This window comes from Sciurus carolinensis, chromosome 14 (assembly GCF_902686445.1).
Source record: "Sciurus carolinensis chromosome 14, mSciCar1.2, whole genome shotgun sequence".
Lineage (NCBI taxonomy): Eukaryota > Metazoa > Chordata > Mammalia > Rodentia > Sciuridae > Sciurus > Sciurus carolinensis.
The window spans coordinates 2,513,258-2,583,477 of NC_062226.1; the positions used below are offsets into that span (position 1 = coordinate 2,513,258).

A 70,220-nucleotide genomic window follows, 5' to 3' on the forward strand; every position below is an offset into this window, starting at 1 on the left:
AAGCAACTGGAAGTCCTGAAAAGGCCAAAGATTGGTGAGGATGCAGAGCAAATGGTGCTCCCAGACGTTACTAATGGGAGCCCAAGATGGCCCCGCCACTCTGGGAAGAGTCTGTCTGTTTCTTGTAAAGTTAAACATATACTTATGATGTGACTCAGCAGTCCCACTCCTCGGTGTTCACTCAAGATAAATCACATGAGAATCTGTGAATTAGTGTTTACAACAGCTTGGTTTATAATTGTTCCAAACTGGAAACGACTCAAATATCCTTTAAACCGTGGTACACGCAAGCAGTAAAATACTACTCAGCAACAAAAATGAATGAGCTATTGATACATGCAAGATTATGAATGAATTCCAAATGAATTAGGCTGACTAAAAGCCAAACCCAAAGACTGTTTACATCTTCGAGCTGAAATCACATCCTGAGCTGGGTGTAGTGGTTCACACCTGTAATTCTAGCGACTCGGGAGGCTGAGGCAGAAGGGTCACAAGTTCCAGGCGAATCTTGGCAACCTAGTGAGACTCTGTCTCCAAATAAAAAGGAAAAAGGATGGGGCTGTAACTCAGTGGTACATCCGTCAATCCTCAGTACATCACGCCCACGTACTGCTCACACACACATAACATTGTAGAAAAGGCAAAAGCATAGAGGCAAAATAGAGATCAGTGCTTGCCAGGGACTGGGGCTGGACATGGATTTACTACAGAGGGGCCTGGGAAATTCCGAAGGTGGATATTGCTCTACCTCTTGATTATGGTGCTGATCACATGACCATTTCAGTTTGTCAAAACACACAGAGCTACATATCAGAAAAGAGTGGATTTTACTGTGGATAGCTATACGTTGAGAAACCTGACTTTAACAGAATCAATTTGGGAGAATTAATGTCTTCATAATGTTGAGTTTTCTAGACCATGGCCATGATCCATGCCCCCCAATTTATTGGGTCTTCCTTAATGTTTATTAATGAAGTTATATAATTTTTTTCTAGAGATTTTTTACATACTCAACTAGACCAATTTCTAGGAACCTGGCATCTTTTGATGTTGTTGAAGTGGTATCATTTAAATTTTTGTTTGTCACTGGGGATTGAATACTGGGACCTTGTGTACGCTAGGCAAGTGTTCTACCCCTGAGCTACACCCCCAGTCCTAAATTTTGATTTTATTCATTTAGTATCATTACATAGAAATAAATATTTTATATGTTCATTTGATATCCAACAAGCTTGTTAAACTTTTAGTAATCATAATCATCGACCTATATAGGTTATTTTAGATCTATGTATACAATCATGCTGTCTTTGAAAAATGATAGTTTCACCTTTGGATTCCTCGTCTTTACACATATTATTTCTTTTTCTTACTTTATTGCACTGGCTACTGCTGCTATCACAATGTGGAATAGACATGGTAAGGGGAGTCCCTTGCCTGACTTCCAGTTTTGGAGGGAAAGTTTTCCACACTTGTCCATTACGGACGAGGAGTGCTATCTTCCTGTGGGTACTCTTACATCAAGGAAGTTCTCTTATTTCCACTTTGCTAAGAACAATTTTAGTGTTAATTTTGGGTGGATGTTCACTTTTCTCAAGTCTTTGTTTGTGTGGTAAGATTCTTGTTTGCTCTTTCTTCTTAAGGTGGTGAATTACACTGGTTGCTTTTCTAATGATAGTAAAATCTGTATTTCTGATATGAAGAGAAATCTTTAATGATAAGCTGTCCTTTTTATTGCTGGAGTCAGTGTATTTGTGTATGACCATCTATATATCTCCATATCTATTCTTCTCTGTCCAGGGCTGGGACTACAAGGTCCCTGAGCTGTAAAATCTAAGTTGGTCCCCGCTCTTTTCCAACCTTGATCCTTGACTGTGAGGACTTTGGTCCCTCACTCAAATCCTGGCCTGAGTTCTCCCATACGTTTATTTTGGAACTTGATTTCCGATTCATGCTACCCTTACAAAAGGATTGAGGCACATCTGGTCTTTGTTTTCTGGTGAAGTCTGCAGGTTGGGATCACCGTTCTTCTCATGCATTTAGTGGGACTTAGAGGTTGAGTCCTTAGGCTCTCTTATGGAAGTCCTGTTTAAGCTACTGACTAAGTTTGTGTCGTGATTCCAGGACCAGTTCTTCTTTGTCTGTTAGTTTTCCATTTCCTCTTGAATTTGGTTCAATGTGTCACTTATTTATTTATTCTGAAGAACTGGCCCATTTCGTCTAACTCCGTACGATTATCAAATGCATTGGTGTCTTATTCACTCTATTTATTTTTGGTACTGGGGACTGAACCCAGGGGTGCTTAACTACTGAGCTATGTCCCGTTGCCCTTTTTATTTTTTATTTGTGACAGGGTCTAAGTTGCCAAGGCTGACCTGGAACTCGTGAGCCTCCTGCCTTAGCCTCCCCAGTCGCTGGGGTTACAGGTGTGGCCCCACACACCTGGTGATTTCCTTTCCACAGATGTTAGATTTTTGCCGGTGTCTTCGTGGAACCCGACCATCATGGTTTCGGGGTCTCTGCCTATTGCCACGCAAGGTTGATCCTTCCCTCTCCATGTCTTTGTCCCGGGGTGGAGGCTGAGGGCTTGCTTCGACTGCCCCTACCTCTTCCACTCTTCTTCAGGTCCAGCCCTGACCACTGTCTAACATCTGTCCCTGGGCCCTGGCTGGCATGTGGTGACAATGTAGCCTTTCTGCCTTGGGGACAGTGGGCACAGCAGACCTGGTTGGGGAGGCAGAGGTCACCTCCTCAGCTGCAATGCCTGAAGCTCACCCTCAGTCAGGGCTGCCTGACACTTCCCTTGTCCCTTGCCCCACTGGACGCGGGTCCCCACTGCCCACAGGGAGTGCCAAGTGTCCAGGCTGTGGTGTCCGTCCCTGGCACCACTGCTGTGCTCGCGGGGAGGCAGGTCTTGCTGTGGTCCCTGCGGGCCCTGTGTCCCCTCCTTTCTGCACCTGCCCCTGCCTTGTGTGGGGCAGTGTGTGCCTGCAGGCCTCGGGGTCACAGAGCCCTGGCTTTGGAGAGGGTCTGTTTCCTTCCGGGCCGTCCCTCTGGGGACCGAAGGCCTCCTGGTGTTTTCTGGGCAGCAGCAGAGGGAGTTCCACGACCTGCCAAGTGGGTGCTGTGGGCATCACAGGTGGGTGTGGTCCGGGAGAGGCCTCTGGTCACCCTCAGTCTCAGGGCCTTCTTGCCGCTGCCCTCTGACTGTGACCTTCCTGCTCTGGCCTCCTATGCAGGGCAACCTCCCTCGCCTTCCTGTTTCGGCTTCGACCCGCTGCTCAGAGGCTGGGCAGGTGCCCCCATGCTGCCCCCTGGCACTCAAGTCTGCTTTCAGGGCGTCATCAGCCAGACCTGGTGGCCAGCCCCCCAGGACTGCTTCAAACCAGGTCCCTTGCCAGCCCTGCAGCCTCCACCATCCCCGCAGCCTCCAACAGGGAGCTGGAGGGAGGCTGGCCTCACTCCTTTCCCCACCGCTGGGCACCTGGCCCGGAGCCTGCTCTGCCCCTCCTGGCAGCTTCTCGCTGCTCCCTGCTCCCCACCCTCCCTGAAGGGCATGCAGAGGCTCCAACTTGGAATGTGCACATCTCTTTGAGAGGTCCAGCCTGACTTCCTGTTTGAAGACTTTCTAAGTTTATGGAATTTCAGAAATGCTCTGTTAATAAGAGCAGAGGTGACCTCCGACCCCCCACATCCTGTAATAGGAAGCCAGAGATCGGCTTCTGCCCCACCTACCCCAGGGGCAAGGAAAAATCCCTGGGAGAAAGACCCTCGCCTTCTGCCCTCTGTCCTCAGTCTGGAAAGTTCTGTGCCCTCCCCCGGCGGGTGGATAAGTAAGACAGGCAGACCTCTGGACTCCTAATAAGGACCAGAGGTCTTCAGGGACACGGGTGGGTGCCCCCCACAGGATGCCCCTCAGGGAGGTGGAGCTGGTGGGAGGCAGGCGCCTCCAGCACACGGGTCTGGCCCTCCACGTAGGGACCCTCCAATCCTAGTCTCCACCGGGAGGGCGGTGGAGAGGCGCCAATTTAAGAGTTTTATTTACCTTGAACCACTCAGCCAAGCAGACACATTATTTAGGGACTAGAATAAAAAGCCATTCACTTTACTTCAATTGACCATTAGTTCAATTTGCGTGTTAGTGCAGGTAATTACTCCAGTAATAACACGCGGTGATCGTCGCTGATTGCGAGGCGGCCGGCTCCGTGTTAATGCCGCACGCCATATATACTAATTACCCATGTGTTACCATGGTTATTTGCACGGACGCCGTGCTAACGACACCCTGGAAACATAAAGCAATAGCGGGTTTTGAATTAAATCTTTGTGTTCTCTTAGAGCTAAAAGTGCATTTCACATAAAATAATCATGAATAAAATGAGATCATCTTGGCGGAGTTGCCAGGAAGCTGATTAACTGAACTGCATAAATGTGACTTTACCCCACTCTGGAGTGGAGCTCCCAGCCGTTGTGGGGTTGCTAGGCAACGCCCCAAGATTACATCACTCACACAGGCCCCGCTGCCGGCGATGTCATTGTACATATTTATAGCGCCTCCGCAGAGAGGTGTGCATTACAGAGAGACGTTATTTTTCTCCCGGATGATGGGTATGAATGGCCGGCGGGCCGCCGAGGGCTGTGGGGAAAGAGGGTTTGGGAATACCTGGGTGACACTCTGGGGTGTGCCACACACCGTTTCCACCAGGTCACGTTAACGGGTGTAAATGCAAAGGAGCACGTCACAGTGGGGAGCAATCCGAGAGCTTGGCCCCTTCCTGCCTGTGGAGGGCCTCTGGATGTGTGCCAGGCCTGGGGTGGGGCAAGGGAGCACCGCCCCCGAGCGGGGAAGAGCCTCCAGCCCTGCACCGTGCTCCACCTGCGGCTGGCACCAGCGCGAGCAGCTACCTGGGGCGCTGAGCGCCCTGTCCAGGAGGCTTCGAGGGACGCTGCACGGCCCAGCAGAGCGGAGGGAGGGAGGCCTGGCACCCCAGGCCCGTGGTCAAGTCTGTGTGCCTGCTGGGCTCAGCTCAGGCTGCTGGGAGCACTGGAGGGGACCCATGGGAGGGAGGCCTGTGTGGAGCGTGAGGAGAAGCCCTGCCGGGAGGCCCTGCCCCGGGCCCCTGGCCTGGGAAGACGCCTGGACTTTCCCTGGGCACAGGGCCTTCACAGAAGGGGCGACTGGCTTCCTGGAACATCACTCCTGTGGCTTCAGCAGGACAGATGAGGGGCCTGGGGTAGTCTCCCTCGCTGCAGGCTCGTTCCGCCCCCTACACCAGGCCGCCCTGCCCACCCCACCCTCTCCAGCCTCTCCTGGTGGCGCCCCCTTCCCCCCACCCGTGAAACGAGCAGGTTCGGTGGCCGTCCAGCCTCGCCTCCCCAAGCGGCACCTCCCTGCATTCCGCACCTGCTCGGGCCTCCCAGGGCCTTCCCTCACGTGGTGGGCGCCTGCCCGGTCTCTGCTCCGCCTTCCTGGCCTCCGGGAGTCTGGGCTTTCTGCCTCACCATGACCTGACTCTGTCCATGTGGCCGTGGCTCCTGCGTGCCTCCGTCCCGCTCTGGCCTGCGCCGGGGTCTGCGGACGTCTGTGAGCCCACTGCCCACTCAGCAGTCCACATGGTACCTTCTGGAATCATCACGTAAGGCTCCTTGACCACTTGAGACTGGCCGTCCAGACCCGAAACCTGGTCTGCCCTCATGGATCAGGCTGTTCCTTGAATGGCCCCTGGTCCCACCTGGTGGTGCTGACCTGTGACGCTCTCCTGGACACTCGGGACACTGTCCTCGGCCAGGTCCCGCTCTCAGGCTCGCTCCTGGCTGAGGCCTTTGCCCTGCTGTCCTCCCAGAACCCTGGTGTCCTCACACTGACCGCCAGGCTCTCTGCTCCGTGGCGGTCCTCAGGCCTGCCTGCCCTGCGGGTGGCGTCCCTCTCGCTGGTCAGGAATGCGTTCTGTATTTGCTTAGGAAGTTCCTGATTCCCTCCTGGACAGGAGCTCCGCTGAAGCAGCGTACTTCTGTCTCGTTCAAATCGAGGTTCAACGTGGAGTCGTCAAACTGGTGACCAATTGGAGCTGGTGTGTGACAGGTGACAGGTGGGAGGATGGACGTCATCAGCCCAGTCCCATCCTCTGGGCAAAGCAGGACAAAGACCTTTTCCCCCACCTGGGGGTGGTCTGTGTCTTTGTGGGTGGCTCAGTGGTGGCTCTGTCCTTGGCACCCAGCAGGGCTGGACAGGAGCAGAATGGCACCTGGACTTCCCGAGGGGTCTCGCTCGCCAGGCAGAGGACTCCAGGACGTGCCGCAGAGGAGGCCTGTGGAGGGGCTGATGGGGGCCTCGGCCCCAGGCCTGCAGTGGGTGCCCTCCAGCCTTGGGGCTGGGGTCCCCATGGGCACGTGCTTCCTGTAGCGTCAGCAGTAGGCTGGCTCTTGGGGTCAGGGCTTGTCAAGTCTGAGGGTCAGGACTGGAAGGTGGAGAGTCCCCAGGCCCCTCGGGGAGGGGCTTTGGGGGGAGGCTGGCTCTGCGGTCAAGATGACGAAGGGCTGGGGAGGACAACTGACCCTCCCAGCCTGTCATGGCCCCGGGTCTCAGGGCTCACGGCTGTGATGCCCGGCCGTGATGCCCGGCCCTGTGACCTAGCCCCTTGTGCCTGGCCTCTCAGTCCCAGTGTAGGTGACACTTGTTTGGCAGTGCTGGGATGGCACCAGGGCCTCGTGCGTGCCAGGCGGGCACTGTACCCCTGAGCCGCATCCTCAGGATGTTTTTAAAAGCCAGATCTCTGTGTTGCCCAGGCTGGTACTGAGCGCCTGCTTCAGCCTCCTGCCCTGCGGGGACGTGGGCCTGTGCCACCTCGCCCGGCTCAGTCCTGCATCGCACACCTGGCCGAGAGCCGCTGAAAACAGTAACGGAGGGGGCGGGGGCGGGGGCGGGGAGACCCAGGCCCGCATGCGTGGGAGGCCGTGCAGGAGGCCGTGGACCTGGGGGGCACACGGGCACAGTGGGGTGACTTGTGGCAATGGGTGGAGGGTCCCCAGAGGTCCCGGTTTCTCTTGGGGCTCGTCTGAGTCTCCTTGTCTCAGGGGACAAGCGTCTGGGCTCCCAGACCAGGGAGTGCAGCCCACGTGGGGAGACCAAGTCCGCTTCTCAAGGTCACTCCAGCCAGTCTGAGGGGCAGCAGCTGGACTTCACCAGACGGACCTTCACACACCCAGAGTGGCAGCAGCAGGACTGACCGGGAGCTGCCCTGCACCTGCTTCCTGTTTGGGTGCCCATGGCAGAAGGCCTTGTCACCATCCAGGTACAGTCTGGGGACAGGGATGAGGCCCAGGACCAACAGTCTGAGAGGTGCCAGGCATTGGCCCCGGCCCCCCGTGTGCCAAGGCTGGAGCTGCCTGTGAGGCCCCCGTGATTTCCCACGGCGGTGGCACCACGCGCTCACCCTCTCCTGCAGCTGGTTAGCACCCTGGTGGGTGTGCAAACGGAGTCCAAGTTGGTCATCACGTCACCCTGAGCATGTCGCGATTCCGCTCACTCCCCAGCCGGGTGGCCCGCCTTGCCCGGTTCCCCTGCAGAAGCCTGAGGGTCGTGCCCGTTCTCCCAGAACCAGCTCGGGCAGTTATTCAGCAAGGAAGAGCTTGGCGTTCGCTGGTTTCTAAGCCGGGCACAGATCCGCTGCACCTGGCAGCCTTCCCGGGGCTCCGGGGGCTGTGGCAGGTCTGCGCGTGGCCTCTGCTGTGCTGCCCACCTGCCCACTGCAAGGGACGTGCACATCCTGCCACATCTGCACCTCCGTCCACTCCCTGGAGACTCCCAGCTCTGCCCATGCTTCTTTCTGCTGCAAACCAATCCAGCACATGGCCAGTGTGGCCCCAAGGCGGTGACCCCAGGGGGCCGCCCTGGCGGGTGCTTGGGCTGGGTGGTGCCTGGGCTCTACGGGGAAAGTTCCCTGGGGTCCCTGTGGCCGAGCAGTCAGAACTGGTCCTCAGTGGGCCTCAGAGGCAGGGGGAGGCTGGGAAGGCCTGGAGGCAGAGGTGCTCAGCATTCTTCTTGGGGAGGAGCCTCCCTGACCTGTGCCGGGAGGTAGGAGGCCAGGGGCTGAGGGGAGAGCTGGCCGGAGGGGAGGAGCCCCGGGGTGCAGCGGCAGGCACCCTGGGGCCCCTCCTGAGCAGCCTCGTGCCTACTGTCTTCCACGTCTGGCCCCCAGAGGAGGCTCATTTTACAGGTGAGGACACCACGGCTCGCAGCCGCGACCCCACTCACAGGCAAGGCCCCAACGGGACGAGGAGGGAGGTGGGATGTGCGAGCACAGTGCCATTTCAACCCTTCCCAGCCCGGCCTTCCCGTCAGGAGAGAGGGATTTTCATCTTTTCATCACTTTCTAAGGAGGAGTAGGAAATAACTGGAACACCAGGACGTGACCCCAAGGTCAGTCCTATAATCGGGAAACGGGCCTCTGGGGCTCCTTTGGGGTTTGGGTCCTGGCTCCACCACCTGGTAGCTGTGTGACCCTGGGAGAGCTGCTTTGCCTCTCTGTGCCTCTGTGTTCTGGTCTGAGGGTGGGGTGACCATACCCTGCCCCTGGGTTGCTAGAGGCCAGCCTCAGCAGGCCTGGAGCCAGCAGCCCTGGCGTTGTACCCCTGCCAGACCCCGAGTAAGCTGCCTGTCCCTCGGGAAGTGGTGCAGGTGTAGCCTGGGGAGTGGGCCTTCATTATCTCGGGGCCCTTCCCTGTGCTCGCGGGAGAAGCAAAGAAGAGCTCCTGAACCCGGAGAGGTGGAGGTGAGCAGAGGACCACACAGGGAGGGCAGGGCGGACTCCCAGGTGACCCGTGGTCCCCAGCCTGACCCAGCCCTGGGCTGCTGGGCAAGACAGAGGGGACTCGGCCTGGGGGGCCTGGGCCTCACTTCCAGCTCTGCTGAGAGGTGTTGTGGGACCCTCTGGGAGGGCGGGCCGTGCAGGAAGTCCACCCCTGCTGGAGGGTGGACAGCCCACTTGTATCATCGGCCCGTGGTGGGCAGAAGAGCTGACCAACGGCCGGCCGAGGGCTGGGGTTGCCGACCTCTGTGTGTGAGTGGGCAGCTGCCCGCGGGCCTCTCAGTGAGCCATGACGCTGGTGCAGTCTTCCTGCTAGGCCCCCAGAGGGAAGGAGGACCGGGGCTTCCCAGCCCAGGGTCACGGCTTGACCTTGATCTTGACATGGGGGCAGTGTGACCAGCCAGGTGCTGTCCGTCAGGCCACCTGTGGAGGGGCTGGAAGGTCTACAGATCTTGAGGGGGCTGGCCTCCTGCAGGGGACCCCGCTTCTCATTACGGGCTAGAGCCAAGCCTCCTGGGGAGTGGGGATTTCTTAGCTCTTGAGGGTTCCCAGGTCCTAACCATGAGGGGCAGGTGGTCTGCAGCCAGCATGGACAGACAGGCGGACATCAGGGTGCACACATGCCCTTGCGGCCACCCTGCGCTTGCCTGGTCGCGGTCATTTCCCTAACACCTGATTTTTCATTAGGAAAGTGCACAGACTCTGAGCTGCCCAAGGTCACGGGGCTGCAGGGGAGCTGAATGAGGCCATTGCGCTGGCCTCTAATGTCCCTGCGGCCGCAGCGCCAGCTGCCTCCATCAAGCATTCGGGACACTCCAATTTCCACCTGTCCCGCGGCGATCGTATCAGGGCCTGAGTGATCTCCTCACAGCGGGCAGCAGACGCACAGGCAGTGAGCTGGCTGCCCCCACAGCCACCCTCTGAGCCCAGCCGTCCCCTCCCTTGGGAACAGAGGGATGCCCCAGCCGAGGCCATCAGGGCTGAGAAATGGCCGTGTGGAGCCAGCTCCCCACACCTCACCGTCGCCATGTGAGTTCAGGCTCAGTTCACCTGCTGGCTGGGGACACGGGCCGCTCCCTTCTTTGGCTGGAAGGGCTGGGCCAGGACAGGTGCAGCCCTGAGCGTTACCTGCATGGGGGCCCAGGAGCCCCTCCCAGGCATCCTCAGGCATCCATAGGCCTCAGTCACCCTGTTTATAAAAGGCCTGTGATTCTAGAAGATCGGTGGCAGCTGAGGGTCACAGTGGCCCCTGGCCTCCTAAGGCAGGACCTGAGGGTCCGACGGCCTGTGGTTGACAAATGGCTCAGCCTCAGGTCGCTGAGCTGCCTCCCAACCCCACGTCTGCACATAGCAACGCATTTGCAGAAGGCTTTGCTGCGGAGCAGGGCTGGGCTGAGGGCCCCTGGGATGTGGGTCTTTATTAGAACCTGGTCAGAAGCCTCCCTCTTGGGGAGTGGAGAAAAAGTCCCGGCCTGTCCCTGCCACAGGGACTCCTGTCCTGGCAATGAAAAGGCAGGACCCCACGCTCCCTCGGCCACTCCTGCTGACTCAAGGCAGTGCCGCTCCCTAGGGCAGAGCTTCAGCCCGCAGCTTGGTCCCTGGAGCCTGGGGGCCCAGGTGTGGCCGGGTCGTGGGATGCTGTCTTGTGTCTGCGCCGTGGTTCACGGTGGAAGGCGTCCTTCCTTGCCTGGCTCAGGGTGCTCCGCTGAGTCCCTCTGAGCCTTGCTGTGCGTGGAGCTCACGGGGTGGGGTCTCTTCCCACAGTGGGCAACGTGGGGCCCTCAGTCCCGCCACAAGGGCCCTCCCAGCAGGGACAGAGGCACGCCTGGGCTGCAGGGCAGAGCTCGGCTAGGGGTGCGCCTCCCCGGGGAGTTTCACCAACGGAGCAAAGGAAGCAACAGGAAAAGTCTTTCCAGCAGGAAGGATTGAGCTCCCGGGGTGGAGGACGGAGGGTGAGGAGCTGGAACCTCAAAGCAGCTGTCAGGTGCAGAAATGCTAACGGGCCGACCGGCATCGTCTTCCTCCAAGAGGAGGCGCCCCTTTGCTCTCTGCAGCCCTGTGGGTGTCCGAGGGAGGCCCTGGAGGGCCTGGTGCCTCACTTCTGCAGGATGCGGCCGTGCCTGCCCCAGTGCGGGTCTCAGGCTCAGGACAGGGCGGCACTTCCTCTAGCAGCTCCTCGCAGAGGCGTCCCTGACCGGCTTGCTCCTCCTGGAGGACGTGCCCTTTGCTGTGTCACACTGATGTCAAACTGCTGCTCACACTGGGTCCCGTGCCCCCAAAGCCTGTTTTCCTCGACCAAGCTGACCACCACCTGTAAGTGGCCTTCCTGGCAGGCTCCTCTCGCCTCCTCAAGGCTCCAGCGTGTGGTCAGGGGGAGAAGAAGCCAGCCCAGCAGCCACATCCCAGGGACTGCACTGGTTCTGGGCACATCCGGAAGATCCTCATTTCAGTGCTGAGAAAACCAAGGCCCAAACCCACAGATAACAGGCCCAAGCTGGGCAGGACGCTCAGTGCAGCCCAGGTCAGAGGTTCCCGCCTGGGCTGCACTAGAGATGCCCCACGCCCACCCAGGCAGCCCTGGAGCAGCCTGTCGGTGTCCCCGGTGCAGCCATCCCAGAAGATGTGCTGGCAGCCTGGGCTACTGATTGGTGGGGGCTCTTACCCCGAGTCCAGGGTGGTCTGAATTGAAACTCAGACGACACCGCTCATCTCACACATGATATTGGTAAAACACACACACACACACACACACACACACACACACACACGCCCTGATTGTAGTGTAAGGAATTAAAGGGAAATCACTGATAGTAAAATAACACATATTTCAATATGCAAATGCCTGGCCCTCTCCAGTAGGATCCCTCCAAGACTTGCCCAGGTCATCAGATCCCTGTGCCCATCCCACCTGCAAAGAGGCACAGAAGAGCTGGGGGTTCCAGCTCAGGAAATTAGAAGTCACCTGGCCATTTACCTGAATGCCTGGTGTGCTGGGCACGATCTGCGGGGCTGGCCTGGGTGTCACTGAATGTCATCACAAAACCCAAAACCACTTCTCCTGAATTTCCAAAATGCCCTCTTGGACTGGAGCCACTGGTGATGAGCCACCTGACGTACCGTGGTGAGGGCACACATTCTGGGGAACGAGGAGCCTGCAGGGGAGAGCAGCTGCCCAGGGCCCGGAGGGGCTCCATGTAAAGCTTCCTGCCCGTCCTGTGTCTGAAGGGCTGGAGGGTGGACAGGGCGTCCAGTGCGTCCAGTGGAGAGGCCAGGGCCGGGGCCAGGGCGGAAGTCCTTGTCCCGGCTTGAACAGCTCTAATGATGTTTGAACACAGCGTCTGTGTTTTCTATTTTGAGACAGGGTCTTGCTAAGTCACCCAGTCTAGTCTTGAACTTGCGGTCCTCCCACCTCAACCTCCTGAGTGGCTAGGGCTCTAGCCCTGCTACTTTGTTTTTAAAAAAAAGCAAAATTAAACCATGTGGAAGTTTAAATGAGGGTCGGGTTCCAACTTCTCTAGCTCAGCTCCAAGGGCCAGGCAGGGCCTTGCGGGGGCCTGTCTCTGGGGGCCTCTCTGGCAGAGGGATTTGCCTGCCCAGTGTGGGCTAGGGAAGGAGGGGGCTCAGAGACCCCAGACCTTCGCAGCCCCCTAGACACTGGTCAGGGTGTGGCTTTTGCTGCCTACTGGGTCAATGTCTGGCAGACCCGAGCCCAGGAGCCTTGGGGAGAAGGGGAGCCTAGCTGGCTCAGCACACCGGGCACTTCCTGGACCACCAGGACCTGGCCTCAACCCTCTATGGGTCCCGTGGGTGGGGGTGTCATGAAGCCCCTGCAAGCCGCCTGCATGGCTCCAGCTTTGGTGGAAGCTCCTTGGGGTCCCTGTGCTGGGCTGGGGGTTGCAGACTGCTGGCTCCTTTAGGCGGTCACAGGATGGGGACTGCCCGCCTGCCCTCCTTTCAGAATGCCTACTGTCCTTGCTGCTTCTCTCTCCAAGATGTCTTTCAAGGTCACAGGACGGAGCTTGTTCCATGACAGGGGTGGGCAGCCGCTCTTGGCCCTCTCCTGTGCCAGGACTTCTCAGGTGTGTTCTCCGTGGCTGGGGCAGCCCAGGCGGCTGGAGCTCAGCTGGCCCCTCGCAGACCCGGACACCCCGGGGTGAAAGGCCGTGTCTCCTGGCAGACCCCTTGCCGTCCCTGCCCACTCCAGCACCCCCACTTGGCCATGACCCTCCTTCTCCTTCAGGGTGAGACCTCCCCGTGCCCTCTCCCTGTCACTGGGACGGGTGACGTCCGCCTGGTTTGTCGGGCTGGGATGGCCGCCGGCCCTGCATGGAGCTTATTGCATTTGGTGCGAGTGGCTCAGATTTGCTGGGTTATTGGCTCATTTTTCATTTTGCATCTGTGGTAACCAGACTTGGAAATGAAAAGTCGTGCGTTGCCTTAACTGTGATGGAAGAGGGTCGCCGTGACGCCTGCAGATCCCAGGGGGAGGTGGGAAGGCAGCTGAGCCCAGGAGGCTGGAGCCCAGCCGCCAGCCTCTGCCTCGGGGGGCACGCAGGGAGGGAGCCCACCATGCTGAGGCCTCGGGGCAGCGCGTGTCTTCGGGGCCCAGGACAGCCCAACTGCTTGTTTCTGGGACCTCGCAGGAAACACCTGGGAGGGGGGTGCGCGGCGCCACCCGGGGAGGGGCCCCTCTTGCCCTGAACCTCCACTGGTTCTGGTCCTACAGTGCCCGTGCCACATACCTGAGCTTCTCTCGCGAGTGGACAGGGACGAGGCCAGTGGGGTCCCTGGAAGCCTCTTTCTGTGGGGTGGGCAGGCATCATGGCGAGCACTGGTTACTGTCCCAACTTAGGAGTCCAAGTGACCAGTAGGAGGTCACAAACAACTAAGGGTCAGGGCTGGGATGCCCGCTCAGGGTCTGGACCCCACTGTTTCCACTCCAGGGTCCAGTCCTCATCCAAGCCACCCTGCCCACTGCAGGGCTCTGCCGGAGCCGGCCAGGGCAGTCTCCAGGAGGTGGCCCTGGGCGGGGACTGACGGCAGGGCCTGCTCTGTGGAGATGTGCTGGGGCTGGGCTTTCTCTCAGTGGTGTTGAAGTTCTAGTAAGCTCGTCGTGGGGACATTTTTCCTTTGCCGGAGCTGCAGATTAGAGCTGGTGCCAGGAGCCGTGTGGCTCCGATGGCCAGGCCTGAGGTTGGGTGTCCTGTCCAGGTCCTGTCCTTCACCAGCCAGATGCTTGTCAGGGGCTGGGGCATCAGGAAGAAATGGAACCCTGCCACATGCAGTGCAGGCATCTCTGCACTTTTCTCTTTAAGGAAGGGTCTTAAAAAACCAAAACCAAAGCCCCTGCCCGAACCCGTGGCGGGGAGAGGGGAGGCGCCCCGGACGGGAGCACTCTGGAAACGGCTCCTGTCCACTCGAGAGGAATGGCCCTGAGTGAGGGCCGCAGGGACTCCTCCACGTGTGTCTGTTTCCAGGGGCAGCGACGCCCTCGGGGTCTGTCTGTGTTTGAAGGCTTCGGGTCCCTCGGCCGCGTGTTCCCTCCTGACTTCTGTGCTGACAGTGTTGCTCACCTCCCACAGACGTGTCCATGTGGCAGGGGACAAAGGTCCCCTGGCTTCTTTTGCTCTTTATTCCTACTGGGCAAAAGCCCAGGAGGCCAGGGCAGTGACAGGCCAGCAAGGACTCTGCGGGAACGAGATGCCCAGAGAGGGAGCCCAGGACAACGTCACTGGCAGCCACGCGTGGAAGGTCTGGGTGGGACTTGGGGATGGGAAGTCAGGTGTCCAGGGAAGTTAGGAGAGGGGTGTCTGGGGCCGGATCCCAGGGCGGGCACCGTGTGGGGGCGTGGCAGCCTGGCCGAGAGCGTGTCTGCCGCGGGGTCCCGGGCTGCTTCTGATGCACCCTCCTAAAGGGTGACCATCGCAGCAGCTCCCCTGCGCCCGAGAGCCAGCCTCCTCATCCTCTCCCTGCTGCGACGCTGGCACTGGCTCCTGGGGTCCCAGGGCCATCACAGAGGGAGACCGGGCAGCCTCTTACTGCCTAGCACCAAGGGCTGAGGGAGGGACGGGTCTGGGTGTGGGTCTGGCCCTGGGGCGTCCCGTGAGTCACGTAGGTCAGGATCAATTTGCTTCCTTAAAAGCTCGTTTTTACCGAGGGGAAATCCACACAGTATAAAAGCAGTCACTTCCCTGTGCTCGGGTTGGTGGCCTTCAGAATACGCAGTGACATGCGACCACCTCCTCTGGTAGCTTCAGAACGCTGCCATCACCCCCAGAACCCGCCCAGCGGGCAGTCACTCCTCGTGGTCCCATGTCTGCCCTCCATAACCCGCGTGGCCTCTGCAGCTGACTTCTGTCACGTGGCATGCTGTTTCCAGGCTGCTCCATGTTGAAGCAGGTCAGAGCCTCCTCCCTCTTCCTGGCTGAGTGATGTTCCATCCCGTGGACAGACCACTCTTGCTGTGTCCCCTCATCTGTTGAGGGACGCTGGACCATTTCCTGCTTGGTCACTGTGGCCAGTGCTGCTGTGAGCCTGTGTGGATGTGGGTTATTTGAGCTGCTGTCGTCAGTTCCTTGGGGTGTTCCCCTCGGGGCGGAAAGGCTGGGGCCTGTGGCAATGCTCTGCCTGACCTTTGAGGCACTGCCCATCCTCTTCCTCAATGTGTTCCTTTTGGTGACGAGTCCACGCACCAGATGGGTGTCCACACTGCCCTCGAGCGGGTGGCACCAAGGTTCCCATCTGGGAGTTGGGGAGATTGAGGCGCCGTGGTCAGTGCACCTGGTGAGAGCCACAGGACACCGGTTCTCCTCACAGTCTTGCCTGTCCCTGGGGCCCCTCAGCGCCCCCCAAGCCTCGGGAGGGTCTGCTGCTCCCCAAGTGCCCAGCCGTCCCTGGGCGCAGAGCTGGGTGCCGGGCTCTGGAGGTGAGCTCGTAGCACCTCGAGTTGGAGTCCTGCTTCAGGATCCTCTGACCACGCACACAGTGGGTACCTTATGAATTACTGGGTCATGACTCATGGTGGCCTCCACCGGTTCTGGCTGGTCCTGAGTCACGGCCTTGGCCTGGAGAGATGGCTCTCAGCAGCTGCCGTGGGCGCCAGGCTTGCGGCCATGTTGGGTGGACTGTGGGGTGGCCCATCTCATGGCCGCTCTGTGGCTCAGAGGAAGACCCTGTGTGTGAAAGAGGGCGCTGCCTCGAGAGCCTGAGCCCTACCTCTCTTCCTGAAAAAGACATCATCTTTTCTTCCCTCCCTCCACCCCAGAGCAGGGCAGATGTCAACTCTCCAGTAAGCGGGGAAAAATAGACGGGAGCCGTTTAGCAGACGACAGCCGCGTGGACCGGAGTTATCAGTCTGATTTCTACTGGGACCGTAAAATTTTATGAGCTATTAAATTGTCCTAAACCTCCTTTAACACACAAACTCCAGTGTCTGTGATTACCCATTAAGAAAACCCGGGTCGCGTGGGAGCCCCTTGCTGGCTCCCGATGGTGTTCAATCAATACGTTTAACCAGTGCTGCTTTGTGCAGAACGTGGGTCCTGCCACGGGTGGCCAGGTGGCCATCCTGGACGTGCCCCTGAGCTTAGCCAGAGCTGGACAGCAGGGTTTGCCAATGGGCTGGCTCCCCTCTGCACCTTCTGGAAGCTTCTGCCTCTTCTCGGGGGCTTCATGTGAGGAGGTTCAGAGACTGGCACCTGAGGCCCAGGACACACAGGAGGCCCCACAGGCTCCTGCAGCCCATGTAAGCGCCTGTCCACAGTTTCCCGTGAGGGCGACTGCCGCAGGGTGTCGTGTGTACAGGAAAGGCAGGAGCCAGTCTGCAGGAGGCCAGGCTGCTGGAGACCCTTGGTGGCGAGGGTGCCACTGAGGCTTAGTGTTTTGAGCGCCCGTCAGATGCCACCAGCTCAGCCTCCTGGTAGGGAGTTGGCATCACCATGCCTGTTCACAGATAAGACACAAGTCTCAAAGGGGGTGCCTGCTGTCCAGGGCACTGGCCACGCCTGGACACCTGGGTGAGGAGGAGTTCCATAGCCTGAGCTGAACCAGGGCAAGGAAGACCAGCTCTGAGTGGAGGCCCAGAGGCAGGGATGTGCCGACTGACCAGGAGGAGGGGCCACACGGGCCCCTTTGGACGGAAGAAAAGCCACTACCATGGCTCTCCAGGATGCCGCAGACCAGAGGCCTCCCAGGGTGTCCTTTCTGAGGAGCCCAGGAGGCCTAGGCCACAGCAGCTCTGTCTAGCTGGTGCTCCACCCTAGGGCTACCTCCTGTGCCTGGTCCGTGGCCCACAGGCCTGGTGACCGGGCTGGGCTAGTCAGAGCAAGTCTGAGGCAGTAGGTGCTGCCCTGCTGGGCAGGGAAGGACGGGGGTCCCAGTGTGGCTCTTTCCCAGGCCAGGAGAATGGCTTGCAGAAGAGCAGAGCCGGAGGCTCAGGGCTGTGGACCTGGCCGTGACCCCCTGCCTTGGCTTCTCACCTATAGACTGGGACAAAGAGACTTGCTTCCCAGGGTGAGGTGAACTCACACCTCTCGGGCAGTAGGAGAAGGGCTTGGTAAGGGGTGGCTTCATCCCAGCAGATTCTGCAGACCAGGGGGAGATTTGGTAAATGGCATTGAGAGGGGATGGGCTGGTTTTGCCGTTTGCTTTTGCTGGGAGAGGAGGCAGTGGGGAGGGGGTGCTCAGTGTGACTTGTCCACGTTGGGACTGGGAGGTGAGGCTAGGGCATCCAAGGCCTGACTGGGATGTGGACTGAAGGGACGTCCCAGAGGCCAGAGTTGTGCTGCTGTGTGGGGACGGGTGGGGTTGTGGCCCTTCCTGTTCCCCAGGGACCACCACGAGGCGGTACTTGTGGGGAGCCCCTGCTCAGGGCAGGAGCCTAGGAAAGTGCTGCCTGGCCCTGCAGCCCCCAGAGTGGGGACGGGCTTGGGGCTTCCCTGCTTCCTGGAGGCAAGCCGGTCATAGCCTGGGACTGTTCCGGGAACGAGGCACGTTCCAGCCCTGAGCCAACCCTGCCTCCCAGGCTGCTTTCTGCCCCCTGGCCCAGAGAAGCCAGCCTCCCAGCTCTTGCTCTGTGGCCATCCTTCCCCAACCTCAGGAGCTCCAGGGTGGCCAGGGCTGGAGGCTGGAGGCCCGGCCCCGCAGCCATCTGCAGGGCAGGCGCCGGAATTCAAAACCCTTGCAACAGACCCATTGGGCAATTCCTGTGGGGAAATGCTGTCTGCAGGGAGCCCGGGTCAGCGTCCAGTGTTTGGATGAGTGGCGACGTGCTCCCCGTGGTGTTTATGTGGCCTGTTCTCATCTCCTAGCCCCCGGAGCTCCCGCCCTGGTGCCACTGCCGGAGGGGGAGGGCGGGTCAGCGCAGGCCGCAGGGCTGCCGGCTGGACTCCAGGGCCCAGAGTTGGAGGGTGTCAGTGTGCAGAGCGGGGAGGGGAAGCAGGCCCCGTGAGGAGCCTGCTCTGCCAGACGCCAATTAGCCTGGTATGTGGGACCCTGGCCTCTGCCTGCCTGGAGATAGGACCGAGGGACCCGATCCCAGACCCTCTCTGCCCTCGCAGACGACTCCTGGAGTCCCACGACCCAGAGACACTCAGGGGCCAGAGGCACTCAGCACCCGTCTCTCAGCTTCTGCCTTTGGGAAGCGGGGTCTGCCCTTCAGTCTAGAGGCTGAGATCTCAACCCAGTCTGCCTGCAGCCTACTAAGGGACCGGGGAGGTCACTGTCCCCTGTGGCCCTTGAGCCTGAGAAGGGCGGGGGACTGGGTGAGTGCAGAGGGGTCATGTGGTAAGTGAGGCTGCGGAGGCTAACCCTGGCCCTCCTGGAAGCCTGGGTCTCTCTTGACTCTGAGACCCCATGTCTGACCGTAGGTGGCTTCTGGGAATTCCATGCAGACAGAGATGTGTGTCCATGGGAGAGTCACCCAGACCGTCCTTGGTGAGCTGGCAGGAGAGCTCGATGGCCTTGCCTGCATGGAGCCACACCATGCCTCAGGGCCCAGGGACACCTGAAGCTCTGTGCTCTGGTGATGGTGGGGACATTCAGCTGCCCAAGAGCTCCTGGAAGCTTGCTTCTGAGGCAGCAGCTCTGTAGGAAGTGGACCACAGAAGTCCCTGAGGAAAGGGCTGTGTGAAGTACTGGTGAGCGGGTCAGTCAGCCCTCTGAGCTGAGGGACTCTGGGCTGGAAGCATCGTGCCGAGGCTTGCCAAACAGCACCCTTCTCTCCAGAGAGCGTGGCCCTTGGAGACCCCTTTGGGGCGGGGCCTTCCTGGGCTGCCTCCAGCTCCTTGGTGGGCTGGGGCTGCTGGGGTCGGGGGTGCTCATGTCATCCCTGGGTCTTAGAGGGGGTGCCAGCTGGTTGGAGGGACCCAAGGCTCACTAGGGCTGATGTGGGGGGATCTGGAGGTGCACCTAGCAGGGTCCCCCAGTGGGTCCAGGAGGTTGTGTGACCACAGTGGGCCCAGCCCTGCCCGGTGCGCCTAGTCTGGGAGGATGCGCTGGGCTGGCCTGAGATGGGGCCCCTCTGCTGCTTGGGCGTCCAGCTGGGCCTTCACCCTGCCCTCTCCTGTGGGGCGGGGGGCTTGGCTGCCTTTGTGGGAAGGCGGCACCAGGTGGCAGCAGACTGTGCAGACTTTGGTGCTCATACCACCTTCCCTGGCCTTTCTGGGGCAGAGGGCTGGGGGCAGCTCAGGGCTTGCTGCCTGGGGTTCCCTAGGTGGGGCTGCTGGAACCACCCAGCAGCCCTGCTCCCTGGGCACTTTAGAAGTGGATTTGTCGGCCTCGTGGTTTGTGAGTGGTTTGGTCTCACCCATGGCCAGGGCCTCAGCCCTGCCGGGGAGTCCCCCTCCACCCTCCCCCAGGAGCCTGAGGGGTGGACAGCCTGGCTGCCCTGGCATTGGCTGGCCTCTCTGTGAGCTCTGCGACACCCATTTCCCAAACGGGCCTCCTGGCAGGGCTGCCTCCTGCTGTGCCCGGGCGGGGAGGACGCTCCTTTGCCTGCAGGGGCCGCCCCCGAGCTTTGGGCAGGGGTCCAGGGAATCGGCTGTTCCATGTTGCCTGGCTCCTGCAGACCTGAGGACAGAGTCCAGGCCTGGCTGCAGTGTGGGGCTCCAAGCTGGGCAGGACTGGGCTTGCTGTCAGGCCAGGCCAGGCCAGGACATCCTGGGGTTGCCACTCCCTACCTGGGACCTTGGAGGCACGTCCCTTCCCTGGGTTTCAGGCTTCTTCTGCCCCCTAGGGCTCATTCATCCGCTAGGGAGGCATTCACTGAACACCTACTGTGTGCCCGCTGCTGTCCTAGCTCCAGCGCTGGTGGGCAAGCCTGCCCTGGCCCTCCTGCCTCTCCCTCAGACCTCGTGTTGGGCTTTCTGCTTCAGCAGACTTCCCTGCCCTCCCGGGTCAGCCGGCCATGGCCTCTCTGCCTTTCGTGGGAGTCCTGCAGCTTGGCACCTGGTCCATGCCTGCCCTGCGTCAGGGGGTGGCCTGTGCACCATGTCCCTGTCCCTTAGTGCCAGCCCTGGAGAGGCTTGCAAGGCTGTGGAGCGAGCTGTGGTGGGCCCGTGACTGGGAGACTCCTTGCCGCTGCGGCGGGTGGGAAAGGCGAGGCTGGCAGCTCCCCTGTGGCTGCTGCAGAGTTCCCAGCACCTCGCTGGCTGCATGGGGCTCAGATCCAACCTTCACAACCACCTCTGCCCACCGTACAGGTGACACAACCCAGCCCTGAGGTTAGCCCTGAGCTGGTGTTTGGTCTGCCGGGAGGCCAGGCCTCAGCCTCGGTGCCACCTGGAGGCCACACCTCCCCGGCTCTGGGCTGATCCCCGTGGGACTCCTTGTGCCCTCTACGTCATGACAGTGTAGATCAGCCCTAGAGCTAAGAGACCTGTGGCAGTCCCACTCCCTGGGGGCTGCTCGCCTGGCTCCCTGGCTCTGCGATGTCTTTTCCTCAGTCACCAGGTCCCCACACCCCCCGACCCTTAATTAGCTCTCGGGGGAGCTGGGCTCCTGCTTCCTCTCGTCCTGGGCTGGAGTGGCTCTGCAGCCTGGGCCAAGCGTCTCCTCCGGGCTGGGCTCCAGGAGGAATCGGGGCGAGCAGGGGCACAGCCGCTTCCTGTTTGCATGCGGGCACACCCACAGGCGTAGAGGTGCCGTGTGTGTGTGTGTGTGTGTGTGTGTGTGTGTGTGTGTGTGTGTACACGGGCTGCCTGTACACATGCCCTCGCCGGCTGCACATGCACACCCAGGCACACGCACAGGAAGACGCACAGCTGTATGCCGCCCGGAGCGGCTCCGCCCAGAGCCTGGCGTGGGCGGCCGAGCACCCGGCCTCCAGCTGCCACCCCCCAGGCAGCTGGGAACCTCCTTTTGCAATTCTTGCATTTATATCATGGTCTTTTATATCGACAGAAGCTTTCAAAACACTTAGGCTTGTTTACCGAGCTGTGCAAGAACATTTTGTCTCCTCTCCAACTCAGCCTTCCAGAGAGATCAGGAACGTGCCCGTCCCTGGGCTGGCCAACTGTGCATGTGCCAGCAGCAGCCCCAGCTTCTTAAAGGGCCCGCTGGGTGCACCTCAGAGAGGCATGGGAGGGACTTGGGCAGAGACCAGCTGGCCAGCTCTTGCTGCTGGCCCTGGACTCAGGGTCCCTGGTGATAAGAAGTGTTGAGGGTGGATCCTGGGAACCAGCACACAGGTGACTCAAGGGTGCTGCCTTCTGCCCGGCAGGCCATCGAGGGTGTTGCTGAGAAATGGGCAGAGCCATTATCCTTATCCTGTGCCCTAGCTTTTGGGGGATGCTCTGCCTGGCATGCACCTCCTGTGCCACTCTCCAAGACAGGAGTAATGGAACAGTGAGACTTTATGTTCCCATCTGTTTTGGGCCAGGTTGTGACCCGGGACCCTGCACAGGGTCCCCATTAGGCAGAGGTTGGGGGCCTCCCCCAGGGATCATGAGCCCGATTGGCAAGGATCAGGGTCAGCATAGGGTTGCCCTGCAGCCAGGCTTCCAGAAGAGGTGGTGGAGTGAGTATTCCAAAGGGGACAGTCCTGACCACCTGGCCCTGGGTGCTAAGGTCCCATCGTTTGCTGGAAGGACAGCATGCCCCGTGGAGAGGGGACAGCCCCCTTGACGCCCAGCCCCTGACACTTCCCTTGTTGCTGGAAATTTGGAGACGTGCCCTTGGTCTTGGTTCCTTCCCTGGCCTCTTCCCTGGCCTCTTCCTCTGTCCAGTGACCCCCGTGGCCTGTTCTTTGACGTCCAGCGCCCCCTCAGCAAGGCCACTGAATGCTCCTGTCTGTCTTTACTCCTCCTCTTGCCTGGCCTGCTCCCAGGTCCTGCTGCCCCCTGAGCTCACGGCCCCTGTGGGCACCAGCCTTGGTGTCTTGGAGGGTGCCACTGCCCCATGCACAGCTTCAAGCACATGATGACCAAGTCCACCTCAGTCCTGCAAAGCCAGGGAGGGATTCCAGGGACACACGTGCACGGAGAAGAGAAAGCAAAGCCAGTCCCAGAGGCCAGGCTGGGGGCAGAAGCAAGCGGAGTGGCCACTCTTCTGGCCTCAGGAACAGCCCTGAGCTTCCTGGCAGCCAGGACAGTTTTGGAAATGAGACTGAAGAGGGATTCTCCCTGCCAGGAGAGAAGTCTTTTTTGAAATTATTTGTCACAGGGTCCTTACTCCAGGCCCAGAAGGGACATGTTCTGGGGAAAATGCAGCCGAACTCTTCCCGGGGCTCTCATTAAGTGGCAGTTTTGGGGGCCTACTGAGGGTTTAATCTGGGAGCAGCTGCATTTCTGCAGAGGAGGGGGCTCTGTGGTCACCAACATGGCGCTCAGGGGAGTGGGGGTCGGAGGACAGGACACACTGAGGCAGATGGATGCCTGGGCAGAACTGCAGCAGGCACTGTGGGCTCAGGCCCCTCGTGGGCTCCTGGAGGGACCTGGGACCCCTCTGTGAAGCATGCTGGCGAAGCAGCTGGCGGTGCAGCGTCTGGTCCGGCTTGGCAGGCAGCTGGCCTCAGGGAGGGCGTGGGTAAGACAATGCCCACGGGCTCTGGATCTCTGCCCCTGCCCTGCTCTACCCAACGGGGGATGTTCCCTTCTCACTGAGCCAGCTTGGCCTAAGGAGGGGACACAGCTTGTCCAGTGGCCTCCCTCCACCCCACCTGCCATCACCACCTCTCCAGAGGCCTGCTGCTGTCTCCTTGGAGGGAGATCTGGCCCTGCCAGTCACTTACACAAAGGGCAGACTGGTGGCGGGCTGACGGTTCCCCAACCTGCAGCCCAGGCTAACACGGGCAGGGACCAGGGATGCCTGTGGACTGAGACTTGGCTTGGGCATGGGTCCCCAGGCTGTGTCTGAGGATGAGTCGCCCGCTGGGGCGTTGGGCCAAGTTGGCTGCACACCTCCAGGCCTGGGCTGTGCCCCGGAAGCCGCTGCATCTGCAGAACGTGTTTGGGGCCTGCAGGATCCCGGGGCATGGAGTTGGGGACCTGCGCTGGCTTCCACAGCTTCTCTCTCAATGCACTCCCGGGATGCCATGCCCAGGGGAGACGACTGGGGAGGCCCGGCCTCGCCTGCTTCTGCTACCGTGCCACACTTGGCAGAATGGGCTTGGCCCAGGTCCCATGGCCTCTACGTCACTTATCTGAGAGACTGGAGGCTGCCGCTTGTGCCAGAAGAAAACGAGGGGTCACCCTCTTCCTTGGAGATGACCTCTGTATCAAGTGGCCTGCGGGTTGGTCCTGGGCTCTCCCTGCCCAGCACCCTAGTGCTGGATTCAAATAGAGCCGCGGCTTCCTGGCTGAGTTGCCGGTCACTTAGGGGCCTTGGCTTCCTCACCAGTAAAAGGGAGAGTCACACGTACTCTGCGTGGTGATGTCTGCGGCAGAAATAACCCACGCTGTGCTGGACACGCGGGGCTATGCTGCAGGGGCAGAAGGCATCACCAGACCCCACACCCCACTCGCCCACGGGAGTCTACACAGAACAGCTGACCAGCACCATGGCCAGAGAGGAGAACTGGCCTGAAGGTGAAGGGTGGTGGCCATTCAGCAGGTGACCTTGCTGGTCAGTGTCTGCATGGGAGCTCCCCAATGTCGGGGTGTGTTGTCTACCACTGCAAAGTAAGACGACAGCCGCGAGCCCCTATGGGGTCTCACAGGGGAGCCTGTGCCCAGAGTGGGCTCCGCAAGGAGCAGACCTCATGGGTGGGATGGGCTGCCACCTCCCATCTGAGGACAGGACACTATGCACCCCTGACCCAATGGGACCAAGGCAGTGTCACCTCTGTGTCCTCCTCTGAGCCTACCACCCAGGCTAACGCAAGGAACACAGCAGACACTGCCCAGCGGGGACATTCAGTAAACCCCTGACCCACACACCCAACATGGTCAAGGTCATGAAGGCACAAAGTCTGAGGAGGTTCACAGCAATAGAAGCCCAAGGGACAGGGCGAGGAAGTGCACTGAGGGCAGAGAGGGTTAGGTGAGGCTAGTGGACCTGGACACGGGACTGTGCTCCTTCGCGACCGCGCGGCCTCGCTGGTTGGCTGTCTCACAAATGCCCTGATAGCCTAGGTGCCAGCAAGGGGACACTGGCCCTGGGGACGCAGGATCTTTCTGTACGACCTTCTCAGTTTTGCTGTAAATCTTAAATTGTTCCAACAAATAGACCTCATTAAGAAAAAGGAGCTTCTGGGCTAAGCACCTTGGGGGTGGAGCCAGCCAGCCCTGGTCACGGGTCAGCGGTCAGGCCCTGTGGGCCAGTCCTGGCTGAGGTGCCTCGGCTTCCGCCTGCTGCACAGCTCGCCCGGTCCTCTCAGCGTGACATCCAGAGCTCCCTCGGGCTAAGCCTGGACGTGTGTGCTGGGGTGCTCGCGCCACCCCCCGTGGGGCCCCGCCTGCTGCGGGTGGACGTCTGGAGGACTGTGCCCGTGGGACACGTGGGCCTTTGTTGCCACGATTTCCTGAATAGTACGGTACAACAGCGGAGCCTGTGGTGGACTGTGGGGGGCGCTGTGAGTCGGCTCGGGATGACCCACAGCGTGCAGAGCTGTGCCCAGGGCACACGCAAGAGCCAGGCCATGGTGAGCCGGGAGTGCACTTGAGTGTCGGACCCGCGAGTGGCGTCTGGGAACCCGACCCCCAGGTCCTGAGGGACGACCGCTCTTCTGACACGATTTCAAGGGCTCGGAAGATCCCTGCAGCCCACCTGAGGGCCAGCTGGCGTCTCTGCAGGGCCTCTGGTGCTGGTCCTGCCTGGAGCATGGGCAGCACGCTCTCCTCCAGCAATGGCTGGGCATCCATCCTGAAGGTGAGGGGGCTGGGCGGAGGCTTCCCACACGGAGCCAGCAGGCGAGGTGGTGCAGGGGTGCAGCCCCAGGCCCCACCCCTGCAACTATCCCCGCCCCAGCCTTGTGGTGAGGGACCAGGGAGGGCGGGGATGGCCTCGAGGGTGTGGGCTGATGTGTGGACCTCAGTGGCACCTGCTTCTGCCATCGCTGTGATCAGGGACACACGTCAGCCCTCTGCTGCTTGCTGTCCTTGGGGACGTACGCTTCCTCCTACAAAATCCAGGCAGGGAGGCCACAGAATGTCACAGGCTGAATGTCATGGGGCCAAGACTGCCGTTTGGATCTGTCACGGTAACCAAAAATTGAGCAGCAAAGGTCCTGAAGAGGAGGAAAGAGGGAATAAGTGAACTTGAATGCTTGGAAACTTCCCGGTGAACTGTTTGGGGAATGCGGTTTGTGGAGCAGGAGGTGTGGCAGCTGAGAAGAGAACTGTCAGGGTGCCATGAAGCCGGGGACACAGTAGAGTTCCATGCTTGCCAGGCTCCTGAGGGGATGCCCCAAGGGTGCTCACTGGCAAAGGCACCAAAAGTATAATTAGTCCTTAAAAGCATCGCAAGATATAACAAGAAGCAGGACCAAGAGGAAGAATGGACGGCAGCAGCAGACCACAGACCACTCAGCTTCAGTGTCACCACAGATGGCCTGAACCTCTCGGACGGGGGACGGTGGCCGGGAGAATGTCACTAGACACCTTGAACCTACTAAAGAGCAGATGTTTCAGAACTGCTCTTCTTCAGAAAGGCAGTGACTGAAATGAAAACTTAGTAGACAGGCTCAGCAGCGGAGGAGAATCTCAGTAGAGGAGGAAGAGCATGCGAAGCCCAGGAGGGGAAACAGAGCACACGGGGAACACGCCGGCACCGGGAGCCCTCTCTATCTCGCACAGCTGCAGCTCCGGCGCGGCAGAGGGCAGAGGAGAAGCAGGATTCGGAGATAGAGACGGAGGATTTTCCAGAAGAGATCAAATAGATGCAGGATATCAAGCCAAAGACAGAAAGTCTGCACCTGCCAAAGAGGATCAATACAGAGAGAACCAATGTGGGCGCGGTACGGTAAAACTGCTCTAAACTAAAGAGAAAAATCTTAAAAGCAGTCAGAGAGAAGCAAATCACCTCCAAAGAGACAAGATTTCTCTGCAGAAATGCTGAAATCCACAGGACGATTAATGCCACGTTTTGGTCTGAAAGAAGGTTTGTTGCCGTGGAATCCTAGACCAGAGAGGACGTTCCTCTCCACACAGGGAGCTTGTCAGGGCTGAGTTCTCCGTGTCTGCGGCATCGAGACACTAGGGAGCACACCTGTGTGGCTGTGGGTGCACAGCACGGGTGTACGCAGTGGAAAAGAGCAGAGGAAGGGCTGTCCAGGGCACCCAGGAGGGAGGAACAGAGTGCGTGTGCACAGCTAGGTGGCTCAGCCCCCAGGCCTGGTCTTGCCGCTCAGCAACGGTGTGACGATTCATCTCATGTGTCAACTTGAATGGGCCACGGGGCGCCCAGATATTTGCCCAGGTGTTCTTCTGGATATGTCTGTGGGGTTTCTGGGTGAGATCAGCATTTGAATACTAGACTTAGTGAGCAGTTTGCCCTCCCCAATGTGAGGGGCCCCTCCAATCCATTGAAGATTTGGATAGAACAAAAAGCCTGAGCAAGAGGGAGCACCACCTGCCTGCCTGCTAGGGATGGAGCGTTGGCCTTCTGCCTTCTGACTACGCACATCAGCATCCTGGGACTGCAGTCTGCCAACTGCAGGTGTTGGCTTGTCAGCCTCCACAGCCGTGGGAACCAGTGCCTTATTGTATACGTAGGTACAGAGAAGAAGGTCTATCTCCTACCGGTTCTGTTTCTCTAGAGAACCCTGACTTACCTAGTGTTACCTTAGGCGAATTTCTGAACTACTCAGAGCCTCAGATCTCCCATCTATACATTGGGATAGGAACGGCAGTTATCCTGCCCTTGTCTCACGGGTTGGTGGAGAATTACATGTGAAGTTTTAGTTGCTCAATAAATACTAGTGGTTGGCCATCCTGGAACTTTATGTCCTACACACCTATCAAAAATAAGTGAAGGTGAAATAAATACATTCCCAGATAAATAAAAACCAAGATAATTCCCTTTCAACACACCTAAACTGAGAGAAGTACTAAAGGATCCTTCAGGTAGAAGAAAAGTGAACCAGAACAGAAACACCAGTTATGCAGGAAGAAGTAAAGAGCTGTGGAACAGACAGACACCTGGGTAAGGCAGGATAATACTGACCTTAGCAATACCGATTTCTTAAGGAGCATCTTTAGCATGTGTGGAAGTTAGATGCCTGGTGACATTAACAAGGAAGATAGCGGCATGGAGTGGGTCGCATGTCGTGAGTTTTCAGCCTCGTCCGGGAGGAGGTAAAAGTACTGACTTAGTTTCTATTAGATGGTGATAGGTCAAGGATGCACAGTATAACCCCAAGGTAAGTGTTAAAACAGAGAACACCAAACTAAGGAGCCGCAAAGAATAGAAACGGGATGGTGAAAAACACTCGATAAATCCCAGGACATGCAAGGAGGTAGAGAAACATGACGTGAAACATGGAACAAATGAGAACAGACAGCAGATGGTAGATAGAGACCCAAACAGGTAAGCACACTAGACGAACTAACCCTTCTAATATGGCAGAAGTTGTTGGAATGAATTTTAAAGTAAGTAAATGCATGTTGCATGCTAGACACACACTTAGAACTTATAAGACTACAGAAAGGCTGAAAGTAAAAGAATGAGAAAACATTCACGAACACACTGACCAAAGGAGAGCTGTCTGTTGACATGGGAGACTGAGGCGGGAGGATCTCAAGTTTGAGGCCAGGCTGGACAAATCAGCTAGACTCTGTCTGAAAATAAATTAAAACTAAAAAGGGCTGGTGGGGTTGCTCAGTGATAGAACTACCCTGGGTTTAATTCCCTAGTACCACATGTACACACACATGTGCATACACACACACACACACACACACACACATTCTATATACATGCATAAATAGACAAAAAATGCTTATAAATTAAAGAGGGACATTCCATATAATAAAATAATTACACCATCAGAAAGGTATAACAAACTTTTATTAACTTAATTATACAACTTAAAGAGATGTAAAGGGAAAATGGCTGAGATAAGAGAAAAAATAGAAAAATACATAATCACACCTTTTTTCCTATAATCAGTAGATGAAGCATACAAAAGAGTCACTACAAATAAAGATGAGCTGAGCATGTTTAACAGACATGAATTAATCGACAAATATGTAACCTAGTACTCAGTCACTTTTCAGCATTTTGGGTAAGATCAAATAAAGAATACAATACTCAACAACAGAATACAATTATTTTCAAATGCACTTGACTTACCAAAATTGACCAAAGTTAGGTTATTAAAAACTAGCAACAGTTTCAAATGATGAAGGTAATTCAGAATAGGTTTTCTTACTATAAGATATTTACATTGGATACTCATAGCCACTACAACAAACATAAAAGAAACCTAGGAAATATCCTTGGGTCAAAGAAGAAGTGAAGGTTAAATTAGAAAATAATAAAAACCATATAAAAATTTAAAAATAGCAGCAAAACTTATGGGATGTGGCTAAAACTATGCTTAAAGGTAAATTCATAGTCTTATATACATATATAAGAAAAGAAAACAAACAAAACCAATCATCTAAGAATTTGTAGGGTTGCTATGATGCATTGCTCAAATGCCCATGTCAACACTAAAATACCCATTATTCCTGCTTCTGGGAATGTCGCCTGCTGATAATTCATAACTGAGCAGTTCTTCAGGAGTTGCCTCCGCCAAAAATGTCTGCCTCTGGGGCTGGGGAGATAGCTCAGTTGATAGAGTGCTTGCCTTGCAAGCACAAAGCCCTGGGTGCAGCGCCCAGCAGCGCCCCCCCCCAAAAAAAAAAAAAGGTCTGCCTCACCCAAGTTTAAGCCTGCATCCAATGATTGGCCATCGTGACAGCACAAAGTTCCTTGCTTTAATTTGAAACAACTCTAAAGAGTTAACCCAACTTGAGTTTCCTCTAATATCTACTGAGTCCTTTGTTGCGTTTGCTTCATAATTTATACTTATTCCTCCTACGAGTCTCACATCCCTCAGTTTCTTACATTCCATAAGAGTTTTCACCTGTAAATCACCCACATAAAAATCTCTGTTTTAAAGTCTATTTCTCAGGAAATCTGACTGAAAACAGTTGGTACTGGAAGTGGTCATAGGAAGCAAATTCTAAAATGGGATTGTGGAGTTGAACAGCTGGTGTTAGGTAAAGTCATAACAGAACCTGGCATGTGATAGTGTTGCAACTGTTAAAACTTTCTCCAGTGAGAAATTGAGATGGGATACTGGTGGAAGAGACTGATGTGTGCTTGAGTTTTTTAAGAGTTTAGGGGTGAGTAGCAATCATAAGGACTAGGAATTTGATGACTGAGTGTCATCAGTGGATGGGAGACAAACATGGAAGGCTGAGAGTGATTATGCACCAATTTAAGGTTAAGTGTGGGGTGATGGAAACAAAAATGATAGAGTGAGGGATTCCAAATTTGCTCATCTACCAAACAATTAAAAAAATGGACAAAACTGTCAGCATATATTTTTTGGAGCCCAACTTTGGGTTGATTTCTCCCAAAATTGATGAAAACATTAATTTATACATCAAAAGGTTCAATAATCACCAAAGAGTTCCACATCTGAAAACACTGTAATCAAACAGTCAAAATCCAAAGACAAAGAGAGACTCCTAAAAGCAGTAAGAAAGAATAACCAAGTACAAGAGATCCTCAGTAAGCTTAATAGTTGCTGTCTCATGAGAAATCATGGATTTCAGGAGGCAGAGGGATGGCATATTCAAAGCACTGAAACAAAAACTTATCAACCAAGAATTTTATATCTGGCAAAACTACCCTTCAAAATGAGGGAGAAGGCAGGTGAGGTGGTGCATGCCTATAATCCCAGCAGGAGGCTGAGGCAGGAGGATCATGAGTTCAAGGCTAGCCTGAGCAACATAGTCAGACAAGAAGGAGAAGGAGAAGGAGGAGGAGGAAGGGGAGGAGGAGGAGGAGGAATTCCTTAAGATAGTTCTGGATAAACAAAGACTAAGAACACCTACTGCTATGAGACCCGCACTACAACAAATACTAAAGGGACTTCATTAGGCTGAAAAGAAAGGACACTACAGAATAAAAATAAAGAACACCAGGGGAGAGTCAAGATGGAGATTAGAGGAAGGCTGCATTTCCATTTACCCCATGGCTCGGGATTCAAGCAGTAAAGTGCCGATTCTTAGCAAGTGCTGAGAATCCACAGTGATACTACAGGTTCACAGGTAGAGACTCCACTTCTGAGCTAGACCCAGTCAAGAGACCACGTACCTTGCTCCACACACAGATTAAGCACACTAAAACTTCAGTGAGAGTTTAATATGAAGAATACAAGAGACAAAACCCCCAAACTAACAATCAGGACCTAACTAGAAATGGTTGGGGGAGGCCCTCAGGCTCCACTAATGGACAGCCCCACACAAATTAACACAAAGGCTGTGGATAGTACACCTGCAAGGAATCTCAATCTCAATCACTCTAGAACACTTTGGAAAGAGAAGGCTGTGTCCTAAAATGCCCACATGTAAGAGTGGAAGATAAATACATCCTAACAGATGCATAAAAATCAATATGGGAGTATAAGAAATATAAAAAATGGGATTATAATGCCTCTTAAACTTCATAATTCATTAGCAACTGACTCCAAAGATATTGAATGAAACACTAGATGAATACTTCAAAAGGATGATTATAAAAGTGATCAGTGAATTCAAAGATAACACCCCAAAACAACTGAATGAATTAAGGAAGTCAGTACAGAATGTGAATGAGATGTTCCATAAGGAGATGGATATTGAAAAATAACTGAACACAAATCTTGGAAATGAAAGGCATCATAAATCAAATAAAATGTTCAGTTGGAAGCCTCTCTAATAGAGTGGACTTTGCTGAAGACAGAATCTCAGAGCTGGAAGACAAAGTGGACAACCTTGAACATTCAGACAGCATTACAGCATTAAATAAAATAAAATAAATAATCATGATCAGTATATACAAGAACAACAGTACAACATTAAGAGACCAAACTTAATCACTGGAATTGAAGAGGGTTATGAGATGCAGGCTAATGGAATGAATAACCTCTTCAGGGAATTAATAACAGAAAAATTTCCAAACCTTGAGAATGAGATGGATATCCATATACAGGAAGCATTCAGAACCCCAAAGAGATCAGAAAAGAACCTCTCTATGACACATTATAATTAATATGCCTAATAAAGAACACAGATAGAATTTTAAAAGCCTCAAGAGAAAAGTATCAGGCCACATTTGGAGTCAAGTCAGGAGGACTTGGAATGATGTGTTTCAATCTCTGAAAGAAAATAAACTGTCAGCCGAGATTGCTATATCCAGCAAAGCTATCCTTCAGAATTGAAAAGGAAATAAAAACTTCCAAGACAAGAAGAAACTAAAAGAATTCATGACTACTAAGATGGCACTATAGAAAATAGTTTAGAAAATACTACACAGAAGAAATAAACCCTGAACTCACAAATGAACAAATCTCATTTAGGGAATAGCTGGGAAAATGAGAAATAGGACCAAATTAGAATTAACAATAAGTCAAAATGGCAGAAATTAATTTAAAAATCTCTCTAAAAAACATCGACTAAATGGACATTGATATACTATGTAGATGAAGTCCCCAAACAAGCAGGAGTAGTTACTCTCATATTCAACAAAGCAAACTACAAGTCAAAATTAGCCCAAAGAGACAAAGAATGTCATTTAATACTGGTAAACGGAACAATCCAGCAAGATGATATGATCATAGTAAATATTTATGCCCAAACGTTGATGCACCTATTACATAAAACAGATACTACTTGAACTAAAAACTCAGATAGACCCTAGTACAACAACACTTGGTGATTTCAACACACCTCTCACCAATAGATAGGTCATCTAGACATAAAATTGGTAAGGACTCTTCAGACCTAAAAAATATTATAAATCAAACAGACTAATAGACATCCACAGACTATTTCATTGAGCAATAGCCAAATACACTTTCTTCTCAGCTCCTCATGGAACCATCTCCAAAACAGACCATATTTTAGGCCACAAAAATAACTCTTAGAAAATACAACACACACACACACACACACACACACACACACACAATATGATTTCTTGCCCCTCTCTCTCACTCTCTCTCTCTCTCTCTTTCTTTCTTTCTTTCTTTCTTGGTACCTGGTACTGAACTCAGAAGCACTCAACCAGTTCTTTTTTGTATTTTATTTAGAGACAGGGTCTTGCTGAGTTGCTTAGGGACTCGCTAAGTTGCTGAGACTGGCTTTGAACTTGTTATCCTGCCTCAGCCACCTGAGCCATTGGGATCTCCACTGTGCTTGGCTAGAATTAATATTTTCAAAATGGTCCTATTGCCAAAAGTGTTATACAGATTAATCAAAATATCAATGACATTCTTCACAGAACTAGAAAAACAGTCCTAAGATTCATTTGGAAGAACAAAACACCCAGAATAGCTAAAGCATTTCTAGCCAAGAAAGCAATGCTGGAGGCATCATGATATCTGACTTCAAATTATGCTACAGAGTTACAGTAACGAAAACTGCACGGTACTGGCATGAAAACAGACATATAGACCAATGTACAGAATGGAAGACTCAGGGACAAACCCAAGCCCACACATCTACAGTCGTCAGATCCTTGACAAAGGTGCCCAAAATATGTGCCTGAGAAAAGACAGCCTGCTCAACAAAAGGGGAAATCTGGTCATCCACATGTAGAAGAATGAAACTAGACCCTATTCTCACCCTGTATGAAAGCCAACTCAAATTGGATCAAAAACCTTGGAATTAGACCAGAAACTATGCAAATTCTTGAAGAAAATGTAGGGCCCAAACTGATATTTAGGGACTGAAAATGATTTTCTCAATAGGAACCCTAAAGCTCAGGCGATAATGCCAAAAAAATTTTTTTTAATTTTTATTTTTATTGTAAACAAATGGGATACATGTTGTTTCTGTTTGTACATGGAGTAATAGCATACTATTTGCGTAATCATACAATAATGCCAAAATTAATACATAGAATGGCATCATATTAAAAAGCTCCTGCACAGCAAAGGAAACAATTAAGACTGTAAAGAGGGAATGGGAGAGAATATTTGTTAGCTATTCTTCTGCTAGAGGATTAATATCCAGAAAATATAAAGAACTCAAAAAAACCATAGAAAAGCATATAACTCAATTAATGGATGGGCAAATGAATTAAACAGACACTTCTGAAAAGAAGAAATTCGAATGGCCAACAAATATATGACAAAAATGTTCCACATCATTAGCAATTAAGGAAATGCCAATCAAAACGACACTGAGATTTCATCTCACTCTGGTCAGAATGACCGTCTTCAAGAATGCAAATGATAATACGTTCTGGAAAGGAGGTGGAGATAAAAGTATACTTTTACACTGTTGGTGGGGCTGTAAATTAGTTCAATCACTATAGAAATAAAACAATAGGCATGGAACCACCATATGACCCAGCTATACCACTCCCCGATATTTATCCTAAAGAATCAAAGTCATCATGCTACAGTGACACAGGCTCACCCATGTTTACAGCAGCATAATTCACACTAGCCAAACTAGGGAACCAGAATATGTGTCCATCAATGAATAAGAGGTTAAAGAAAATGTAGTGTATATACACTATGGAGTTTATTCAGCCCTAAGTAAGAATGACATTGTCATTTGCAGGAACATGGATGGAACTTGAGAACATTATATTAAGCAAAGTAAACCAGACTCAGGTCAAGGGTTGTATGTCTTCTTTCATATCTGGAGGCTAGAGAGAAGAAAGGAAAAGAAAAGTGGTGAGGGGCATCTCATGAAAATTAAAGGAAACCAGTGGAGTAGAGGAAAGGGATAAGGATGGGGAGGAGAGGGAAAGGGGAAGCACTGGGAACGATATCAGTCATACTGTATGCATGTACCAATATCTAAAAACAAGTCCCACCATATGTGCATTATGTGCATTATGGAACCAGTCCAGGTGTTTATCAAGGGATGAGCACATAAAAAATTGAGGCATATATACACAATAGAGTTTTATTCAGCCATAAAGAAGAATGAAATTATGTCACTTGCAGGAATGCATCAATAAAAAAAGAAAAGAATGCCAGGAGAAGTTGCTTCACTGGTCAATTTAAAAGGCAGAACAAATGCATTTTTTGTTTGTAACTCCTTTTAAAAAATCTGATTTAAAAGACATCTGCATGAAGTATAATTATAATTCTGGGTACTCAATGCATGAAGGTATAATTTGTATTAAAACAACATAAAATTTGTGGGAATGGAGATATGTAGGAGCAAAATTTTGTACACTATTTAAATTAAGTTGGAATTACTATGAACTAGATTATTAAAAGATGTTAATTGCAATATTGTAATGCCCAGGGAAACCATAATAAAATAACAACAACAAAAGAGTAAAAGAAATTACAATGGAATTAAAATAGTACACTAGAAAATATGTATTTAAAACAAAAGCAGGCAGTAACAGGAACTAAATAAAAAGGCATGTAGCAGAACAGCAAAAAACAAAAACAAAAAACAAAAAAAGCAAAAAACCAAATAGCAAAATCAGAGGACTATGCTCTTTATTTTGAGCATGTATATTAAATGTAAATAATTTAAACTTCTCAATTAAAAGTGAGAGATTAAAAGATTCGATAAAATAACATGACTCAATGATATACTGTTTATGGGACTAACTTTAGAACCACAGACACAAATAGGTTGAAAGTGAAATAGAAGATATTCCATGTAAACATTACTCAGAAGAGATGGAGTGACTGTACTAGTATCAGAAAAAAAAAAAAGACTTTAGAACAAAGTAATTAGACACAAAAAAGGAGATTATGTAATGATATAAGGGTAAATTCATCACAAAGATGTAGTAATTATAAACATATATGCACCTAACAACAGAGTTCTGAAACAAAAAGCAAAAAGTAAAAACTGAGAGAATTGAGAGGAAAAATAGGCAATTCAGGTAGAGTGGAAGACTTCAGTATCCCACTACCAATAATGGATAGAACAATTTGAAAATCAGCAAACAAACAGAATACTTCCCCAACGCTCCCCACCAACCAGACCTAGCAGACATCCAACAACAGAACATTCCAATAAACAATAGCAGTAAACACAGAACATGCTATAGGCAGACATGTTAGGGCATAAAACAAGTCTCAGCACTTTCAAAAAATTGAAAGCATGGAGGCACAGAGGAAAAGGGAAGGTACTGGGGATGAGATTGGTTTAAATTGTGTCAGGTGCATCCCTTTGTTGTCTACCAGTATAATGAACCAATAATTTTTTCTTAAATTGAGTCATACAAAGTATATTCTCTGATCATGATGGAATGAAGTTAGAAGTTAATAACAGGAAATTTGGAAAATTCACAAATATATGATTTTCTTTTCAGCTTTTTTGTTGCTGTGACCAAATGATCTGGCAAGAACAATTAGAGGAGGAGAAGTTTATTTTGGCTCATGATTCCAGAGGTCTCAGTCTATAGATGGCCAATTCTTTAGCTCTGGGCCTAAGGTGAGGCAGAACATCAAGTCAGAAGTGCGTGACTGAGGAAAGCAACTCAGAATTTGGCACCAAGGAGCAAAGAGTGACTTCTGCTCTCTAGGGACAAAATACAAACCGCAAAGGCAAGTCCTCCGTGATCTACCTCCTCTAGCCACTCTACCTGCTTACGGTTACTGCCCAAGTAATCTATTCAAGTGGATGAATGCACTGATAGGTCATAGTTCTCACAATCCATCACTTTCCCTCTGAACACTCCCTCATTGTCTCACACGTGAACTTCTGGGGTACACCTGATATCCAAACACAACATTTTGGCCCTGGCACCCAAAAGTTCATGCCCATCTCACAAAGAAAAATACATTTAGCCCATTTTCAAGAATCTCCAGTCTTAAAAGTTCCAGCATTACCCCAAAGTCCCAAGCCCCACCTCTCCTGAGACTCAAGGCAAACTCTCAGTTTGAGCTTCCTTGTAAAGCAAGTTACACGTATTGGAGCAAAGCAAGACTGAAATACAGTTGGGCAAACAAATCCTGTCAACTTCCAGCATCTGGGACACATGGCATCATGATGTTCACCCACATGGTCTTGCTGCTTTCAGGCCACGTGACCTCTCTCCTGGCTTGTTTCTGCTCGATTCCTGCAGTTTTCCTTGGCAAACAATTCACAGTCCTGGCATCTCTTAATCTTGAGGGCCTCTACGACAGCTTTAGCTCCCTTCTTACATCTTCATGGATCACCCTCTTAGGGGCAGCCTGCAGGGACTCCAACCTGCACTTTGCCTACTTTCCAGGCTTTCCTTTGAAATCTTGGTGGCAGCCTCCTGAATCTCCTAACCCCAGCATCTGTATTTCTGCACCAAGGTCTGCCACTACTTCAAGCAGTAGCCAAATTTCCTGGGACCATGGCTGAAGTGACCTCTAAGTGCCTGTGTCTGAGCACAGTGAAGCAACTTTTTAGGGCCCCCTGTGCAAGCAGGGTGCTTCCATGGTCTCTTCTCAAAAGAATTTGAAGTTTTACACTCTTGAGCCTGAGATAGGTATGGTCTTGCCAATTCCTGAGTTGCCCTCAAGTCATCTTTTCTATGTTTCTGGGTAAAGTACTTAGCATTTCTTTAAAAACTAAAATCCTTTTAACACCCACACCTACCTTAGGCCCATTTTGTCCACACTCTTCTGGCCAAATTCCAAGTTTGTCAACTCTTTCTGCTTTGCTTTCTGATCCTGATTATCACAGTAAGCTTGGATAAAAGCTGCCAGCAGCTGGGCATGGTGGTGCACGCCTGTGATCCCAGTGACTTGGGAGGCTGAGGCAGGAGGATGACGAGTTTAAAGCCAGCCTCAGCAAAAGCGAGGTGCTAAGCAACTCAGTGAGACCTTGTCTCTAAATAAAATAGAAAATAGGGCAGGGGATGTGGCTCAGTGGTCAAGTGCCCCTGAGTTAAAAAAAATAAAATAAAAAGACTGCCGGCCATACCCACACCGCTGCCCGAATGCTATGACTGCCTTGAAATTCCCTCCATCAGATTTGTTAGTTCATCACCTTTAAATTCAACCTCACAAAAAGTCTCAGGATATTTGTAAATTTTAGACAATTCTTTTCCAGAATATGAATGACCTCTAGTCCAGTTTCCAATGGAGTCCTCCTTCTGTGAAACTCTGTGAGCCCAGCCTTTATTGTCTGCAGTCCTATCAGCATTCTTGACCTCTGAGCTTCCCCCACGATGCCCCCTTAAGCTACACTTACAACATTCTAAAGCTTTTCCAGTCTGTATCTCTAAACTTTGAAAAATTCCTCCCACAGACTCTAAAAAGTTCCAAAAGCCTTTGAACCACATGGCCAGGTGAGTCACAGCAATGACCCCACTTCTTGCTATCAATTTCTGGTTTAGTCAGCTTTTTGGCCTCTGTTTCCAAAAGACCTGGGAGGAACAATTGGAAGAGGAAAAGCGTCTCTGATGCTCATGGTTTCAGGGTCTCGGTTCATAGCCGGCTGACTCCAGGGCTCTGGGCCCGTGGTGAGGTGGAATATCATGGGAGCAGCTCAGGACAGGACATCAAGGATGCAGAGAGAACTCTGCTCACCAGGGACAAAATATAAACCTCAGAGGCACACTCCAGTGGCATATCTCCTCCAGCCACACTCTCTCCTTCTACAGTTACCACCCAGTCAATCCATATCAGTGGATTAATCCACTTGTTAGGTTACAGTTCTCACAATCCCATCACTTCATCTCTGAATGTTCCTGCATGTCTCACATGTGAGCTTTTGGGGTACGCCTCATATCCAAGACAAATGTATAAGTTGAGCGTCTTTTCAAGTAACCAGTGTGTCAAAGAACCACAGAGCAGAGGAGAAAATACTTCAGGGAGGACAGCAAAGGCAGCTGCAGGTTACAGGTGGCAGGGAGGGGACCATGACAGGCCCCAGGGGACGTGCAGCTGCAGCTCCTGCCTTGGAAAGGAGGGAGTTGTCAAAGTCAGGCCCATACCTCCTCCTTAGGAAGCAGACTGGGGAGGTGCCTGGTCACACACTGCGTTCCCAGCACCGCCGGCTTCACCGGGAGGGGCAGCCTTCAAAAGGCAGAGCTGGGTTCTGGCTTGGGACGTCACCTGCCCAAACAGGGAGCTGTTTTCTAGGACCCCTGAGTTTGGCGCCCTGCTCCCAGGAGACTGGTGCTGTCTGGGAGCCAGGGAGGGGCTGCGCTCTGGAAGTCCTGCCTCGAGAGGGAGGGCACCTCTGCAGGACGGCAGCCCCGGCCCACCCGGGCACGTCTCATTTCTGCTAAGGGACGTCATGGCGGGAGTCATGACCTGGAGCATCAGGAGGCAGGGGCGGCTGGCAGGCTGGCAGGGAAGGGCACCTGCAGCACCCGGGCCCTCCGCCTGGTGCTCTTGACGGCTCCCTACTCAGCTGTGACGGTGAACAGGCAAACCAGCGGCCACAGCCTGAGAGGGGCACGGCAGACAGGGGCTCCCGATCCTTGAGTCTGAGTTCTCAGAGAAGAGGCTGTATCGCCTCATCTGGTAGCTGCCAGACCAGCAGGAGCTGGACAGACCAGGAAGTAGCCCAGAATGCGTGTACAGGATGGCGAAGTGTCCCCGTTTGACTTTGGGGCCAGTTGCAACCATGGGGCCCTGAAGGAAAAAGGATGAAGGGCAAGAATTCTCTATGCATGAGCAACGCAGGAGTCAGATCTAGGGGCAGATCTCAGCTCTGGGGAGCACGCACCTCCCTAAGGAGAGCAAAGGAGCAGGCGAGGCAGGCAGCCGAGGGAGGCCTACCCAGGATATGTAAAGAGCTCCTACGAATCAATGACAATGACGACCAGAAGAAACAGTGAGGCCTGGCACAAGCACTTTCTAAAACAGGATTTCCAAGGAGCCAGGAGGCACACGAAAAGCTGCTCAACTTTCCTGGTTGTGAGGAAACGGGAATAAAGTCCCAGGGGAGTACTGCCCGAAGGTGAGACCCCAGACTGGCCACACCCAGTGCCAGAGGCATTGCCCGGAACTGCGACTCTCAGTGCCGGCTGGCTCCAACACCTCGGAGGACGAGAGGACAACGTAACCTGAGGTCTTAGCAGTCAGGGCATGGTTACGTGTGGCAGCTGCAGGGGCCGGTCATGTCTGTGAGCCTGGGCCTCCTGAGGTCCTGCCGCTGCTCCTATTGGGGACACTGCTCGGCATGGTAAGTGGTAGTCAGCAGTGACCTGGCCAGTGGTTAGTGCTCCCCCAGCTCTCCCAGGCCGTCCCAGGTCTTGCCGGTGGAGTTCTGCGAGGCTCAGGACGGACATGTGCCTGCAGCTCCATGTCGCCGAGTCTTGATGGCCTCGTTGCTTTCTAATTAGGCCGAGCAGTTAGAGAAGGCAAGCCCCACCTCCCTGGGGCGAGGGCGTGTCCTTGTCCTGGCAGGCGGCTTGAGTGTCGAGCTGCCATGGTCCCTAGCCCCAACCAGCCCAGAGCCTGTGCTGCCCACCGTGTCCCTGACGCTGGGCTCCTGGGGTTGTGCTGGGGCCACAGCCCAGGTGCTTCCAAGTCTGCAGCCCCCGGCGGAGGATGGGCAGGGGGCCGCCGGCTTGGTGTCTCCCAACTGCAGATAAATAAATTGATTAGAGTGCAGCTCTCGGGGAGGTTGACACAGATTGTGTTTGTGCACTGGGTGGAAGAGATTCCTCTAAGTTTAATTATGACTTAAGTGTAAAATGTGCCTCTTCTGCGGGAGTTCCTCGCCTCGTGCATAATTACCTCTCCGCTCCCTCCCTTGCGCCGCCTCTGCATGCTGTGAACAATTAATTTATAGACTGGTAATTGGCTAAACAATATTTAAATCATTGGCCCAATGTCACTCTTAAGGGGGGCTTGGGTCTGTAATTACGTGAAGTCCCACTCCATGGCGCGAGGGTGGCCCTCCTGCGTGACCAGGTCCCCGCCTGCTGCTCACGGCCCCTGGACGGTCCACTGGCTGTCACACATGCTGGGCTTCTGGCTGCCCTGCTGTGGCAGCAGTGGCATTGGATAACGCCGGGACCTGCCCGCAGGAGACAGGCGGGGCTCACTGGCTGCTCTTCCGCTGAGTCGGAGCAGGACGTCAGGGCCACTCAGGGCACTGAGGACCGCACGGTCCTCCCATGGTCATGGTGGACGCTTGCTGCTGCTTCGGTCTGGCGGTGGGGCAGGTGAGTTCAACGGAATCCAGAGAGGTGGGGCAGGGGGTTCCTGGGAGGGGAAGAGAACCCCGCAGACCCCTCCCACCTGGGCAGCCGTCTGTGGCCGCCAGCGGGGTGCGGGGTTCAAGGAATGGGCGTGGAACTCAGGACACACGGTGGGTGGGAGGGTGGCTCTGGATGGAGCGTGTCATGCGGACACGGCTGGGACGAAGGGGAGCGAACCCCAGCAACAAGCCCGCAGGCCCCCAAACCCCGATGTCACACTCGCTTCTCAGGAGGGGCCCGGGTCCCTCCAGATTCTCAGGGTGCCCTGGTATAGGAGGGTGGGTGGGGCTGGGGCAGGGGGCTGGGTACAGCGGTGCGAGGCGTATTGAGCCCAGAGTGGCTCCTAGCACGGGAAGCTGCAGTGTGGACATGTACTCGGCCGGCAGCAGGCGCGTGGGCCAGGGGTCAGAGCCAGGCTTTGTCCTGCTCCACACTTCTAGAGATCTTTAAAATCGGGGTAGGTGGGCATGGTGGTGCAGGCCAGGGGTCGCAGCACTCGGGAGGCTGAGGCAAGAGGCTGGTTGGAGCCCAGGAATCGGAGACCAGCTTGGGCAACTCAGCGAGACCTGTCTCGGAAACACAAGAAAAAACCCCAAGCCCTCCCCAGTGAAGAACGCTGACTTTGTCACTTTGGCCTCCTGGACACCCCGGTTCCCTGCTTGACATAGCTTCTCAGGAGGGAACGCGTGGTTGGGGCATGAGAGGATGGATCCCGGCCTTGTGTTGCTGGCAGGAAGGTGACGTTTGTGGATAACCAGAAATCTGAGTTGCTGGCTTCCCCAATCCTGCCCATGGCCGCTGGTCAGTTAGTGGGGACAGAAGCAGTGGGTCTGAGAGAAGGACGCAGAGGGCAGGAGGAGGGCAGCTGGCTGCTCTGCTTCCTTTCCTGGGCAGCCGCCCGGAGGGGTGCTGGGGAGGGGGGGCTGTGGACTGCCCATCAGAAGAGCCCGCCCCTTCGGCCCACCCGAGGGGGAGCAGCTGGGGTGGCAGCCGCGCCCCTTTCCCGAGCTTGGTTTCCCCATCTGTGCACAGTCATCCAGGTCCTCTCTAGGTCATGTGGGTGATTCTCTGGCACAGAGTGTCCTGTGACCTGGCAGAGTGGGCATTCAGAGATGCTGGTGGATGCTCATTCCTTCAACAGCAGGCTGGGAGCTGGTCCCTGCATGTAGCAGGACGCCAGGCCCAGCTTTGACCCACCTCCTGCCCACATGGCCGGCCATGGTGGGTGGAAGCCCAGCAGCTGCAGGACCCAGAGTGCAGGCATCCTGGGGATTCTGGGGGAAGGGTGGGGACGAGGGGTCCCAGGCGGGGCAGAGCGTTGGAGCCTGTCCTGCAGGGCCTCTGGACATCGAAGCAGGTCTGAGGACCCGAGGGTAGGTCAGCAGGCTTTCTGTGGCTGTGCTGCTGGGCGCGTGATGATCTGCCAGGACCCCTCAGCTCACTGTCAAGGGCAGGGCGGGAGCGGCTGCATCTCAGCGTCCCCACCCCGGCGGCCCTCGCAGGCTGCTCCCTTTGGGGTGGGTCTTGTAGGCCTCACCTGGGGGGTGGCCAAAGCCCTCCCCCGCACAGGGGGCCGCATCCATCTGTCTTCCACAAAGAGCCTCGTAAACAGGCCCAGACTGAGAATCAATTCTTTAGAGCTGAAATCAATAACAATAGCTAATATTGATACTGATTATCCTTCTTTATTGCGCTCTGCAGCTGGGGAGGGAGTGTTTTTAAGGATTCACGGAGGTGGCGCTGGGCGGAACGCAGCTCGGAGCCCAGAGCTGGACTGCACGCTTCCCCACGGGGCCTCTGCAGCCAGCCTCCTCCCGTCTTGGCTGGAGCTTTGCCCGGGCCCCGGCTCATGGACTGTGTGAACTTGTGGGTCCTGGGATGAGCAGAGCCCTGGGCAGGTCCTTCGACCTTGGCAGTGCAGACCAGGTACTGTGGAGGGGTGTGCGGGACACATCCTGGGCCTGCTCACCCCTGGTGGGGCCAGTGGGCACGTGGGCAGATGCTGAAGGCAGGCCCTTGTCTGGGAAATGGTCCCTTGCTCCCGCCCAGCACGCAACGCGGGCTCCCTGGCTCCATCCTGGTCCTTGTGGTGCTCTGCTGGTAGTGTCCTGGGCTTTCGTCAGAGTCTGTGGAGATGGGAGCCCAGAGTTAGGAAGGGGGTGTCCTGGATGTGAGACCCCTCTCCTGGGGACTCCTCTCTCCCTGGTGAGAGGAGCAATCCCTAACTCCCATATTCCAGGTGCACAGCTAGGGGCTGGGAGGGTCAACCCCAAAGCCAGGCACTTAGGGACAAAGCCAGAACAAGACAAGGGCAGGTAGTTTCTGCTTCCCACATCCCCAGTGTAAACCAAGGGATGCAATGTGTGGAGAGGCCAGGTGCAGGCCTCAGGGGGTCCACGGGACGCCATGCTTACTGTTTATAAGGTAGGAGGCGCGCAGGACACAGTGGAAATGATTTCTTACCCAATGTTAAGTGGCTGAGCACAGTACAAAATTAGATACTTTCTGTGAATATGTTGCCAATCTGAAAAATAATGCATATCAAAACAGAACTGGAACATGGAAATAGAATAGATGGTTCAGGAATAACCTAGGGGGTGGGAAGCCAGAGAGGGCCCAGTGCTTGTCATTGGTAGCCACATTGGACTTAATGTGAGTCCAAGCTTCCTGGTAGCCACAGCAAGAAAGGAAAGCACAGTGGGATTTTCAGTTTTGCCAATAAAAGGATGTGTTCAAGATCCCCAAAGGACTGGTTTTCCTGTTGCAGAACTGATTTCGTAGGTGTTTGTTTATAAAAGAGGAAGTGAGTCCTTGCCTCCACGGCCTTTTCCTTCTGTGGTTCTACAAAGACGCTGAGGCCTGTTGCTTATAGAGCCACTCCTCGAGGAGTGGAGTTAGCAGAGCAGGTGCCTTGACCTTCTAGCACTGGGCCCTGCATTGACGTTGCCCAGAGAGCGGGCTCCAGGGGATGGGATCTAGTCAGCTTTGCTGGCCAGTCCGTCCTCAGGCCAGTTCAGTGATAGAAAGTACCAGCAGCAGGTCCCCTTTTGGGTGAAGGCACAGGATTGAGGCTCTGGGTCATCTCCTTCCTCCCTCAGGAAGGAACATGGTGGCGTGGGGAGGACCACAGCCCCATGGGGATACTTAGCGCTGGGGTAGCGACTGAGGTTAGCCAGGATATGGGTGGGGTCTCCAGGCAGGCCCATGTGTCCCAGGCTGGCCAGGGCAAGAAGACTGGGCTCCTGCTGGGTGGGAGTCTGGTCTGCAGGTGCAGGAGGGTCCGATCCTTGGGCTGCCCCAGACCCAGCTGACGTGCCGGCCGCAGGTGCTGGGCTGTCCGCTCTGAGACCTTCTGTAAGCCCTGGCCAGGCAGCACATGGACTCGGGCCATTTCTGGGCCAGGCCCCCACCATCCTCTCCACCCTTGTGCTGTGGTTCCCTCATGCCCAGGTTCCACCCTGAGCAAGCTGGGGGCCGAGGGGATGGCAGGCTGGCTACTCCTGGCTGGCAGTGGAGGAAGACCTTGCCCCCATCCGGGAACGTCCCTCTCCTACAAACCCCACCACTAACCATACCTGTGTCCCTTGAGTCAGAGCCGTTGTGAGCCCATCCTCTCCCCACCCCACCCAGCGCTGACACACGTGTACCGTGGTGGCCAGAGGGGTCAGCATGGGTCTTGGTTTTCTTGGAAGTTTCCAGAGGGCCATGGCTGGTAGAGAGAAAGCTCGTAGTGGACAGAGTCTGTGGACAGAGTTTGGAGCAGAGCCTGGGCCCTGAGCTGTGCCTGAGGCAGGGCTGGGCGTGAGGTGAGGGCCGGGCAGCACCTCCCAGGCCCCAAGCCCGGGGTTCTCTATCCACATGCAGGGGGAGGAGGCAGGCAGGAGGCCCCAGGTCTGGTCCTGCCTCTGATGGTGCTGTGCGACGGGCACTACGCAGTGCAAGCCCATCTCTGGGCCTCTGTTTCCTCTGTGAATGGTACTGGGTCATGGTCTCTGGAGGCAGCCCTGGGTCTCCCTCAAGGCCTGCACCCACCTTGGCTCACCACAGGCCCAGGCTCTGGGCTCTGGCCTGTCCTCACCTGGCTTCTGCCCAGGTCATGTCCCCATGGCCCCTGGGTCAGTTGCTACTGGGTTGTTGGCCCTGCTGTCCATCAGCCCTGACATGGGCAAACAGACCAAGGACAGGCAGGGGGAGGAGATAAGGCCGGCTGGTGGGGCCAAAGGTGACCGGCTCACCTCACTCACCTCTGGGCTTATTTACTGTCCTGGGCTTTCATCTGCTCTCCCCGTGGCACACGCACACCACGGGGTGCTCTGGGGCCCTGCTCCCGACTCTGGGGATTCGGGGCTCAGATGGTTGCTGATGGGCTGCACAGTGGACGTGAAGACAGACTGTGTTTTAAAACTATACTGGGGGTTGAAGCCGGGGTGCTGTTTCACTGAGCTACACCCCCAGTCCCTTCTAGTTTTAATTTATATTGAAACAGGATCTCACTAAGTTGCCCAGCCTGGCCTCAAACTTGTGATCCTCCTGCCTCAGCCTCCTGAGTCGCTGGGATTATAGGCATGGCAACCAGCGCAGACTTTTCTACCTGCATGCTCCTCGGGCCGGGCACAGCTCTGGCCATGCTGCCTGCCTGACGCTTGTGTTGGTCTTGTGACAAGTCAGACTTGTTAACATCTCCATTTGGTGGACAAGGAACAGAGCAGTGAGGCCTTCTGTCCCAGGACACACGTCTGGGGCAACACTGGCCTTAAGAGTTCTGTTCCCTCGCTCTGCTTTTGGAATCCAGCTCTATGGAAAGAACCGTGTTGCTGAGTCCCAGAGGAATCAGCAGCTGGCAGAGCTCTGGACGGTGGGTGACGCGGGACGCCCTCAGGCTGCCTCCCACACTGTCTGCGCATCGTCAGTCGGGAGGCCCGGGCCTTGGCAGAGCCACACCGTGCGCTGTGCCGCCAGGACGAGGATGCAGACGCTCTCAGGAGCTCCTGCTCCTGTCAGGTGGCTCCCGCCTCCGCCCTGCTCCCAGGGTGTCCATCAAGCACAGGACGTAAACTCCAAGACCCCAGAGAAGGCCGGCCGGCCCTCCCGGTGGCTGGCGCAGGCTTGGGCTGCCTCTGCCACATTTCCCTTCAGCTCTCTGCACACTGGGCTTCATGCCACCCCCACCCCCACAGCAGAAGCTGTGCCAGGCTGGGGCGATCTGTCCATCTGAGGCCACAGGGCCCTGGGGGCCGGAAGTGCCACCAGTCCCTCCCGCCTTTCTGCCTGGTCCTCACTGGGTCAACTCTCGAGCTGGGGGACAGACTCTGTAGTGGGTTCTGGATCCTTCCCTGGAGGGAGCCCCAACCGGCCTGGGGGGTGGCGGACACCTGGGAGAAGCTCCTGGAGCCCTGGGAGGACGGGCAGTCTGCCTTGTGCTGTCCTGCGGCTGTTCCTCAAGGTCTGGGACACCCAGATGGTGGTAACGAAGGCGCTGGAGGCCTGTTGCCACCACACCGGGCAAGTCAGCCCCCGAGCAGTTCGGACTGGGCACTTGCTCTGTCCTCCGTGTTCCCCGAGCCTCTTGGAGATCGGGCTGGACCCCTGCTGCTCACAGTCCACCGGGCCTCCCGCCCTGCGCCCCACCCCACCGAGGGCCCCCAGCACGCACTAAGAGGACAGCTAGTGCCCCCTCCTGTCTTGCCCAGGGTGACCCACGGGGCGCTAGCTGCTCCTGGAGCGTCCATGGCTGATCTTTGTGGGGTCAGGGCTGACCAGGAGCTGAGGCCACCGCGCGCGAGTGTGTGTGTGCGTGTGTGTGTGTGTGTTGGATGGGCCGCTGCCCCGGGTCCACACTTGGCTTTGGCTTTCTGCATTTCTTTGGCTGCAGGTGAGGCCAGCTGGTGGTGCCAGGGAGTTAATGCCATGAATGACCCTCAAACAGGGTGTCAGTGGACAGGTGCTCCTTGGGGACAGCTACACGGTGTCTCCACACAGAGGCCTGGCGGACGCAGCCCCCACCCACAGAAGGTGCCCACTCAGCACCCGCTCTTCTCCCGCCAGGCTCCCCGCCCCACGCCATGCTTCTGGGCATCAACACTGCACCCCATCCTGTGCCAGGTTCTGCTTTAGGGAGACCTGGCTAGGGAAGATATGTGGCTCGTCACCCGGACCCACGGCAGGGCCTGGCCAGGCGGGTGCTGACACGGAGGCAGCAGGACATCGGCAGGCTTCCGGGAGGCCTCTCCGCAGCAGGGAGTAGGACCTCCAGCAGGGAAGGGTTGTCCCAGAGACCTCCGGCACCCATGTGTCCCCACCCATGGAAGCTGGCCACAGGATGGCCTAACCCCAGCCCCGCGCTGGGCAAGCTGAGGGCCTCGGGCCAGAAGGGAGTGGACACATGTCCCATGCTGGGGGGTCCAGGTCTGCTCCTCTGAACTGTCTGGTTTGTGCAGATGTCAGCCACTGGAAGCCCCACGGAGTTAAACATTAAGCTGTGTGTGCTGGGAAGTGTGGTCTTGCGTGCCTGGGCTGAGGGTCAGGGCCATGACCCCTGGTCTCGGCTGGGAGCTTCTCTAATAGGCAGGTTTTTGAGAGACTGTCATTGGAAGGTAATGGACAAGTAGCTCCACCTCCAGGGTATCCAGTGAGCCCGGGAACGTGCTGGCCCCTTGAAGAAGTGCCAGAAGCTGGATTGCAGGCTTTCCAAAGGCTCCTGGGCCTCTGGGCGCCATGTTTGGATAGCCCCCTCCCCATGCAGGCGCAGGGACCCAGTGGACCTGGGAACAGCACAAGGACATCTTTCACAAGCCTCAGAATTTTCCTTAGGAGGGTGCCAGGTCTCACACGGGGCCTCGTGGGGCAGCTGCTGAGCTGGGAGGACCCTGGGGGCCAGGAGGCAGCCGCAGTGCCACAGTGGGCAGTGGGGGGACTGGCAGGGCTCCACAGGAAGCCCACACTGTGGGTCAGCCCCTGGTCGAGGTCCAGCTGTGCGGAACGTCTGTGCCCTGGTCATGTTTCATCAGCTTCTGTTTGTGTCCCTCTTTCCTCTCTGGATGGAAGGATGGATGGGCAGATGGACGGTGGATGGGTGGATAGATGAACTTGTGAGCAAGTGGGTGGAGGGGTGAATGGGTGGGTGGATGGATGGAAGGATGCATGAGTGGGTGGAGTGGGTGCATGGATGACAGGCAGGTGGATGGACGGCTGGACAGTTGTGTAGGATGGGTAGGTGGGAGGATGGATGGGTAGAAGGATGGGTGGGTGGGTGGATAGAAGGATGGGTGGGTGGATGGATGGATAGAAGGATGGGTGGGTGGGAGGATGGAAGGATGGGTGGGTGGGTGGATAGAAGGATGGGTGGGAGGATGGATAGCTGGAAGGTTGGGGAGGATGGATGGCGGGCTGGATGTTTGAATGGAGTGTGGCTGGGTAGATGGGGGATGATCCAGTTCAGTATCCTTACTTTATTTATTTATCTTTTATTTGCATGTTGGAGATCAAACCTGGGCCTCACATGTGCTAGGCCAGGTCTTGACACTGAGCCGTGTCCCCAGTCCCCACCAGTTCAGTTTTGAGCAGAAATCACAGGCTTTCTAGGAGTCTAGGAGTCCCTGAGCCTATGAGAGGAGCGCCTGCCTGGCCTGTGATGAACGTCCCAGTGCCCTAAGTGGAGCTCCAGAGTCTGCAGCGGCCATTGAGGGTCAAGCTGCCAGTCACAGGGCCCTCCTCAGGGAAGGTGGTGCTTGCTCCTTGGTGCGGTTTCCCAAACCAGGGAGTGGGTGAGCACCTGGGGCAAGATTTCTCCTTCTCTGAGCTGGATGAAGGAAGGATTCCCCAACCACACACACACACACACACACACACACACACACACACACGTGTGCACACCCCCGTCCTGCTGGTGAAGGAAGGATTCCCCAACCACAGACACACACACACACACACACACGTGCACACCCCCGTCCTGCTGGTGAAGGAAGGATTCCCCAACCACACACACACACACACACACACACGTGTACACACCCCCGTCCTGCTGGTGAAGGAAGGATTCCCCAACCACACACACACACACACACACACACACACACGTGTACACACCCCCGTCCTGCTGGTGAAGGAAGGATTCCCCAACCACACACACACACACACACACACACACACACACACGCCCTCGGCAGCCACTCAGAACCTGCGCGCTGGCGGCTGCTCTGCAGGCCTTGGGCAGGGCCGTGCTTGCTCAGGAGCATCCCAGCTCCCAGCGCTCCCCAGCAGAGGGGCCTCCAGAAGCCCTGCCTCGCCTTCAGCCATCTGCCTGGGAGGCAGTGCCCACTGTCCTCCCTAGGCTGTGGTCTGAGTAGGGAGGGGAGGACAGGCAGGGGAGCAGAGGCTGGGCACACCCCAAGGGGCAGCCCCAGGATGCCGTGGTTGCTTGGGGCACAGCCTTGCCCTGCCAGGAGCACTGGCCCTCTCCTCTTGAGGATCTCGGGTGAGGCTGGCTGTCCCTGTGGAACTGGAAAGTGTCCTGACCCTGGGACTGTGCCCGCCGCCATGGCCAGCGCTCCGGGAGCTGGGTGAGGCCACCCGACACCGGGCTTGGCCCTCTTCACTCTCCGCTCTCTGGCCTGCCGGCTCCTGGCTTGCTCAGTCTATGGGGGCCGCATGTGCCTTGAAGACAGAGTCCCAGGCTTGGCACATAGGGACCCAGCTTGTGGGACAGACTCCAGGGGGCTCATCCTGGCCCCTGGAAGCTGCAGCTCTACCCACTGTGGGCCAGTGTCCCCTGGTCCTCTGTACCGCTGCTCGACCCTGGTGTCTCACCTGGAGGCCACTGCTTCCAGCCCTCCCTGACCCCCAGTCTGGACTGGGCCTGACCAGTCCCTGCCACATAGCATCAAAACTGCCCCTGATGGACCTGCCCCTCCCCAGCTTGCCACTGGACCAAGTCTTCGGCACCGGGACCCGTTCTCCTCCGCCTGCCCGCGCCCAGCGCCCGGGGTCCTCAGATGCTCAACGATACCTGAGTGAAGAGTCCTGCGGTCTCCAGCTTGAGCTGCCCAGGAGCGGAGGCAACTTCTCTTAGGACGCCATGAGGCCTGGGGGCTGAGGAGGGAGCCGGGCTGCTCGGAGGGGCCCAGCATTCCCCAGGAGTGGGGGCACCTGGGTGTGTCCCTGGTTCTCGCTGCATCTGCATGAGGCTGGCACTGACCTGGTGCTCAGCATGGAGGCCAGGAGCACGCACTCTTGGGTCCAGATGGCGTCTCCAGGACGGGTGACCCAAAGCCAGGCATCCCTTGCTGTTCTCCAGAGCGTGGTCTCACTCTGGAACAGAGTCTAGAACGCACGTCCTCGTCCTGCTGGGCTGTCTCACTGCGTCCCTGAGCAAGAGTCCTCTGGGAGGTGAGGGCCCTGAAGCTGCCTCTGCTTCCTTAAAGGACAGTTGTCCAGGGTGGAGTCTGCAACCCAGACCAGGACCTGTCGCCCTGGGCTCGAATCCCGCCTTGGCGGTGTTCCCTCAGGGGGCTCTGGAGGGTGGTCAAGCCACCACCTCACTGTGGGAGCCTCCCTGGGGGCGTCTGAGGGTTTGAAGAGCCTCAGAAGCACTTTCCACGGCCGGATTGTCCAAGGTGCAGGCGACCTGGGGACTGAGCGCCTGATGTCAGTGGGAACCAAGCAGAGCTGGAGTCTCCTTGGTGGGGCGGCGTCACATTCAAGGAGGTCACAAAGTGACCCTGGCACCAGCCGCCTGTGAGCAGGCCCTCCTCGGCCACCCCTGCAGCCCAGGCCTCAGGCCCGACCCTCTCGGGAAACCTGGCCCTGGAGGCTTGGGAGGCAGAGCGACTTGGGTTTGGTGTTCAGAAGAAGTGGCTCTTCATCAGAAAGCCCTCTGGGAGTCTGGGCCCGAGCCATGAAATTATGTCTGTTGATTCAAGGAGGCAGGAAAACTTGGGCCATGGTTATTGAGATTTATGGCTTCCCCTGAGCCTAATCGCTGGAATCCTTTAACAGTCAGGCTAAGTGGTGCTGAGGAGGACCTGCCTGTCCTCTCCTGTCCCTCCTCCTGTCCCCTCCTCCTGTCTCTCTCCCTCCTTCTCTCTCTCTGCCTCCCTCTTCCCTTCTATCCCTCTCTGTCTCTGCCTCCCTAACTCTCCCCCATCTCTTCCTCCCTCCCTATTTCCCTCCTTCCCTCCCTGTCTCTGTCTCCCTGCCTGTCTCTGTCTCTGTCTCTACTCCCCTTGCTGATCTGGCTATGGGATGCGGCCCCACAGGGCTCTGCTGCTCCTCTAGGGAGCTGGGGTTGGGACAGGACAGGCTGTTGGAGTTAGCGGCCGCTTGGCTGGGCCCGGGGAGGCGAGCAGGTGGGAGGCGCTGCTGGTGTAGGGCAGGCAGGACTCTGGCTCCCCTGCCCGCTGCCTGCTGTGTCTGAGCTCCTCTGAGCCTCCAGGGCTGGAGACTGGAGCGCAGGCACTGGTACCATGCCACATTCAGCAGGTGCTCAGAACGTGCACGCCCAGTTTTGTCTTGTTCCTGAAACCTGCTCTGTGGAGGCAGAAGTGGGGAGGAGTTCCCTAGCCCGACCCCTGCCTTGGTGGGAGGGAGGTGCCCGCGCCAGCCTGGAGGCAGGAGGGCCCCACCTGGGGGCGAGGCTGATCCTGGTGACGGGACCTCCCATTGCCTTGTCCTGCACCCCCGTGACCATGTGGCACTGGTAGTGGACCCAGCGTCCTGGAACCTTCGCCCTGTTGCCACCCAACTCTGTCCCCGCCCAGCCCCCACAGTGGGTAAAGACCCCTGCAGGCCAGGTCCCCAGCATGTGACTGGGGTCACTGCCAACCCAGGGTGGGAGGGCAGCTCCCTCCCTAGGCCAGCTGCGATAGTTCTGTGCCTCTTGGATCCAGTGAGGGTGAAGGTGGGCTGGCAGGCCACCCAGACCCGGGGGGTCGAGATGTGAGGACCCGCCTTCTGATCTGGTTTCCTTGGTGCCAGGCTGCCAGTGGACCTGGCCTTGACTCCTGCTCAGGGGTCCAGCTGGTCGATGCTGGCAGGGCAGGCAGGGCAGGCAGGGGCTTGGGCAGTGCAAGAGTGAGCTGGGCTCTGTGCTGGGCCTGCAGAGCTGGCTCCTGACTCCCCGGGCCCCAGGAAAAATGTGGGGCCTTGGCCGTGGTGCCTGGGTCCTCAGACCCTCTCAGAGGGTGAGGCCCTTCCCAGGTCTCCACTGGAGTAGCCCTGCTGGGCACGGCCATGCCCCTGGCGTGGGGTGCAGGAAGGCTGGGGAGCGTCTTCCCCAGCCACCACGGCAGCTTGCCCGGACCACCCTCTTACGCTCCCTTGTCGGTCCCAGAGGAGCGAGCCCCAGCAGCCCCTGGTTCAGGAGGGGAGGAAACGTGGGGAGCCACCCAACCCCAGCCTGGGCTGCAGCTGGCGGTCTGCCCAGCGCCAGCACCAGCCCAGACCCTCACCTCCCACAGGAAACCCACTTGCTGCTGTGAGCCGCCGAACCTGTGTGTGGTTGTCTGTGCGGCAGGTGCGCACACACGCATGTGCACACACGCACACACACGCACGCCTGCACACGCACACCAGCACTCACGAGGCTCTGGCTGCTGTGCGGCTGAACTGCTCCTGAGCACTGGACTCGCCTTGGCCTTCGGCCTTTGTTCTCACTGTCCTCTCCTGGGCCCCATCCTCACCTGGGCTTGCTGAGGCCGCCTCCTCCAGGAAGCCTTCTCACTGTCCTCTCCTGGGCCCCGTCCTCACCTGGGCTTGCTGAGGCCGCCTCCTCCAGGAAGCCTGCACTGGCAGCCTGTCCAGTAGCCCACTTCCATCCGTGGTGGTGGCAGGTCACAGCCCAGTCACAGCAGGGCTCACCCCAGGGAGACTGGCCCACTGTTTCCCGTGGACGGTGTCCAGAGAGTGAGGCCTCCCTCGGAGGGGACCCTGACAGGGCTGTGCCTGTGGAGCGTGTCCAGGGGGCTCTGCTCTCCATGCCCCGCCCAAGTGCCGCCTCTTCCTTTGTCCCAGGTGTGGACAATCTGGAAATAGGTGAGGGCACGGGCAGGACATCCTCTGGACCAAGCAGCCCCTCCACCAGCGCCAGCCCACAGCCTGGCATGGGTGCCAGTTACACTGGGGGCTGGTGGCAGCTGGGCCTGTGGCCTGTCTCTCCCTGGAGGTGCTGCCCGCAGCTCTGCCCAGGCAGGTGCCTCCTGAACCCGGACAGGGGTCTGGGTGGCACCGGTGGCTGCAGGAAGGGTGCCAGGTGCGTGGCTGACACCCTCTGCCTCGGGGACATTTCCAGACCTGCTCTTCTGGGCATGGACAGGCCAAGGGGGAAGGGGTGAGGCCTACCCCAGGCCACGGCTCTGAGGAGCCCCACAGCCTCCTTGCCTCCCTGGGAGCCCTGCCCACCCCCTGCGTCAAGGTGCAGCCCTGGCAGCAGGGCGGGGGTGCTGACCCTCCAGGGGCTGGGGTGGGAGGGGCAGGGAGGGCCCAGGCAGTGCGGTCTCCGCTTCCCCAGGCCTGAGTCAGGCTCGTCCTGGCTTGGCCTTGGGCATTCAGGGCCTTCCGCCATCACGGCTGGAGAGCCAGACAGGGACCCGATGCTGGACAGAATGTGGCAGATGCCCTGGCACTAGGAAACAGTCCTTGAGGGCTTGGGGACAACCTCGTGTGACGATGCTCCCTCCACTTCCTGCCTTCCCCGATGCTTGCTGAGCATGGACGCGGGCTTGACGGCCCCGCCGGGCTGGGGGCCAAGTACGGCCACACCTGAGCACGGAGAGGCACTACTACGTGGAGGTTCTGAGGCTAGTGGCCTCACGGTGACTGTGCCTGAGGAGGGAGGCGGGTGAGCCTAGAAATGGGGAGAAGTCCTGGGGACCCAGTGCCCTGGGGGGGCTGGCGCTGTCACGGCGGCATTTGGCAGTTGGCATTTGGCAGTGCGGGGCTGCCGCCCAGCTGCAGATTTTGGGGGTGGTCAGTTTGGCCACACGCCAGTTTCACCTTCTAGAGAGCACAGCTCCGGGGTTGGCCAGCAGGATGGATCGCAGTGGGGGCCTGCAGGCCAGGAAGGGCCAAATGTCCAGGGGGAGGACAGGAGAAACGGGCTGAGAAGGAGCCTGCAGTGTGTAGAGGACGCCGTCCACAGTGCCCTCTGAGGTCTCCGTCCATGCTCTCAATGACCCGGCAGTCCCAGCCCCGGGACTGTGCCTGACCGAGACCTGCGCCCATCGGGCACCAGGAGGTAGGCAAGAGGCCCCGCCTCATTCATGGTGACCCGGCCAGAGAGTCACGGGGACCAGGTGGCACGGGCCTCGCGCAGTGTGATGAGTGGAAGCAGCCGCTCAGGGCGAGCGTCAGAGCGTCTGTCTGCCGAGCGGGGCTGAGCCCGCAGGTGGGTGTCCCCAAGGGGCTTCGGAGCGGCCTTGCTTCGCGGCCAGCAGTGTCCGCCCCGCCCAGTGGTGTTGGTCCAGAGCCTGGCCTCCTGATGCTGTCCTAGGCGTGCGGCTGCTGCACATTCATTTGCTGCTTTAATTTTAGAAGCACAGTTACTTCTGAAAAGGAGGGGCTGCCAGGTGGGTCCCCGTTACCTTCAAGGCCCAGCTCCCCGGGAAAGGCTGAGTTTCTTGGGCTCCAAGCAGAAGCTGTCCTCTCTCCTGTGTCCCGGGAGCCCAGGTCAGTGTCTGCCGGCTCACCAGTGCCACCGCCTCATCCTCAGGCCAGCGTAGAAGCCTCTGTGGGCGTCAGTAAGGGGCGCAGCGGGGGCCGCAGAGGGACAACACCCTGGAGGAGGGCGTGAGGGTGAATGGCCCCCGAGGGTCACTGCCCTGCGGCCCCGTGGCACAGTATGAGACAGAGGGGCAACCTGGGTTCAGGGCCTTGGGATGGAGGCAGCGTGGCAGGAAAGCGAGGGCCACCTACCACGCGGCCAGGAGGCACACCGTCAGGAGAGGCGGGCACCTGCCGCAGACTCGCTTATGCCCGTGTGCGGGTGCCCGTGTGTGCCTGTGTGCGCGTGCTGTTGTGTGCCCATGTGCGCATGCGTGTGTGTACTCGTGTGTGCCCGCGCGCACGTGTGCGCATCCATGCCCAGTTTCCACAATGCACACAATTGCCTCCAAAGGAACGGGGATGTTCTTTGGAGAGAGGGTGCGTGTTTGAATTTCAATTGGCTGTCTCAACAATGTCCGTTTAATTAGTGTGTTTTGAAGGGGAAATGAAGGAAAATTATAACTCATCCGAGAAAATGGCTCGTACGTGCTCAGCTCTTCTTGTGGGTTCCGGAGACCCACCCCCAGGTCTGCAGAACCGGAGCCCAGTGCTGTCCAGGCCAGGGGAGGGAGAGAGGCTGTGAGGACAGGGACTGCGGGACACTGAGGACATTGCCAGGGGCAGAGCAGGGTGGTGGGGCTGGACATGGGGATGTAGAGGGAGCAGGTTGGCCAGCCGGTCCCTCTAGGACTCTGTCCTTGGTGCCAAGGGTGGGGCTCTGGGTCCAACAGGAAGAGCAAGGGCTGCTCGGGGCCTGGGCTTGAATTCAGGTTTGGCCATGGTTGTCTACGAGAGCCGAGACCCTGTTTCCTTATTTGTGAAATTTACAAAATCGGGGTGACAGCTGTGGACCAATTAAGATAAGGCTTTAGGGTCAGGTCTCGGCAGACGGGGCTGGACATGCTTCGAGGGAGCCTGGAAAAGTCCCAGTTAGAGCTCAGACTTGGCTACGCTTCTCTCAAAATCCCTGGCTGGCTGGGCTCCTGGGGCCACAGGCCTGGGTCTCTGCTCCCGAGTGCTGCGCCCCAGGTGAGGGCTGCTTGGTTGGAAGCCCCTCAGTTCCCTGCTCTGGTGCCCACCGCCTCAGTTCCAGCCCACTCTACACCCACAGTGCCTTCCTCCCCTCTGCACCCCTGCTAGAGTGTCCTCCAGTGCCTGGCCAGCCCCACGGTGCCCGTGCCTGGGCTCTGTCCTGAGCTGGACTGTGTAGTCCTGGGTCACCCCTCCCACCCATTGCCCACTCTGGTCCTCAGGCCCCAGCCTGCAGAAGGTGCCCAAGGCCCGTGGGTCCTGTTGCCAACATGCTCAGGAGAGCAGCTCACCCAGCAGGGGCAGCAACGTGGAGAGGGATCGAGCAGAGGCCCCAGTGTCTGGAAGCAGGGGCGCGAGGCAACCCCGGGTCCCAGAGGAGCCCCTCCCCTTGCCATCTGACAGGAACTAACTGTGCCTTCCCGAACACCTGCCAGTCAGGCCAGGCCAGGTCCCGTTCCTGGCTTCAGGGAACAGTGGCCTCCCTATTCAGGGGTGAGGAAACGAAGCCCAGCAGGGCGGAGGCACTGGGGACAGAACCACTGGTAATGTCCCCAGCGTGGGACACAAAAGCCCCCTCCCTACACTATGAGGTAGACAGCAAGACCCCAGGCTTCCTGAGGAGGCAGGGGACCGGGACATGGGAGACACCAAGTCACTGTCCCTGGGGTGCGCCCTCCCTCACGTGGCCCTCTGGCATGCCCACATTGCCGGCCCTGCCTGCTGCCCGCCTCCGCTGCAGACTCGGCCAAGAGCTGTGTGCCCACGGGGCCACACAGCTGCCTGCACGGCCGCTGGCTTCCCCAGCATCATTGTTGGGCAGCTGGGAGGTTTCCAGCTCCTCGCTGCATGAATAGGGTTGCTGTAACCACCTTGGCACGGGCCGCCGTCCCTCCTGAGCGCCTCGCTCCCTCGCACCGGGCCTGGGCCCTTCCCGCACCGTCCTTTCTCTCCCACGCAGCTGGGAGCCAGAGGACACCTCCAGGGAGTTCATACCACCTGGGTGCCTGGCCGTGGGCGAGTGTCCAGGCAGTGAGGGGCTCCTCGTCCAGAACGTGTGTCCAGCCCTGAGCCCACCACTGTGCGAGCACACAGCTGCTGTGACACGAGCCAGCCCCTCTGCTCCGCAGACGAGGAAGCCGAGGCCCAGGTGAGAGGAAGCCCAAGCTGGAGTTTGCCTGGAGTCCAGTCTTGTCACCAAGACCCTGCCCTCTGGGCCCCTCTGCATGTGCGCCGTCCTTTGGTCCATCCCCACACGTGCGCTCCGTCCCTGTGCTGGAAGGTTGTCCCCAGGAAGCACAGGCCCCGTGCCAGCCCCCTCCACTCCCACCCCAAACGCCTTCATGGGACTTGTAGGCTGAGCGGAGCTGCTGGTCACCCGGCTGCCTCCTTCCCACCCGGGCAGTCTGTGAGGTAGGACCGAGCTTCCTGGGGATCCTGGGGGCTGGCCACATTGGAAGCCCAGGCTCACCCTCCAGCACCTTCGCCTGTAGACCTCAGCTGGAGGCAGTTAGATGGATGGATGAAGGGGTGGGTGGACAAGATAGCGAGAGGACAGATGGACAGGTGGGCTGCTGGAGGGCAGCTAACTGGGAGGAGCAGTAGGACATGTCACCAAGGCCTCAGGAGGTGTGACAGACACCCTGGAGGGGACATGAAATGGCCTCTGGCAGGAGGGGGAGTAAGGCCAGCCCCCTCGCTGCCAGGGCCTCTTCTGTCCTGTGGCAGACGGGACTAGACCACCAGGGCCAGTGCCCTCGGGAGCCTGGCTCTCTGCCCTCCCCAGGCAGCCCAGGACACCACTCCCAGCCCAAGCCCAGCTTCCCCACCCCAGCTTTGGGCTATTATTGGAAACCCAGTTTGAACAGTCCTGCCTGTGGGCAGGAAGGAGAGGCCCTGGGGGGCTCAGACCAACCCCGGTGCCCCTGCCCACCCCATCCAGCCTGCTTTGCATGCAGCACAGGCGCTAAGGAGCTGGGGTCGTGCTCACCCCCAAAGGCTCCAGGCCATGAGTGCTGCTGGGTGTGGGTGGGCTGGACACCTCCGTCATTGTGGGCAGGTGCAGGGCTCTGGAGCTCAGCCTGGGTGGTCTGGCTGGGTGGCTGGCTGGGGGTGCCAGCTCCTGGAGGAGCGAGCTGGCTGTGGGTTGAGGCCCAGATACCCCCACCCCATGTGTCCCCAGGCCCTTCCAGCCTGGGTGGCGAGTCCCAGCACAGCTTCAGCCTCAACGGCCTGAGCTGCCCACATGATCCTGTTTTCCTCCAGGGCAGCTGCTCCTCCAGGGGCCACCAGTGCTCACTGGTCTGGCATCGCCAGCCCCTGGGACTGAACCCAGGTAGAAGAATTTTAAACTCCAAAGTCCACCCTGCTGAGAACCCTGGAAATTCCACCCCCGTATTCTTTTCATTTTGTGCCTTTTATTTATGCTGAGAACTTTGTTTCCTGAGAAATTGCATCGTGATCCCATGCTTCGTTTCTTCCCCAGCGGGGCAGCTTGGGTCCAGGGTCCATTGCCTGTTCCCAGTGTCCATCACTGTTCTCAGCAGCACGGCTTGTGCAGGACTGACCTGGCCCAGACGGGCGCAGCCCCTCGGAGGTCGAGAGCCTGGCTCTGGGGCCCCTCCCCTGGAGTCTGAATCCCGGGTTGGACACGCAGGGCCAGCCCTCTCCTGGCCTCGCTTGCTTCCCTCCGGCCCTGGGTTGTTGGGAGACCAGGTGGGAGGAAGGCCAAGCAGGTGACCTCCTTTGCCCTGCAGCTTGGAGGGAAAGCTGCACCCCGAGAAGGGGTCTGAGAGGAAACCAGGCTGCGCTCGTGCCGCGCGGGCCCAGGACAGGGGTCCCACCGCCACTGACAGTCCCTGTGCTCCCCAGGGGGGATGGCAGGCAGCGGGCTCTGAGCTGCCCGGGCTCCTGGGCCTGCCAAGCCACACAGAGCTCGGGCCTCCCACCCCAGGAAAGTCAATGGACCCGTTTTTAGCAAACGTGGAAGCCACAGGAAGGCATCGAGGTGTGAACAGTGCCCTCCTCCCGGGAGCCCTGCCACCTCTGGGCGGCCCCTCGGCCTCTCCGACACAGGGAAGCAGGGAGCACCTCTGCCTCCTGGCTCGGGGCTCCCATCCTCAGGACGGCCCAGTGTTAGCAGGTCAAGTCACAGACCTGGGAGCTGAGGCCCCAGAAAGATGGCAGTGTCCCCGTGTGAGCGGGGCCCTGCCCTCCACCTCCAGGGAGGCCTAGGCACGGTGCCCAGAGCAGACCCGTGTCCCCTGGGAGCCTGAGACCAGGTCCCCTGTTCCCCCCTTATGCACACTGGCCCTCGGAAGGGTCTCGGCTGCAGGGGCTCCCACGCGGTCACCCCCGTGTGGCGGAAGGCTCGCAGCACAGCACACACGGGGCCTGCCCGCCTCGCCCCGCTGCCCCTGGGCCCGCCTCCTCATCTCCATTAGCCGGGAGGACAAGCTGTCTTCCAGGTGGGCATTCCTTAGAAAAATGACTTCATTATCACCTTCAGGGCTGGTGTTGGGGGAGGGTGTGTGGCCAGGAGGGGCAGGGCTCCAGCAGCTGGGCCCAGGGTGCAGGGACCCCCACCGGGGAGGCCTGACTGAGACGGATCTGTGGGATTAAGGGGCTGGAGGGAAATATTACATTATGATAACAAATCACTCAGTTGATTGGAATTTAATTATGACTCTTTTATCTTGGTGACAGTCATGCACCTGGGATCGAGGCCCTGGCTGCGGAAGCAGGGGCCAGCTCAGCAGGAGCTGGGGGACTCAACCCAGGGGACCAATGAAGCAGAGCCCTCCCTTGCCTGCCCCCAGGAAGCCACCAGCCACCCCTCCCCTCTGCTGTGGGAAGCCACAAAGGGGCCCCTTCTTCAGGAGAGTGGGACTCCCCGGGTCCTGGCCAAGGTGGTCAGTCAGGAAGGCTGCTCAGGGCTGCCCAAGCCATCCCAGCAAGGGCAGAGCAGCTGCCCGACCGCAGTGCAGACGACCCTGGCCCCAGGAACAGCCTGCTTCCCAGCAGGGGGTGGCCACAGTGGCTGCGGGCAGTCTCCAGAGCTGGTGCCGTGGGTGGGGGGCCTGGGAGGCTTTGTGGCAGCTGGAATGGGCCAGGCCAGGGAAGGCTGGACCCGGGCCTTTGCTGAGAGCGTGCCTCACGGCCCGGCTCCTTGAGGATAGACACATCTGGATTTTTCTGAGGTAGCTTTGCTTTTTGAAATTTTGTCCCAGGAAATCCTAGGACGGCCTCTCCAGTCAGGGCCATTTCCACCAGGGGACATGTTAACCATGGGCTTTGCCATCACCCGGCCTGGGTCCTGGTGGGCAGCGAGACCTTGGCGATTCCAGGGCAACCTGGTCCTGGGGCTCTCGGACCCTCTGGGCCCCCTCGGGGTGGGGTTGCTCTGAGGGATCCTCTGCCCCATTGGAACCTGTGGGGTGTGGAGGAGCTTGGTCACCTGACACCTCCCACCAGCTCCCTGCTGTGGGGTCCGGATGGGGCGCCCCCATTCAGCCCCCTGCAAGGGCTGCCAAGAGGGCCCTGTGTCTGTCCTGACAGGCCCACAGTGGGCAACCCGGCAGGTTTAACGCTGTTTTATGGACTGGCCGATGGCTGCTGAGTCACGGAGCAAGACCATCTATCAGCAGAGCCACGAATGGCAGAAGTAAGAGCGATGTCATTGCTTGGGGATGGGGAGTGAGTGGGTGGACCAACTCTTCCACCCATTTCCCAGCAGGGGTGGGACGGGGCGGGGTGGGGAGGAGGGGAAGGGAGCGTGTGGGCCCCGCGGCAGCCTCTGCCCCTGCTGGGAGGTGTGTGCCAGCCTTTGGGTCCTCGAGTCCCAGGCTCCCGTGTGCTGTGCGCTATCGTGCCTGGGTCTACGGGGACCACAGAGGCGTGCGTGTGGACATGGTGGATGCGTGTGGGGTGCTCTGCGTGTGCCCCTCAGGCTGGAGGGAGCGTGGGGGACTCTGGGTTGACAGACACAGGCTGTTGTCCACCTCCGGCAGGTCTGGGCTGGGTCCTCTTCTCTGATCATGGAGAAAGTGGCAGAGCCGTGTCACATGGTTCCTACGAGGACCGATTGGGACAGAGTGGAGCCCTCGCCTAAGACTTGCCGGCAGTGTCCACGACGCTCGGGGCAGGGTGGTCATGAGCTGATGCCTGGTGGAACAGGTGGGACCTAGGTGACAAGGCAGGAGAGGCTGTGGAGGGAGCCAGCCGGGCACCGTGGGGGCTCTGGAGTCCAGGAGCTGCCGTCTGTGAGCCAGGTGCCAGGAGAGCTGCGGCACCTTTAGCCCAAGCCTGAAGACCAGGAAGCCAAGGAAGCTCAGCCCAACGGCCGGAGAACAGTGTCCTGGCTCACGCAGCGCAGCAAAGGGACAGAGGTCTCCCTCTGAGGCCTTTTCCCAGAGGCCTCTTCCTTGTATTCTGCCCTCAACAGTCCAGGTGAGGCCCATCCATACTGGGGGGCAGCCACCTGCTGTCCCCTGTCTACCCGTCTGAATGCTGTCTCATCAGGGGCCATGCTCACACACACACCTGCAGAAACAGCTTTAACCCCCTACCTGTGCACCCTGCAGCACGCCTGCCATCCCAGCAGGATCACAAGTTCAGGGCCAGCCTCAGCAACTTGGTAAGACCCTGTCTTAAAATTTTTCAAAAGTACTAGGAATGCAACTTAGGGTAGAGCACCCCGGACTCAATCCTCAGTACTGAAAAACTAAGAATGAAAAATAAGAATAAGGGTCGAGCCTGCAGGCGCCTGCTTGTGTGGCTTGCTGCCAGGTGTGCAGGAGCCCGCAGGAGCCCGTCCCCTGGGCGGAGTGTGTTCCACCAGGCACATCTGCACACGTGCACTTGGCACAGCGGGGGCTGAGCGTGAGCTGTGGGCCCTTCTCGGGGGTGTGTTTGTGCTCTTCTGAGCATGCAGGCCTGAACCTGTACCTGCCGGCGGGGTGGGTGCAGGCCTGTCCACACAGGCCGCGGTGGAGGGTTGCAGGGACGCTCCGGCTTGGGGGCTGCGGGCCGACCGTGAGGTTCCTCCCTGCTCTGCCCTGCTAAGGCTCACTGGTGGCCAGGCCATCTCTGCGGCTAAGTACTACCATGCAGAGCCTGTGGCTGAGCTCTTGGGTCCTGCTGGGCTCAAGCTGCCAGTGGCGATGGGATGCTGGCTTTGGACAGAGGGGCAGGCTGGAGTCAGGGTGCCATGGGATTCTGCAAAGGCTCTGAGGTCAGCAGAGGGGCTCTCCCTGTGCCTGAGCCCTCAGCACTGGGGGGCACAGACATGAACAAAATCAGGGGCACCCGGGGCCAGTGCTGTGTCTCCAGCCCTGTAAGAGGGGCTGGCAGCCCACAAGGCCCCTGCTCCCATTGAGCGAGGGCAGAGCTCTAGTTGGGCTGGAGGTCATCCCAGGGCGAGGCCAGACAGCCTCCCCACCTCCAGGCCCCTGCTCTGGTGCTGCAGTTCTTTCTGAGGGGCAGGTGGAAGCAATGAGCTGCTCCCAGAAGACCGTCTCCAGAGTTAGACAGGCCTGAGGTGGGGCCAAGGCAGCCTGCTTCACTGCCCTGTGCCTCATTTTCCCCATCCCTGCCCCGGAAATCCAGGAGAGGCAGCAGTGGACAAGGCGTCAAGGAGCTTGGCCTTGGTGTTCGGGCTGAGCTGCAGGGGAGGCTCTTGGTGGGGGCCCATAGCCTCCAAGATGCTGCTGGGGGAGAGAGCAGGGGTCAGTGCAGAGTCCTTCCCAGCTCTGACCTGGGGCTCCAGCCTGTTCAGGAGGTGGATGGGTCAGTGAGTTGGGGTGTGTGTGTCGCACGCCATCCATGAATGCATATGTGAATGGACGGACACTCACTCTCACCAGAGGCTCTTGTGACAGGTTGGCGTCCCCAGGACCCAGGAGCAGCTTGCTTCGTTCTGGCCACAGGAACCGGATGGCAGCTTCCGCATGCCATCTCCTCTCCCACTGTGAATCAGTCCTGAGATACAGTTTTCAAGTTCACTTTTAGTGGTGCACTGTCGTTCAGCACGTGGTGGGATTCATTGTGACACATTTGTACGAGAACATGACGTAATCTGATCCTGAAATACGACGTTGCTTAGGACGCATCTGTGAGCGGAGCGCTCACCAGCCCTCCTCCTCCCTGAGGTCTGGAGCCCTGGACGCGGTGCCCACGAAGCCCCTGCTGTGTGTGGCCAGGGAGGTCACACGGGTGGGCAAGGGCAGTGGGAGGCAGCCCTTGGTTTGGGCTCTACCCTGAGCAGTGGCGCCTGCCCTGCTGAGCCCACTGTGCGGGGCCACAGCACGGCAGACTCGGGAGGGCCAGCTGGAGCTGGGGTTCCTGCAGGCCTGGAGTACATGGTGCTGCTGGGCAAGGCAGAGGGGGTGCAAGGTCAGGGAGCCCGCCGTGGCCTCTGGGGCCCCAGGAAGGAGTAGTGGTCCTGGGGACCCCTAGCCTGCACACGTGGGGGGCTGATGGGGGAGCCCTGGCCTCATCCCCAAGGGCAGTGGCTCTCCCGCCACCGGCTCCTGTCCCCTGCCTCCTCTCAGAATCTGTCGGCTCAGACCGCAGCCCTCGCCCTGAGCTCACCGCCAAATCCAAGGTGGAAACAGGTGCTGTTCACGCACGTGCGGAGGCAGGCTGCTGGCTGCCGCGCCCCTGCACGTCCAGATCCTGGCTTCTGGGGGAAGTATCTGTGGCAATACGTGTCAGGAGGGGGACATTCCCATTCCAAGCCAGTTGCAGCCGTTGGCACCCCAGTGCGCCCTTGAGAAAACCAGCAGCTGGCGGGGAGAGCAAAGAGCCAATTTCCCAGCAGGCCACGGTGTGTGGTACAGCCGAGGGCCTGGCTGGGGCTGGCAGGGGACCCGCCGCTCTGCCACTCACGTGGGGACTGAGACTGTCTCTTGCTTGGGATCTGGCAAGTCAGTTTTGTGCCATCCAGTGAACTGGTGACACCTGAGGACCAGGGACCCCCTCCCTGCTGGGGAGGGCAGGCCGCCGACGCTCACGTGGCCCCTGGCCAAGCTGCTGGCCTGCGTCTCTGGTCACACCTGAGCCGAGGGCTGCTCCTCAGCTGTGGAGCGCGGCACCCCAGACAGCCAGGCCGAAGTCTCGGGCATGGGGCCGGAGGCCGTGGTTTGCCTCCTTGCCCAGGTGCTCCGCCCCACTGCCCTTCTCCCCGCCCAGCCCGATGCCGTGGTCACCAGAAACATGGACAGCGGCACAGGCTGGCCTCTCCCCTGACCACAAGCTCCCTGAAGCCCAGCGGCGTCCGCCTGGTTACCCGTTTCTCCTGCCAGCGTGAGCACAGCCTTGGTAGAAATCTGCTGAGTGGACAAGTGACCCATCAAGGACCCCAAGCTCTCGCCTGAGGCGAGAGGAGTTTATTCCACCTGTCGTGTTGACCACAAGCTCAGGGCAACCTCTGGAACCCTAGCCCTGTCTGGAAATGGAGCTTCCGGATGATTCTCTGGGGATAGTTTTCACAGACACCCGATCCTGAGGACCTGACCTTTTGCGGTGGAGTCGGGGCGGGATGCCCTGGGCAGGGAGGGTGGGCTTCCAGCCCTCCCAAGGTGGCCATCGCCAGGGGAGAGGCAGGTCTGCTCCCAGAGCCTCCGTGTGCCCAGACCCAGGTGTCCACTCCTGAGGGCATCTGCGCCAGGCATGAGGCCTCCCTGGGCCTCTGGGGGCCTGGCAAGTTGGCACAGCGAATCTCTCATGCTCCGTGCCTGCAGGTGTGCCCGGGACCCCCCTGCCCAGCACTTCTCCCCAGCACAGGCTGCAGGCCCCCGCCCCTTGCCATCAGCTCTGCTGCTTTCTGACGGCCACGATGGGGACCTGTGGGGGTGGGGCCTCATCTGCCTCCTGCAGGGTCCTCTTTGTGGACACCATCGCCCCTGGCCCCTGCACCCCTCAGGACATGGCCTCATCTGCCTCCTGCAGGGTCCTCTTTGTGGACACCATCGCCCCTGGCCCCTGCACCCCTCAGGACATGGCCTCATCTGACTCCTGCCGGATCCTCTTTGTGGACACCATCGCCCCTGGCCCCTGTACCCCTCAGGACAGGCCTCATCTGCCTCCTGCCGGGTCCTCTTTGTGGACACCATCGCCCCTGGCCCCTGCACCCCTCAGGACATGGCCTCATCTGACTCCTGCCGGATCCTCTTTGTGGACACCATCGCCCCTGACCCCTGTACCCCTCAGGACATGAGCTCATGGCACAGCCCAGGGGGCCACCTGAGAATTTGCTGGAAATCCCAGGTTCCCACAAGGTGCTGGCCAGGACCAGCTTACCTGCAGGGCTGGGAGGGAGGAGGCTGGCCCCTGGCAAGGACAGAGGCCTTGTGAGAAACAAGCCGGGAGCTGGGGCTGTGGCTCAGTGGTAGAGCACTTGTCTAGCTTGTGTGAGGCCCTGGGCTCGATCGTCAGCACCACGTACAAATAAAATAAAGGTATTGTGTCCACCTGCAACTAAAACAAAATATTTAAATTTAAAAAAAGAAACAAGCCAGGCAGAAATGCCAAGTGTTCCCACCCTGTTCCACTGACCATGCCACACAGCGCCTGGTCCTGGCGCCCACCCCCACCCCATGCCTGCATCTACCTCTCTCAGGGCCCTGCCTCCACACCTGCCCTCCATCCCACCTGGCCTCCAGAGCGTCTCCCAGAAGCTCACACCAGACTATGATGCTCCTCTAGACCCTTCTGTGGCTCTCCAGTGCCCTTAGATAAAACCCAGACCAAGGCTGTGCCCCTTCTGAGCCCACCTACAACTCTACCCAACAGTCAGACAGAATTACTTGCTGCTCACGATGGTCCTTGTCCTCATCAGGATCAGCGTAGCTGTTCACTGTGCCTGGGGCCCTTGCTCTGATCTACTGACCCTGACAGCGATCCTGACTCCCACACCCTGCCTCAGAGTGGGGACCATCCCCGGGAAGGACGCATCCTGCTCAGGAGAGGAAGCAGGGGAGGAGCAGCCGGGAGAGGGGGTGCTGCCAGGTGCAGGTGGACACATGCAGGTTGGCGTGAGGCCTCCTGACGGTCACAGGCCTTGGTCTTGGTCGGTGGGGCCAAGTTCTCAAGGTGGTATGACCAGGAGGGCCGAGCCCAGTGCTGACCAGCCCAGTCATGGTGGCCCGAGTTATGGCAGCTGGAAGACCCGGCTCCAGTTCACATCTCACATGCTCCCTGCTGCCCCGTGGCCTGCTGGGCTCCTTCCAGGGCCTGAGACCTGTGTCGGAGACCGTGGCCTCAGATCAGTGGAGGGCGATCTCCTTCACATCTGAGAAGGGACAGGGGGGAGACATTTTGGGGCCTGCTCGCCTCCAGCCGTTGGGCTTTCTGATTCTGAAACAGCTGTGCTGGCCGAGCCCAAGGCCCTGGGAAAGCCCAGTTTGTGCACATTCTTTACAGCCACAGCTGGGCCAGGGAGGCCCCTTGTTCCCATACCCTGAGCTGCGCCGGGGCCCCGTGAGGAGAGGGACCCTGCGTCTTCCTCCCTTAATGAGTCCCGAGCCCCCGCCTCTGCACCTCGGGCTTCGTCCTGCATGCTTCCCTGGCTTCTGTGCTGAGCGCCATGAGTGACTGGTGGGGGACAGGCCTGTGTGCATGCCCTGACCCCAGCAGCACTGGCCTCCAGGCCCTGGGCATGCTCCAGGAGGCCTTTCCTGAGGCTGCCACAGCAGAGCACCACAGGACAACAGGAATGCCTGGTCTCCAGTTCTGGAGGCCAGAAGTTTGGACCCAGGATGTGGCGGGGCCGGCTCTAGACTCTAAGGGGGTCCTTCCTGCCTCTCTCAGCTTCTGGGGGTGCCAGTGAAGTTGGCATCACATCCCTCCAGTCTGCCTGTGCTTGCGAGTGGCTTCTCCCCGGGTCTGTCTTCACCTGCTGACCTTCACCGCTGCCCTTGTGCGGGTGATATTACCTCCATTGTATAGAAGGGGAAACTGAGGTGGGCTCAGCAGCCCCTCTGCTGCTGTAAGCTGTGCAGAGGCTGAGCCAGCATCCCAGCCCCAGGGCCTTTGCTCAGCCCAGAGCCTCCTTGCGGCAGCTGGGGAGGGAGCTGCATTCTGGTCCTGGGCCTCTGGGGTGCAGTGGGAGGTTCCAGTGGTGAGGTCAGCGTGCTTTGTCCTGGCCAGGTGTCCTTCCCGACCCCTGACCTCTGGATGTCATCCAACCCAGGCTCAGGGAGACTGAACATCAGGGAAATGGGCTTGCAGTGGGCTCAGGTCTCTGGCCCTGCCTCTTGTCCGTAATGCAAGGGCCTTGAACATGCAGCCCTCCTCTGGGAGTCCAGGCACAAGTGGACTTCATTGAAACGTAGGCACAGGCCCATGTCCCTTGAGCAGAGGGACAGCTCCTCTGGCTCTTTCCCCTCCTGGGGGTGGGCCAGCTCTATACATGGTGGCCACGAGGTGGACACAGACTGCTGTCCACCTGTGGGTGAGTGGGTAGGCAGCCTGTGGTCAGGGAAACAGCATTCAGCTGTGCAAGGGAGGGAGCGCTGGTCCCCGCCGCAGGCAGCTCCTCCAAGAAGCCTGGTGCAAATGCTGCGTGACCTAGGATTCTGCTCGTCTGAATGTGCAGAAAGGCAAGCCCACAGGAACAGAAAGTAGGCCAAGGATCGCCAGGTGGGGACGCAGGTGGGCGTGACTCCTTTGGGGTGGCCAGGCTGTTTGAGAATTAGGTAGTGACGTCACACAACTCTGTGTTTGTGCTGAACCCCCAAGAGCACACTGGGAAACGGGGCTTCTATGGCATGTGAATGATGTCTCCATTTTCAAAAGGAGTCGCAGGAGGATGTGAGGGTCAGTCCCGTGTGCCAGCTCCGCTGGGCCAAGGGATGCACAGGGAGCGGGTAAGCTAGTTCTGGGAGCGTCTGCGAGGTGTTTGCAGCAGAGATCGGTCCTGGAACCAGTGGACCCCGCTAGTCAGTCTCACCACACTGGGTGGGCTTCGTCTTACCTGTTGAAGCCCTAACCAAACCAAAGGGCGGAGGGAGGTTGCCCCGATCTGGGAGTGTTGGGACAAGGTTCAGATGCTGGGTGCTCATTCCCCACACACAGTATTGAGAGGTGTTGGGCCCTTTAAGAAGTAGGGCTAGTGGGTGGTTGGGTCTTGGGTTCCCCTGTGGAAGGGAACAGGACCTTTGCACAGGAGAGGGTCAGCCCGGGCTGGTTCCCTTGACTGTGGGTTGAATAAAGCAAGGTTAGCCACCTCCAGGTGTACTTGCTCCCTCTCGCCAGTAACCTCCCTGCCCCTGGCACTGGCTGATGCCACACCATGCTCTTCACCTGAGAGCTGAACGAACCTCTTTTCTTTATAAAGTACCTTCCTTGGGTGTTTAGTTATGGCAACAGAAAGCAGACTCAGATGAAAGGTGAGTTTGTTCTCTCTCTTCCCCAGACGTCCATCACCTTCCCTGGACACAGCCTCTCCTAGGCTTGAGCCTTTGGTCTTGAGCTGGAGCTGCACCCACAGCTGTCCTGTAGCTCCAGGTTGCAGAGGGCAGACTGTGGGACATTCAGCCGACATCACCATCGCTGGGGCCAGAGTCCATAATAACTCTTTCTATATCTCTACACAGCTTTTTAAAGGACTCTTCCTCTCTGGGGACCCTGACGAACACCAGGGAGCCGTGGGTAGTTAGGAGACACTCTGCTCTGGTGCTTTTGGAGTCGGGGTGTATGTGCAGCCAGACTCGGCCCCTGTCAGGGGGCAGGAGCAGGAGTGGGAGGGTCTCACGTGGCCCTGTGGGCCTCAGAAGGTCAAGCTGGAGCTGTCCTTAGTTCAACTCCTTCATTTTACAGAGGGAAGACCGAGGCCAGAAGGTGGGAGCAGCTTTGAGGAGAGTTGTAAATTCCAGGAGCTCAGCCCTGAACTCTGATCTCAAAGACAGTGGCAAGGGAGCGGCTGGGCAGCAGAGCTGATGGACGCATCAGCTGGGTCCACGCTGGCACCCAGAGCTTGGGCCTCGGCCCTGTCTGGAACTCTCCCATGGGTTTGCAGCTAGCCATTCGCCGGTTATCTATTGATGCCCAAGAAATGCCCTCCTGGATACACGGTAGCTGAAAGCATCAATCACCACATGCAGCTCCCAGCTGTGGGTCAGGAATCCAGGAGCAGCGTGGCCAGGAGGGTCTGGCCTGTTCCCTTGAGAGGTGGCCACCAAGCTGTCCGATGGGCTGGCTTGGCTCAGTGGGGTTGGGTGATCCCCTTCCAGGGGACCCTTGCACATGGCTGGCCAGTGGGCGCTGGCTGGGGGCAGGAGGCCCCAACCCTCTCCTCGGGCTGCCCTCATACCATGGTGACGGTTCCCGGGAGGGAAGGCAGAAGACACTCATCTCTTACGTTCCAGCCTCTGGGTCGCATCTTTCATCTCCACAACGTCCTGCTGGTCACACAGGTTAGCCCTGTCCAGGGTGGGAGGGGACCACAGAGAGACACAACCTCCCGGAGTGGAGTCACTGGAAACCCTGGTGTCTGCCTCTGTCAAGCAGGGACTCTGATGTTTGCTCTGCAGACCAGACTCTCCCGGGAGCTGGCGGGTGCGGCTTCTCCAGCCCTCCCTGCTGCTGGTTTTAGCCCTTGCAAATAAATTGATGGTGATTCCCTGTGATTGCCGGAGATGCACTGCATCCCGGGCGCATCTCTCTGCCAGAGGCGACATTTTTAAAGCTGCCTGCCTAGCACTATCTGTTTGGTAGGCAGGAAGGCTGACAAACTTGAGTACTGATGGCAGAAATGTCCCCGGGCACAGCCCGTGCTGTCCCCTGGGCCCTGGCTCACACAGGGCAGTGAAGACGAGAGGGATCCTGTCGAAGCTACTGGAGGGACGGCCGGCGCCGTGAAAATAAAGAGCATTCTCAAATCAATAAGAAAATGCTGCCACTGCACATCTTCTCTATCCCTTGGGACCCTTGCCCATTGCCTGCTCAGGGTCCTCAAGGCTGAACCAACAGCCCCTGCTTACCAGGGTCAGAGAGCAGTGAGTCCGGCCCAGCCAGGCTTGGAGTTGCCCAACACCCTCTCTGGAGCTCTCCGTGGGCCCGGGTCTCACCCCTGCCAGGTGCCCCTCCCTCGGCCCTCCCTGTCTCTGGGGTCAGCTGGCTGCCTTCCCCGCGTCCCTTCAATCCCAGGTGAGTCCCTCACTTCCGGCCCCAAGGGCGCCTCAGCCCTGCAGTCCCCACACCCTTTGCCAAGCTTCTCTGAACAGCAGGTGGGTGTCAGTCGCTGGGAGGACGGCCGGTGCCCATCTCCAGGGAGCGTGGGCCAGGGGTGGTGGACAGGTGAACCCCCATCTTAGAGATGGTGCCTGTGGAGGCACCCCATCCTGGTCACTACCGTGGAGAGTGAGAATGTGAGAGCACATGCGGCTACAGAAGCCCAGCAAGACGACACCAGGAGCCAAATGAATGGTCAAGGGCAAGGACACGGCAGCAGTGGGCAGTCCTCTGCAGCCCACCAGGCTGCAGGGCGCAGGGGACAGCGGACCACCTGCCACCCCCAACCCCCCAGGCCAGGGACCTTTGCAAGGAGACCGCCAGGCCCCATGAAGACCAGCAGAGAAGGACACCTGGGGCTCTTCATTCCAGGGACGGTCGGCTTGCCACCAGCCTCCCCAGGACCCCAACGGGACCCTCCTCAAGCGTGTTCGAGGAGACGCAGGCAACCCGAGACAAGACCGCGAAAACGGTGCATTAAACTGGCAATTTAGTGGGGAAGGTGCATTAATACTTACCTAACTAGACTGATTAACTATTTGATTGATACACAGGGTGCAAAATAGTAAACTGGAAGGATCCAAACTGTCAGCTTCCACATGGAATGGGGTACACTGTACGCTGTGTACCGCTTACACGTACTCA

General features: G+C 57.4%; 1 long non-coding RNA gene across 1 annotated transcript; it reads right to left on the minus strand.

Annotated features, from left to right (window-relative positions):
* Positions 1–42,246: 42,246 nt before the first annotated feature.
* LOC124963949 (uncharacterized) lies at positions 42,247–44,303 on the minus strand. The gene is made up of 3 exons (XR_007104848.1): positions 44,207–44,303; positions 43,023–43,083; positions 42,247–42,685 (listed from the first exon to the last, which is right to left on the minus strand). It is a non-coding gene; the product is annotated as an uncharacterized LOC124963949 (long non-coding RNA).
* Positions 44,304–70,220: the final 25,917 nt, after the last annotated feature.